Source organism: Mercenaria mercenaria, chromosome 15 (genome assembly GCF_021730395.1).
Source record: "Mercenaria mercenaria strain notata chromosome 15, MADL_Memer_1, whole genome shotgun sequence".
Classification (NCBI taxonomy): Eukaryota; Metazoa; Mollusca; class Bivalvia; order Venerida; family Veneridae; genus Mercenaria; species Mercenaria mercenaria.
Window position 1 is genome coordinate 62,921,626 of NC_069375.1, and position 64,311 is coordinate 62,985,936.

At 34.3% G+C, this 64,311-nt stretch overlaps 1 protein-coding gene across 1 annotated transcript; it reads left to right on the forward strand.

The window, feature by feature from the left end:
- The first annotated feature begins 25,825 nt into the window (after positions 1-25,825).
- On the forward strand, positions 25,826-47,579 carry LOC123556453 (protein unc-93 homolog A-like). Its single transcript, XM_053524289.1, has 8 exons — positions 25,826-25,861; positions 27,157-27,274; positions 27,936-28,076; positions 32,603-32,760; positions 41,585-41,815; positions 43,271-43,406; positions 46,927-47,058; positions 47,279-47,579. Exons 1-8 carry the CDS (start codon positions 25,826-25,828, stop codon positions 47,515-47,517), a joined length of 1,191 nt encoding a protein of 396 aa, XP_053380264.1. The 3' UTR covers positions 47,518-47,579.
- Positions 47,580-64,311: the final 16,732 nt, after the last annotated feature.

Here is a 64,311-nt window from a genome sequence, read left to right on the forward strand (position 1 = left end):
GTAAAGTAACAAATAAAATTTTATTTACAGACTTGTGCATTAAATGTATAGACATGTACAATATTCAAATCATCATTTGTAATGTCTGAAATATTTGAAAACCTTTCAGATTCTAAGATATATTACAATACTATTTTAATATCACAATTATATCCGTTTGTACTTTCGTTAAATTTCATCTAAATATCTTCAAATGTAATTTTAAGTTGTTTACAAACATTGTGTTGAAGGTGTGTCTCACTGACAACACAGATATTTATCATTTTACAAGACACAATATATTCTTATACCTTTTCTTTTGTCTACAATGATAAAATCCCATTACCCGGGAAAGAGATATTTTGACTATAAAAACATTCAACCATTTTGACATGTGACCAAGCGCAAGTGACTGTTAGGTCATGTGACCGCGCAGATATTTTGAATGTCATATAAGGGCAATTAACTGCTTCAATTTTTTAGCCAAATGATTACCTCCCTTGTACAGCTATAGTAGTGACGTCACTGTTAATTGAATGTGTACACAGGTGATTACCGCGCTAAAGACGAAACTGTTGAATTAAATGAATTAAAAACATTTTAAAACTTTTTTGTACTAAATTTATACTAAGTTACATTGCAACATGAAACTTCAATGTTTTCACCGTATTTACGTTCATATTTCATATCGGGGGTATAATGTCATTTGCGACGTCATTTTCATTTGTGTCGTTGCGTTTAAAATGTTAAGGAAAATATTATATATCATTTATATTATAAGAATGTGTGTAGATACGTATATTATAAAAAGATTATTAGATTCGAATCGGGAATATATGCACTCGTTCTTTTGAGGAATTATATTGCACTCCTTAAGTCAAGCAATATTTCCTCTGCAGAACTCGTGCATATTTCTCATCTAATAACTTAAAACTATAACGGTTTCAAAAATGTCAGAATAGAACTGTCATTAAATCATTTGACGCAGACGTTGTTTCAAATATATCAGACGTCTATTTGTTACAATGAAAATATTTCGATATTTCAGCAAACACAGCTAACATATGATAAAAAAACAACACGGGCACAAAAAAATTCCTAACTTAGACATAATCGCACAAGAATGTTCCATATTTCAGAGCAGAATTGATCAAAAGTCATTATATCGTTTGCATTCTTCTGAATAAAATATTCTGTCAAATCTATGGAAATGGTTCCCTGTGAAAAAAGTATAATCGGTTCTAAATATCACTTAATGCAACTCTGGTGAAAGACAAATTGCCAAATTTAGATAAGATGTTTTTTATATGTCATTATTTTTACCAAACCAACTGTTCATGGATGCAAAACTTTACAAATTCCCAAGAATAAATTTCATTGCGATGTGATGACTATGTCCTAAAATGGAAAAAAAAAACAAACAACAAAACAACTAACATATACTTTATGCATGAAAAAGATGTGATATTAGATTTTATCACATTGCTCTTTCTGTAAATCGAATGCCAAGGTTTTTGTTATTTGACGGATCTAAAGTGAAACACCATATTTTGTGGTGCTAATGTCAAACCTTGAAAAAAAATATTCGGTTGAAATTTACTTCTAATGTCTGAACGGACCTCGGGCAATAGTCTTTGCTATTTACCGGCAAGCAGTTCAATACTGGTAAAATATTTATCAAAGCTGTAGAAGACTTTCTATCAAAATTGTTTGAAATGTTTCACTTCTTCGTATTCTTTAATACAATAGTATTTATCAATAAATCATTAGATCTACTGCAGAATTCCAATATCCATGTCAAATTATTACATGACATATCAGTCGCCGGTCCATAGTTTGTGCTATAGACCGGTCGATGGGAAAGTCGTACTGAAAACTGTTACAACCTGAAGAAAAAGCATAGCAAAATGGCTAGAACCTAACCACGCCGACATTTTGCGTAAATTCAGCTTTAAAGAGCCTTCATGTGTACATTATAATGTCAAAATACGCGTTGTCTTCATGAAACACTGTCAACATTTATGCGAATCAAGTGATCATAATTGCGTTATGATAAATTCATATTCAGAGTCGCACTTTCTTGGTAGTAAAATGCAACAGATTGGTATGATTATGTGTCACACAGAATAAATTCGTTTTCTCTCTAAAATACTGGCGTGCAGCTGCTTTCTGTTTTTCATCATAAATTCTGTATTCAAATATTGTCCCATCTCTAATATTCATTCTAGTAATTTCTACCGTTACTACTTGTGGCAGTGCAGGAAGACTGTCTATAAACTTGCACCACGTTGTCAGACTCATTGTTACATAGAGAAGTGTTATTTTTTTCAGATTCTTCATATCACACGGACGTGCTATAATATTGTCAGTAAAAGTAAATCCCCATAACGTTAGAGAACTGAGACTGACTAGTGACGGCAGCAGTCTGATAAGACTTTCAAGAAAAGTTTCGTTAAAGCGCCCAAAATAATAGTCATACAGCTCTAAATGTTTTAATTTACCTACTTTATATAGGTTGTTACACACTTGTTTCATCATGTCAACGCTTTCAATACTAAGCTTACACGTTTCTAGATTGTCAGTGTTACAACTGACCATACAGACTGAACTAGACGTAACATCAACATGCTGAAGTTGTTTATGTTTTGATAGGTCTATCATGTGTTTGTCGTCTTTCTCACAACTAAAGGCAAACGCTATATGCTGAAGACTTGTATTCTGACTCAGGTATGTACACAACGACAAACAAACATCATGTGGAATACGGTTGGAAATAGTCCCTTTCATCTGAAGCGAAGTTAATTGTTGCATTTTCGGTAATATCGAAACAAGATGTGTTATGATTTTCTTGTTTGTTTCTAAGAAACTGACAGTTTCAAGCGTGAAAACATTTGTATCAAGTATTTTTGTGATTTCATTATAAATCCTGTCATCGCTACTGATGGATTTTATTGCTCTCAATTGATCACATTTTCCAAGATGTTTCATGACAAGATAAATTGCGTCTTTATCAGTTTCTCTCATGTGGAACCTAGGATAATATACATCTATCGATAGAACATTTTTCCAAACAACATTTTTACAATACCGTAGCAAATCTGTTGAATGGAAAACGTAAATATCGGCAATATACACAGGTGTGTCAGCATCTTTCGCACTTGACATAACTTCCTCAATACACATAAAAATGCACTTTCGAATATCTTTTATCAAATTACGATGATTTGAAGAAAAGCTAAGCTTCGATAATGTATTTCTTTCCTCAACTACCATTTTGTCAACAAGTGTTAAGTCATAAATGTACTCACTAAAATTTGTCAGCAGCTGTGGTTCTAATCCACAAAGCATAATTACCACATTTGACTGATCTAAGATATCAACAACTGTTTTGCAACTGCCAAAGTATTTCCCAACGCAGGTTTTGCAGACATCTATAAGATCATCGTTACGCTTCGGAAATAATTTCCGCGACTTCAACATTTCTTTAAGCTGACTAGCGACATACACTGCGGCTAAGTATTCTTGCAATGACTTGTGAAAAAATGAAAACAATGATTGTTGACATGAACTTGCAGGCAAACTTATGTCTTGCTCTTCAGTTAAGATGCCTATGTTCAAACAATATCTTATAACATCATTTGGTATGTTCAGGCGTTCTAATGCTGAGTTACTGAACGTTAGTGAGGTTTCTTTGTTTTCGTCAAACAGGGTTTCGTACGCTAACTGTGAAAGATACTGTATAACACGGATGTTTTCTCGGAGGACCTTGAACTTACATAAGTAGTCAGGCAGTGGTAAATCGTGCATAGGTGCTTGTGTAACTATCTCGCATTCTTGATGTTTTGAAGTCGTCTTCAGCGCATTCCATTCAAAAAAGAGGACTAACATGCTACTGTATATAGCATACTTCGAATTTTCTCGTAGTTTATCGTCAAACCATAGACAAATTAATTGTCCCAACATCAATGGTATGTGGCTTATATCGGAAACTCGTCTCTTTTGAAGATCGGTTTTACATTTTTCTGCAGTTTTGCTTTGTTGAAAATTGTCATTTAATAGTTTTACCGTTTTCTCAATCACGAATTCCATATGATATGTATCTATTCCGCGTAATTTTATTTTTTTATCTACTTCGCAATCACTTATTTGCAGTATATCAAATTGCCATTGTCTTGAAGTTGTAATAATGGTATAATCCGCATTGACGTCGCGTCCTGGAAGTCCTGGGGTGAGAAATTGCGAATCATGTATACTTACTGGTTTCCATTCATCGAGACCATCAAGCACAATAAGACATTTACAAGAGTCATTTTGTAAAATATCTTCAAGCGCAGGATCACCATATGATTTTTTTAACATTTTTTCTATACTGTCACAATCGGAATAGTGTCGAAGTGAAACATAAAATAAAAATTCATATCTCTTTATTTCTTTCACTATCATAATGTTGGACTTGTCCAAACTGTTTTCTTGATGCGAATGAGCCATACACCAGCAATGTACTAGCATTTTACTAAGCATGCTTTTTCCCGTGCCAGCATCTCCAATTACGTATATATTTTTGGCGGGCTTTTCCTTATTTCTGAATATTTCGTGCATTGAAACCTGAACATCTTTCCATTCTTTAGACTCTTCATTCTTTATGTCTGCAGTCATCCAGGGAGGAACATACACATCACTTATATTCTCCAGCGCCCTGTGCGGTTTAAGAGGCATTGGAGATACATTTCTGAAGTAATTTTCATATCGTTTGACCAGCTTTGCCTGAAAGTCTTCAAAATAAAATAAAAGGCGATTACATGTTTGAATTGTAATAACATATAAATAAACAGTTTCTTTTACCATTCACTAGTAGTCGCCCTGTGGAATATGTTTTATCCTTGAATTGTTTAATGTTTTGAAACGTTTGTTTAGACTGAACAATATCACGCTAAAGGAATATTTGTTTATTTTATAATGTAGTAATGTCTGTGTTTGACACTGTAAGAATGACTTTATAAGAGATTATACATCAAAATATGTCGAAGCTCACCAGTTATGGTGTGACATATCCTATCTGCTTTCATGAAAACAGAGATAAATTCTGTACACATGGTGTCACTTAACATAATAGAAAAAGGTAAATCTAAAGTAAGTGGAATAATACAAGAGACTTATAATGGTACAATTTCCGTAAGGCAATAGCAAGCACTTTAGAGAAAAGTGGGTGTACCGTTCTTATATGTGTTATGTTCATTGTGTCTAAGAGGGTTTATATACCAGTTCTGCATCAGACATAAATAATGTCAGGACGGCCTTGCGAAAACTCTGACATATTTTTAAACATATTAGTTTCAAGAGAAAGCCATAATTAAGAAATAATTTATACAATAAACACGTGTTCAAACGTTATTAATACACTGAGAGAGGTTATTCGTCCCCGGAATAATTTCACCATGGTGTAGCCAAAGTGAGTTATTCGAGCGACGTATTACCGATTTTATTCTCTATCTATTTTATCTATCCAATCGCGAACGTTCATTTGCAACACGATAAAACATACTATAAGCATTAACTAGTGATATCACAGTTGATTTCATGAAAATCTGATTGAAATTTTCAGAAGGAAGGCAAATTTTGTAATGTGCCTTTTTTCTTCAAAATTCCGGTTTCCGAGCCAATTTCTCCGCAAAGTAGGTCTAATGTTTGAAATGTTTCTGCGGTACAAAATTTTCTTTGCGATGACAATGTCTTGTGTAACTTTTCTCGCAAAACCCTAAGTTACAAGATTTTATGGGAAACATTTGGCTAAATTAAAAATTTGATAAGATTTAGGTGTTACCCCGGTATAGAAGTACTTCCGGGTCGTTGTATCCTAGAAAGTAGTTCTTTGAAATTTTGAAGTTCCCAATTTAACGCTATCTCTACTTTGACATGTTATATTCCAAATGTATTTATTGATACTGTGTACATTTTTTGTCATTTCTGATGTATTTTACAGTTGTTTTATGTGTGTTTTTCAGGATTACATTTCTGTGCGGAAGGATTAAAAAACTAAACCAGACTGGTGGTCATGACAGATGTCAGTGGGAAATTTAAACATGGACTAGATACTTTGATGTGTAGCAAAAAAGTTCATCGTTGATATTGGTGTTTTTCTGTGATATATTGACTGGGATAGTATTACTCTTCAGAAATACAGAGCTGTCAATGCTGCAATTTTGTTGTGAAATTCACAATCCATGTCCAAAAGAGCTTGTTTTACTATACAGCAAAGAAGGAGAAATTGTACCGGGCCGACACCGTACAAAAATCCTGTATGTTTTGTATTTGGACGGTTCAATAGTCCCATGTTAAACGTACGATAAAGCCCGAAATGCGTGAAAATGTTCCGAATGTAAATCGGGTGAAGTAGGCGCTCTATGTACAAAGTTCGATTATGCGTCTTGAAATCAGGATTTAATAGTCGTTTTTTTAGTTGTTGTTGATTAAACACACAAAAACGATTCAAGTGATGACAATGCTATCTGATTTAAATATTAACACGTTCGTTAATAATCAAAAACCTAAAAATACAGTAAAAACATCATCAAATGTATGAATATTTGAAAAGTGGCTAAAAGAAGCTGTACCGGGCGAAACCAAGAAATTGGATGACATCAGCCCTGACTGTCTGAATAGCTACCTCAGACATTTTTATTAAACGTTTAAGAAACAAAATGGAGAAGATTATGAATGGCAGCGGACGGGCGGTCGGCATCCAAAGCATGTCCACTCTCCAATTTCAGTTTTCATCGGCTCTTCAACTTGCTGACACTGTTTGTGGACATAACATCTCGGCATATTTCGATAACTAGCCAAGTTATACCAGGCAGTCTTGGATTATGGTCCTTGAATTACTCGAAAAACGAACGGGGAATTTAGCCTTGTCCGCTCTCTTAAGTCGAACAGTTTACATCCGATTTTCACCAAACTTGCAGACAATGTTTGTGGGCATAATATCTCAGCCAAGTATTATAGCCACCCAAATCGCCAAATGGCTGTTGTAGGGAGGTTGCACCATATAATTTATTTCGTACTGATACGCAGAAAAACAACATTCAATGATTTACGTATATTACGTATGAAGTGAAATAAATTATTATTAAGGCCTAACATTGTTCTGTATAATATAGACTTGCACTCATACCAAGCTGGCTGGGAAAATACAGAAAAGGCAGGAATAATTTCACGATGGCGTAGCCCAAGTGAATTATTCTAGCGGCATATTACCGAATTTTAGTGTATTTATTCAGTTACACCAAGACAACGCTCATTTTGGGTGATGTAAATTTACACGAAAAATCATGTGTTTTGAAAACAAAAAGTCGAGAGAGAGGAAAACATAATTAAACAGATTCCGATCCAAACGCTAGAAATTTCTGAGATGCTCTTGAGTGTCTTCCACCTAACTAAGAGGTCAGTACTTGTTCTTTCTAGGAAAAACGCTTTTATCAGAAACAAGGCACTCTATCAATCTAGTTTAATAAAGATAATGATAATAATAATGATAAATCATTATAATAATGATACACAAGTTTGCTTTTTACTTTACATCATATTTGAAAAATCCAAACACGTATTTTATAATAGGAATAAATGTACACTATTTCACGTCTTGAATACTCATTTTAGCAGAGTTTTTTTTTCGGATATACTTCTTTCGCTTTATGTCTTTTATGTACAACGTAGCTTACTGGTGTTAGCTGACATTCTGAATATTCATGTTTTGAATTCCCTCTTAACATTCTAACCGTATATTGTTTTAAAAATCTCTATAATTATTCGGTTTACTGTTCCAAATGCATTCATTTCTTGTACAAATCAATATAGAAGTGATCATATCAAAATGTTACGGGATTAAAACAATCAGTCATACTAATTTACTATTTTAGCCATGTTTTCAAAATTCTTAACGTGAAAAACACAAACAAAAATATTATTTCTGATAGTACTGTAATGTATAGTCGTTACAAAGTGTGTGTTCGCGAAAAACATAAAAATATTGTGTTACTAAATACGAGTAGACCCAAATTTCACTTTCTAACATAGAATTAGTAACTCAAAACTCTATATTTAACTGGGTGTGTTTAAAACTTGGCCGATGTGGTGCATGGATGCCAATGTACATATATTTTGACAAACGCAGGGAAGATAAGTCACGAAAATCTACGCTCCGTGATGATTATATGTATGGAGTTTTAATGGAATCCTTTTAAAATTGTGGAATAAATCCCCCACTGGCATTTGTATAATAATGCATTATTGAATGGGTAGAGGATCAAGAATACCCTTACCATTATACATCCCGAAAAAAGTATGCCATACTCTTTTACGTTCATGGTGAATAAGTGCATGAACTTCCATTAGAAGCTAAACCATGAAAGCAGTCAAATAATGAAACTTTAGGGAAGAAGTACATGGTTGCACCGACGTCCACAATTGTGTCTACAATTGCGTCAACAATTGCGTCAATTCCAGACATAGACAAGCCACACGCATCTAGATTTCTCAGGGATTATACGTATATTGTTCAGATGGAATACGTTTTAAGAATTGTGGAATTTGAAGGTGATGCAGCCCACTCAATATTGTCAATCACGTAAAAAAAAAGAAATGATGTCACAGGTATCTACTCAATATGGATTAAATGTATTGTGTTTCATTTGAATCCTATATAACTGCTGCAGTAGCTTGCTCCACAATATTCTATGTCTAGAACTTGACAGTTTCGAGGATTTCGCGCACGGATACCATATGATTTTCTTTCCCCTACAAACATACATCACACACATCTAGAATTTACTCTGAAAAAATGATTATATGTTTAAAGATTTTAAACGGTAGAAATGATTCACTACACAAATTCATTAAACAAATTTAAGAGGGGATGGCTATAAAGATGTTCCACCTCTGTCTATCCAAGACAAAATAAAACATATCACACACACCTACACCTCTGATGGTGATTATATTTTGAAGAAGCGTTGAAACTCATTAAAGATAGATAAGACTTTGTGTCAATAACTTGGATAGATATGAGGTACATGTATGCCTTCGCCATAGTGAATCACAGAAAGAAATGTTTAGCACATCTACGTTTCATGCCGAATGCTAATACGAAGTTTCATTGGAATATCTTCTAATCCCTCTACAAACAATTATGTCACAAACTTGAGGGGAGATTGGGTATATCTAGATGCATCCCGCCTTTGTCCATCCCAGACAATGTATGTAACGTACATTTGCGCTTCGAATTGGTTATATGTACGAATCACTTAAAAATGTGGATGTAGTTTCGTACTATATATTTTTTGCAACAAACCGCATGATCAACCGACCAACCATCCGTCAGTTGACATCTATATCACACCCTAAACTTTGTTTTCGTGGATATGACATCAAATTTTTGCATACGAGCTGCACGAATGAAATGACAATCACAAATGGGTGTGTTTATATTTCAGGAAATGAAACTTATTATGTCTCCCCCAGGAGACATATTGTTTTTGCCCTGTCCGTCCGTCCGTCCTTCCGTCCGTCCGTCCGTACGTCACACTTCATTTCCGAGCAATAACTGGAGAACCATTTGACCTAGAACCTTCAAACTTCATAGGGTTGTAGGGCTGCTGGAGTAGACGAACCCTATTGTTTTTGGGGTCACTCCGTCAAAGGTCAAGGTCACAGGGGCCTGAACATTGAAAACCATTTCCGATCAATAACTAGAGAACCACTTGACCCAGAATGTTGAAACTTCATAGGATGATTGGTCATGAAGAGTAGATGAACCCTATTGATTTTGGGGTCACTTCGTCAAAGGTCAAGGTCACAGGGGCCTGAACATTGAAAACCATTTCCGATCAATAACTAGAGAACCATCTGACCCAGAATGTTGAAACTTCATAGGGTGATTGGTCATAAAGAGTAGATGACCCCTATTGATTTCGGGGTCACTCCATCAAAGGTCAAGGTCACAGGGGCCTGAACATGGAAAACCATTTCCGATCAATAACTAGAGAACCACTTGACCCAGAATGTTGAAACTTCATAGGATGATTGGTCATGCAAAGTAGATGACCCCTATCGATTTTAGGGTCACTCCATTAAAGGTCAAGGTCACAGGGGCCTGAACATTGAAAACCATTTCCGGTCAGTAACTTGAGAACCACTTGACCCAGAATGTTGAAACTTAATAGGATGATTGGTCATGCAGAGTAGATGACCCCTAACGATTTTGGGGTCACTCTGTGAAAGGTCAAGGTCACAGGGGCCTGAACATTGAAAACCATTTCTGGTCAGTAACTTGAGAACCACTTGACCCAGAATGATGAAACTTCATAGGATGACTGGTCATGCAGGGTAGATGACCCCTAACGATTTTAGGGTGACTCTGTTACAGGTCAAGGCCACAGGGGCCTGAACATGGAAAACCATTTCCAATCAATAACTTGAGAACCTCTCGCCCCAGAATGTTGAAACTTCATAGGATGATTGTTCATGCAGAGTAAATGATCCCTATTGTTTTTGGGGTCACTCCGTTAAAGGTCAAGGTCACAGGGGCCTGAACATTGATAACAAGTTCCGATCAATAACTTGAGAACCATTTGACCCAGAATGTTGAAACTTCATAGGATGATTAAACATGCAGAGTAGATGACCCCTATTGATTTTGGGGTCAGTCTATTAAAAGTCAAGGTCACAGTGGCCTGTTCATGTAAAATCATTTTTTGGAAATAACTTGAGAACCACTTGACCTACAATGTTGAAACTTAATAGGATGATTGAACATGCAGAGTAGATGACCCCTATTTATTTTGAGGTCACTTGATCAAAGGTCAAGGTCACAGGAGCCTGAACAGTGACTTGAGAACCACTAGGCCAAGAGTGTCGAAATTTAGCGGGATGACTGGACATGCCAAGTAGATGATCCCTATTGCAGCCAACTATCAGTGTCTCTTCGACTTTCGCTCCTGACCCCTATTGACTTCTTGCCTATAGGACTTTGCATTGGGGGAGACATACGCTTTTTTACAAAAGCATTTTCTAGTTTTCTGTATTATCTCCGCACCACACATTTTCTACATTTTCGTTGTTTTTCCCGATCACTCCTACCTCCCCAGCTACTCTATGCAGTAAAAGAAGACCAGTAACTTTCAACCGGATTTCAAGTTCCAAAATTGTTGGGATATTTTCCTCTAGCCCACGCACTGGTGTACGGCTGGATCCTTGGAGAAGTATGCGGAGAAATTCAATATTCCGTATGTAAAGCAAAATACGAGTGGAACTTGACTTACTATTCAGACAAAAACTCTTTGTACCTTAAATATGATATTCATCAGGCACACAGGGGCCAGGCATTTTTAAAATGACTGATTGCATTTGACTGAAATATAGGTACCCTTATATGTGCAATGAAAGAAGTTTATACACAATTTACAATATAAAAGTTAAACTAATCATTTTGAGAAAAATATGTGACATGTTTCTCTCAAACACATAAAATGAATAAAACCTTTTTTATAGGGATATTTAAATTCAAATCAAAATTGATTATGGCATTTATTTTACACAATTTAGTGACAAGTAATAAGCTCTTTGCTCGATTTCTCTTTTTCTTGTTAGTGATTTCCTGTTTTGTTTAATATAACAGTAAATTTTGTACCGCATTTAAACATTCTGCTGTTGTGTATAGTCATTCAACGTTTTATATCTCACAATCCCACAGGAATTGCATTTTATTTTAATTAGTAAAAGTGTTCATAAGAACACTCAACAGAACGCTTACAAAGTCACAGTGGAAAATAAATAAGGCATAAAAATGTTGTCTAAAATACACCTCGGAAACACTTGTTTTGCCCTAATGAAACAAATGACAGTTGACTGTAATTGCGTGCTATCGGAAACATTTGTTTGGACCTAAGGAACACTATATCAAATACATATGTACAGAAACTTGATCAATGAGACTTACAAAATATTGTTCCGTTATTTATTTATTTTTTTTTCTCTTTTTTCGGGGAGGTCGGGGGATGACATTGTTCACTTCATACAAGTCACCAAATAGATAAAGATATAACAGTATAACTCAGACAGATTTAAATTGTTAATCATGTAGTTACTTACGCAATAATCAAAACGATGCAATTTTGGTCTTAATGGTGAAGGGTTGCATGTTCCGTCAGACACTTAACTACAAGCTCTCTACCTACAGTGATACCATCACACCCTATAGAATAATCAAACAGTAAATTACCTTTCATGCTCCTGGGCATGTATATTCCTCTAAAAAGGCTTTGCATGAAGTCGAGTGTTTTTTTAATCACACTTTCTGATCCTCCTGAAAATAGTATTTATAATAAGTATTGTAGTAGAATTGTTTTTCTTACACTGAGCTGAAAGGAATTTTTTTTCAGACAGGGTACTAGTACACGAGTACATGACATTTAAACCTCTACGAAAGGACACTACCTGGCAAACCGTTCCGGTTTACATACTATACCAATAAAAGAAATTGTTTTTTTTCTGCCATGATAGATTCGGTCACTTCAGATCCATTTTGTTTGTTTTTGTTTTTGTTTGGTTTAAAATAGCACCGACACTATTTCTGGCGACATTTACAGGCATTTATGGGCACCTGGGCGGAACCGCCAACTTTTCGCAAGCCTGTTGGATGACATCTTGACACGAAGTGTTTTACGCCTCGAACCCACATTGTTGAGGGGCAACTGATTCGAAATCAGCGGCACTAACCACTGTGCCACGAAGACCTCCATACCCATCCCCACGAGTCCGCCCAATGTTGTTTTATTTTCGCAAGAAGACTTACTTTCCACGAGACATTCGTAAACTTGCTTCGCAAAAATAAACGAAAAAGGGCTATTGAATATCAAGCATTAAAATGCATGTAACTTGTGATCTGTTACACCCGTATTGCCGCATTTCAGAATTCAGTCCGCAGAATAAATACCCTACTTTAGTTTAAGTAACTTTAACAATGCAGATAGATAGATAGATAGATAGATAGGTAGATAGATAGATAGATGGATGGATGGATGGATGGATGGATGGATAGATAGATAGGTTAAAACACACATATTATACAAATACAAGTTACAGACAACATTTATCACACATTAAAACAATTTACACAAATATCAAAGCTAAAATATCCAGCAGTTGGGCAACTAAAATGTTGTAGTTTTAAATAAGTAAAACGCATATTATCTATTTAACTAAGATCACAGTGTTATTTATATCACAGATAGGCTTATTAATAATATGTGTACCTTTATACTATAGAAACAAATTTACAAATTTTAATTAGAATAAGGGAGTTCAAACTGGAAGCAACATGTATATATTGTAGTAGTGTGAAGTAACCTAGGAAAGCACATGAATGCTAGAAAGCTTATTTCCAATGCGACTATCATTTTACTTGCTGGCTCCCGGTTTTCACGCAGTGAAATAATTCTATTTAGAGGCTTTTTATCCGCTGCACAATAAAAGGAAATATTTGACGAATTACATCTTCATTAAGGCTGAACACAAACAAATCAAATGTAAGGGTATGACAGTATTTCAGTGGTTCAGTATGTCTTTTTATCTGCATACTCCTATCACATGTTAGAATAAAACAGTCGGCATAAGGATTTTATTTCCAGTAAAGAAATACCGAAACAAGTGAAAAGCTGTAAACTCATAAGTTTGTATATCATAAAGCATAACAATCCTGCATAAAAATGAACACCTTTGTTTTGCTTCCTATGGAAGAGAAAAATTTCTTGATGGAATGATGTCTCTCATATTGTAATATTCTTGTAAATATTGAAAGAAAGTTAAAATATTAAGAAAATGGATCGTTTATGAAGTAGAGAACAGTCTGACTGGGTGGTGTTCAACAATGGATTTGAAATTCAAGGAAATAAAGCTTAAGAAACTAAATGTATGCCGAAATGGCAGGAACTGAGAGTTATACACAACACGCACAGCCACACTCTTTATTGACGTTGCAATGGTAATGATCTATTTCATTTTGAAAATAAGTTTGGAATTCGGCTTTACCGGAAAGTTATGATACTAATACATATTGATACACTACAGGTTACTGTCGATAGCTCTAATGTTCAAAGAATGATATTTCCAACTACTTTAGTTTAATAAACATATCATATTTTTTCATGAATATGTTTTCTTTTGTTGTTGTTTTTTTTTTTCAAAATGTATGTTTAAATTTGACTTTGCGGTAGGAGTGTGGGTGGCAAGCATGAACCGATCTGATAAGATTCGTGATTCATGGACATCGAACCAGAGTCGCTTTTGGTTAGACCCGCTCCTCTGTCCCTGTCAACTACGATGTATTAGCCAAATTCGCATGCACCATCAAACGAACTGAATGTAAGAGAGCATAATTATAATTTGTGTTGTTATCATTACTGTAAAGCACATTTTAAAATTGCACATTGTACCATCTTCAATGCTCTTTTATAATACAAGAAAGTGTAAAATTCGCGGCACTTCGGAATAATAGACGATTCAACTATATAGTTAAGTACATATCTATCAACGACTGCTACTGGTTCAGACAACTGACACTCACGTTTCGGCAAGAAATCAATAACTTTCATAAATCAATCTATGTTTCTGCTATGAAGCACTTATGAACGAATGCTTTATACGAGGGATGTTCGAAATGAATTGTTATTTCTATCTGGAGACTTCAAATTTCAAGTTAGCCCAAAAGGGCTCATTTCATGCCCTCGAAGTACTCCCCGTGGCTAGAAATGCAAAGTTTCAGCCGATGTATCCACTTCTTGACGGCGTCACGGTACGCTGATCTGGGCACAGTAATAAGGTACTGATGAATGGCAGATCCAAGTGCCTGTCGGGACTGGTATTTCCGCCCAGCAAGGAATGATTTCAATTTCGGAAACAAAAAGAAATCACATGGGGCAAGGTCTGGGGAATACGGGGGGTGAGGCAAAACAGTTACTTTTTCTTTCTTCAAAAACGCCGTAACTATTGCGGAGGTATGAGCGGGGGCATTGTCATGTAGAAGACGGACATGTTTAAAACCAGTGGCAGGGCGTCGTTTCTGATAATACTTTTTCAGTTTCTTCAGTACTACGTCTTTGTAGTACTTTACGACATTGGCAAACTGCTTTTTGTCATATTTTGGAAACATTTGAAGCAGCTTTTTGGCCACTTTAACCCGTTGCCTCATTTGCTCATCAGTCAACAGATGTGGCACCCATCTAGCAGAAATCTTTCTGACTTTCAAATGCTTCTTCAAAATAAGGTGAACCGTTGATAGTGATATGCCTACCTTTCGTGCAATATCACGAACTGTAAATCTGGCATCTCCTTCAATGATTACCTTTATTTTGGAAACGATTTCTTTACGAGATGCAGATTTTGGCGTACCTGATTTCGGTGCATTTTTGATGGACTCTACACCAGACTCAAATTTCTTTTTCCACCGCCGAACTGTGTCATAAGACACACAAGAAGGTCCATAAGCAGTAGAAAGTTCAGTCATCAGCTGCTTCAAAGAACAAACAAGTTTTGAGCGAGCTTTGATGTAAGCCCGTATTTCATCTTTCTTGTCGACGCTTCTACCAACCATTTTTACTACAGTGGTCAATGATTGCGTGTATTCAAATGGCAAATTTTATGTCTTACACTTAGTCTAACATGTACATTTATACACCGTTGTGTAGGTATTGAATAACCCTATACAGGTAGGTATTGGTTTTTATCGTGCCCCACGTGGATATCGAGCTAGAGGACAATAAGCAATTCATATCGAACACTCCTCGTATATAAATAGGCCGGTGGAGCCGTGTACCAAATTTGATATTCTTTTAACTTTATAGATCATGATATATACGATAAGGAGGGATGATTACTATGAGATTCTATATTACTTAATTCGTTCAGTTGATATCCCCGCCGAAGTTCTAGCATTGACTACTTCATGTTGTAGGTATCTGTGGATTATGAAACAATTACAGAGCAATACTTCTAAGAGATACTGAAAAGATCCTTACAAAAGTGTGTACACAGTAATTTCAGAATTTCAAAACATTTAGGAGCAATAACTCTGAGGTAACTGATGTGATCCTGATGAAACTTATATGTTAACCGTCATAATAAGCAGTTGTACATTTATCGTAAGTATTATGAAGTTCTATCAATTGGCTACTTTACAATGTATGAATATGTGGATATAAAGAATGAAATGACAATTCTTCGGCATTTATTTAAAAGATTCTGACAAAAACAGATCGTGCACCACTGGACTATTTTATTTATAGTTGAGTATAATGAAATTCTGTGGGCGAATTATACGTGTTACGTCTTCAAAGTGTTATTTTTCAATGAGTCTGAGAGGGATACGTTTAGAGAATTGTCAGTTTTGCATTGTAACGTTTCCAGTGGCGATAAAAATTCATAAAAAATCATGCTTAAACAATTATGAAATTATTAGGCATATTAGTTACACTTAGTCCAATTATGTGGGGAAACATTTCACTTATAGTTACAATAAGCGTGTGTCGCATAGTAAGCGGGTGCCGCAGACAAATGGTGTACGTCGCGATTTATCATCGTAAATCCAGTTTCCTTTATTTAAAGATGCTTTCAAAACAACAAACATTTCGATTTGTAGACAATAATTCAACTGTCTATCAGGGCGTTTGTGTTATTCGGTAAAGAAAATTGTCAATATTCATTTTATTATGTTTCTAACACTTCATCGCAAACTTACGGCAGATGTTTTTGACACAACACAGAATTTATTCATCTTACTGGCTCGAGCTAGTGCGCCCATTTCAGGTATACATTGCTAAAGAAGTGATCGTATGAAAATGATATTGGCCTGAAAGTTTGAATTTAGATATTAAGTAACTGTATGTGACTCTTGGTTTTTAAAGACTCACCCCACCACCAATCCCCACCAAGATAGAATAAAATGAAATAAATAGATAATTTAATTTAAAAATAAAATGAATGAAAAAATATGAAAACAAATGAATAAATAGAAAGACCACGGAAAACATAAGTTAGAATGATATAACTTTACATTTGTAACAAACTGAAATATATAATTACCAAGATCACTTCTTGTGGCATCCAGGGTCCAGCTGTTCAAAACTTTAACCGGCAGTTAAACTAACTGCCTGTTAAATTTTGATTCAAAATATTAGTCTTGGCGGGAAACATTAGTATGGAGTTTTTATTTTACTGTGAAGACTTTTAAGTGTTCATAATATTTAACTCTTATATTTTCTTTTTCTAAATATTCTATGATATTGAAATATAATCTAGAAGTTAATCAGCCGTTAGCTTAATCGCCTGTTAAAGTTTCGAACAACTGGGCCCTGAGAAGCATGATTTTTTACCGAAGTTCTACACTGAATCATAAAACTGCTATTTACTAACTCAAAATTTCTATTTGGTAGTTCGAAATCACTAATTTATTTAGTCGAAATTTCCATTTACTATCTTACAATTTATTTTTTGTATTTGGTTCATATATGAGCCGTGCCATGAGAAAACACACATAGACAGGATCCATACTGTTCGCTAACAGTTTCTTCAATTCCAATAGGCTTTAAAAGCGAACAGCATGGATCCTGATCAGACTGTGCGGATGCGCAGGCTGGTCTGGATCCATGCTGGTTGCAAACCCACTATGTTGGTTTTCTCATGGCACGGTTCATATATGAAGTTAAAATAAAATCCTTTAAAAGTGTGGAATTTGTTGTTGTCGTCACAAAATTGGTTGTGTTGGGGAGAGGGGAGTGGGTAGCATACTGATGCACTATCCCTTTTGAAATTGTTTAAGTCGTTATTTTCACATATTTTATGTCATTACTCTGAGGGCTGTAGCGAGGATTCCGTGCGTAGATGGTTTTATCATTGTCCATCCATACACGCACATCTAGAATCTTGCCTTAATGGTGATTATATGTATGAAGCTTCATTGGAATCCTTTCAAAACTGTGGTAATTCACTACACAATTGCAATACATAATTTTAAGATGGAATTGCTAAGCGAGTGTCCCGTCTTATGTCCATCAAAGACAGAAAAAAAAAAGAACTGTTAACACACATCTTCACTTCTGACATGGTTATCACATACATGAAGTGTCACTAGAATCTATTAGTGATGGGACATAATTTGTGTCCCGATATTAAAAGGAAATGCGGTGTTTGGATTCTCCCACCATTGCTCACACCAGAAAAAAATGTATTGCTTTTCCGTTCCTGGTGATTGCATGTTGGTAGTGTCATAGGAATCCAGTAAAACTGTAACAGTAATTCCTCTGCAAACTATTACGTCAAAATAGGAGGAAGGGGAGGGATACTTTCTTTCTAGAGTGGACAACAGTTGGAAAATTCCAATCATTGTCCACACAAGAAAGACATATCCAGCACTTATACCTTTTTTTTTGGTGATTACATGCAGGGCGTTTCAGTGGAACCCTTTAACAGTGTAATCATATATTTGATTCGCGGATGAATTATTATAATACGAGTCTTTTTAATTGTGGATAGGTTTGCCTCAAATATTTTACAAAAGACTGTTTGTTTGTTTGTTTTGAGTTTAACGCCGTTTTTCAACAGTATTTCAGTCATGTAACGGCGGGCAGTTAACCTAACCAGTGTTCCTGGATTCTGTACCAGTACAAACCTGTTCTCCGCAAGTAACTGCCAACTTCCCCACATGAATCAGAGGTGGAGGACTTATGATTTCAGACACAATGTCGTTTATCAAATAGTCACGGAGAACATACGCCCAGCCCGAGGATCGAACTCACGACCCCGCGATCCGTAGACCGACGCTCTACCTACTGAGCTAAGCGGGCGGGTTTACAAAAGACTGACAAGCATGACAAACCAACAAACCGACCGACCAATCCGCCGTATTATCATTTCTATATACCCCGATCCTATACCATAAACTCAGGTATTATTAGTTACACTGCTTGTTGGTGACAGGATACGGGATATACGCTGTCGAGGAAATCCATATCGGGCGAGAGCGAAGCTCGAGCCTGATATGGATTTTCGAGACAGCGTATTTTATCTTGCCGACTACCCTTTACTTACATGCTATGCAGTAATCAACACATTTTGTGAATTAACAAAGCTACTTACAGTGCAGACTGGAATCCTAAAAATCATTTGTTTGGTCATCACAAGTTGATTTACCCCAGCCAAAAATGCACAATGACCTGTGTTTTGGTTAAATCACAAAACACAAAAGCTCATTTACACAGGTTATGAACTGGTTTAGATTAGAAACACTAAAAAACTTCTTGTTCCATCCCTTCGAAAGTTACCGGATTATCGGATATCACTATGTCATAAATGTCTTGATACACGGCTTTCATCCCGTTTCCTGTTAAATCATTTATCTTGCACGTAGATTAAATGATCCTACAACAAACTGCTGAGCAACAAATATGTCAATTCCTTTATTTCACGATGATTTAACTATTTAACTTCCAAAACAAGATTTCAACGTCCGTGTATTCCATACAGAGTTATTCCGCTTTTACGGTTAACTTTTGTCAAACTTCATGAGCCTCAACTTAAGTAGAATGAAACCGGCAAGAAAACACTAAATTTACTCTCGGAAACGATACTATCACTGGAGCTAACAAATAATCTGGCTTGATTCAATTAAGCCAGCAGTGTGACAGCCATTTTGTTTTAATCAAAATTCATATCTGAAATATACTAGCAGGATATGGAATATATCCTGTCTGCACGTGACGTCTATTGACCAATAGAAATGCAAGAAACTTGTAGGAGGCAAGATAAATAAATATCGCAACATTTGTTTACAAGTTGCAAAGCCGTAAGCGGACTTTACACTTTCAATATTCTTGATTCGATTCGAATGTGTCTTGGCGTCTTTATTTTTTTGTTGGTTTAAAGTCGCATCGACACAATTAGTGATCATATGGCGACTTTCCAGCTTGGATGGTGGTGGAAGACTCAAGGTGGCCCTAAAAGCATTATTTTATCACAAGCGGGAACCACCGACCTTCTGCAAGTCATTTAGAGGGCTTGCTCACATAGTGAGGCTCGAACCGACATAGATGTGGGGCAATTGATTAGAAGTCAGGGACCTTAACCACTCGGCCATTGAGGCCTCTTTACTGTCGTAAGCTGCGAAACATATGTTTTATGTTTTCACTACCTTTCTGGAAGACAAGTTTCTTTTGACAGTAATGTCGTTTTCATTTGATCAGAAAATTACATATGAATGATATATGCAGACTATTGCATTGTATCACAAAAATCAATATACAGACTTTACAATACATGATATACTGTATCCGGTACATCTATACCTATGCAAAGGGACAGTATGTTTCTTACTATTTACCATGCAGAAATTGCAAAATGTCAAAAGGGCCATTACTCAAGGAAAATTCTGACAAATAATCCAACGAAACAGACATCTAGGCTTTGCAGTCACGGTGGTAACTTTTTTGAAGTTACGTGAAATTAAAAAAAATGTATAACCATTCGTATAAGGGATGTAACAGAGGCCAAAGATCTAGCGAAGAAAGCGTAATAACTCAACCGATAAATATTTAAATCAGAACATAACGATAATATGCTAAACTATGCTTCACTTAATTATTCGTCAGGTTTGATGAAATCCAGCCTAACTGTATACATCAAGTATTGTGGATACTGTAAATATCACAAATGAATGGCCGTGACTCTGCTAAAAATCACTAAACAGGAATATGCCAGTGAAATGTAGAACTAGACGTGGTTCTTACAACTCCTATAAGTTTTAGTGGAAGTCTGCCCTGTGGTGAAAGAGAAATTGACAAAATATTATACAATCTGACATATAAAACACCCTAAATCTCTTGAAAATCACTGAACAGGAACATGCCGATACATGTCTAAAAGTCATAGTAAGACTTTGCACAGGTCATTCGTTTAAGGGATGGTGGAAATTTACCCTATTATATAAGAGATGTGGCTGCAAAAACACCGAACACGAACATGTCCAGTAAATGCAAAATTACGCTTGGCAATGACCACTTCTAGTGTGATGTCATTTATCCTAGTGGTATCGGATTATTTGCTCGGAAAAGAAAAAAATACAGCAAATCAAAGGCTATAACTCCACTGAAAAATCATTGAACTGGACAATATTCACAATGAGGTTTAGTACAATCACTACAATAAGGTTCGATTAAAATCTGCGAAATAATAAATAATATAAGAGCCAAAAGATCATAAAATTGGATGAACTATGGGCCATAACTCTGCTGAAAATCATCCAACATGAAATATGCACAATTAATCTTGTCAGCAAGCACTCCAGTAAGGAGTAGTAGTCGCTTTTAAGATTAAAATCAGTTTCTGACAACTTTGTCAGGGAGTTGACCCTTTGGCTGAGTGGTTAAAGCAATCGATTTCAACTGGTGCTGCTTGGGCGCTTGGTGTTTTTCGTCTTAATATTCTATCCGCTTCACTTTCTGTTTTTTTTCATTTGTTAGAATATAAAAAGGATCTTAATGACCAACATATAAATAGATTGTAACATTCAATTTTATTATTATCAACTACAGAATAAATTACCTGCTATCTTCTTGCTTTTCTCAGCTTCTTGTCTAGTGTCGGTATTATCCGTCCTCCAAACATCAGTCAAGCTCTTTCTATCCTGTATCAAATAATTTCAATAGCCCATTTATATTCGGTTTCAACGTGATTTATTCCTCTATGGTTGCATAGAGGTTATATAAATATATTTAAAAGAATCTACATCAGAAAACTTTACGATTTCTTCGAAAATATCGCATTTTACTTTGCTTACATGTATAAGACAAAATGTTCACCGTTAACCAAAAAGAAAGAGGATATTATCTGGTTTAAAACAATCCTAAAACCTATTTTAAAACTGAATAGTGAGTAAATTTTTCTATATGTAGGCGATTTATGGAGATAAAAATGTAAATAAAGGATAAGAGTTCTGTCTTTTAGCAACAGTTCTGTTACAATGGCCGTTTTTTAAATAAGTTGTATTGAGTCATAACGTCTATCAGGAAGAAATTTCATGTCTACATCCGTGGTAAATTGTACATGGAGAAAACAATTTCAAATTTTGTCAAGATAAATTCTCTTAAGACAATAAATGAGGGACAATTCAAAGCATAAACCTGAAGTTACACAAAAAAGATAGATTGAAAACAAAACAACACCTTTTAGTCAAGAAATTATTTTGAACTATGGCATGATGTGTTTAATAGTCTTACCATATTGGGGTTTCTTGATTCCAATCCCGATTGAGATGGATATTTGTGTTCTAAATTATCTAGTATAACTTTATGTTTACGGTCCAACTCTAACTTTGATTCTTGAAGTTTCTGATCTAGATTCTCTTCTGTTTCTACTCCTTTCATCGTCAGCTGATTTTTTATTTGGGTTATTTGCTGTTCAAGTTTCTTTCCTGTCTGCATGAGTTCAGCTTTGATATCTAAACCTTTTCCCTCAATATCGCTTTTGCCTTCGGAAGCCGTATATCGTATTTCATCTTCTTTCTTCAACAATTCCTTTCTGATGTTCTGTCCTGTCTCCTCGAGTTCAGATTTAATATCTAAACCTTTCTCCGCGACAACATTTATGCCTTCAGTAGCTGCAGTTTTTATTGCATCTTCTTTCATCACCAATTCCTTCCGGATGTTATGTCCTGTCACCTCGAGTTCAGATTTAATATCTAAACCTTTCACCTCAAGCTCGCGTTTTCCTTCAGCAGCTGTATTTCTAAGTTCATTTCCTGCATCAACTACCGTTTTTTCAAGCTCTTTTTCCTTGTCGTTGATTGCAGCCATGGCAACACGACGGATTTCGGTCTCATCTTTTGTTGATATAATGAAACCATCCTGCTTTAGCTGTAAAATTGATCAATTAATTGTAAGCAAACTAATTTTTGATATGATCCAATGCAGATGTGATAACAACAGACACAGTCAAACGGGCAATCTGTTTATTGTTTTACTTGAATGCTGTACGTGCGAAATATTCATACATATAGTTTAATGATATAACATGACACTCTATATCTTAACTTTACTGAATTTCTCCATAGATTTTATAAGGTAATTAATATTCGATAGAAATAATTTGTCAAATGTTGTTTTCATGATCACTTTTCACAAGAGGGCAAAGGGGTCTTTAGTCGCTCTCTCTCTCTCTCTCTCTCCCTTTCTCTCTCTCTCTCTCTCTCTCTCTCTCTCTGTATATATACAATAAAACCTATTTTAAAAGACAGCTTAGGGGAGAGCAAACTAGTGCTCTTATAAGACAGGTAGCATTTTAATACGGGTTCAATCTACATGAAATCTTAATTTTTCCTTTATACAGGTGGTCTCTTAAGCAGGTATGACTGTATACAAGTTGAGCGACTAAAGGCTCAGTTGCTCTCTTGTGAAAAGTGATTATGAAAACAGCGTATGACAAATTATTTCTATCGAATTCCAAATACATCATAAAATCTATGGTATATATTATACACAGTTGTATCAGACTTTGAAAGTTGTATACAACATGATAAATCAATTGTGTGACCCTATTGTTAATTACATAAAACCAAAATAGCCAAAAAAAAAATATTTCAAATAATAATATGAATAATATTGTCATCTACAGAAAGATTTTCAAATAGAATGCATAAAATATAAACCTATAAATCACAATAAGAGTGTACAAACCATGATTTGTACCACTTTCTAGCTTAGTAATTGTAGCTGTGCTGATAATAAGGTAAGAGCTTACATGAACAGGCTAGAAACATCAATAAGAGTTGTAGGCATAATAAAATCTGTGAAAAGATCCCTTAGAAGCAAATAATGCAACCAAGAAGAATAATAGGAGACTCGGTTTGATTGAGTCTGTTCATGAGAGGTAAAGTAATGTTCAACACCTCTCACGCCCCCTAGCACCGGCTTAAACGGAACTCTATTACACATATGTTGAATGGACTCCATGATCCCAAAGGACCAGAAAATATAACAGCACTGAATCCAAGTACGGGGAGACTTTTTTACAGCCGCCACACGCCATAAGACTCGTTATCTACATCTACACTGAGCGTTGAGCTAACTTGACATTGTTTAAACGGTGCACAAGACAAAAATATACATAGTAGTGAAGAATAAAGCAAAAGTCAGAAAATAGAAACGGTCAAGATAAAAGTGTTTCCAGATAGCAAAAGTCAGAGAGACCAAGTCGGCTTGCGCGGCGCTACCAGGACACACGATCCCGCCGACATAGCTCCCACGTCATTTGAGAATGTAGCAGTTCAGGTATTGTCTACAGCCCACTCATAATAAAGGATGCCAAAGCGGGGGCCTTATCAGTTTCGGCTGGTAGCTTGTTCAAATATTTGCATCAACAGAAATAGTTTATGTTAGAATGGAATATAAACCTGTAAATCCCCAAAAGAGAGTAGAAACCATACATCCATGGAGTAGATATTAGCTGTGCTATGAATAGAGTAAACAGTTTACACAAACTGACTGGATAGAAATATCAATAAAATTGTTCTTGTTGTTTATTTCCTCTTTTATACTTTTTCAATTAAAAGAAAACATACACAAGCTGTGTTCATGAGAAAAAAGGACATTTAAACGATTTTCTATGTCAGACTTTCAAAATTTTCAATACAAATAGTAATTTCATGGGGAAAAGCCTTTGTGTGCTGCAAGTAAGGATACATTTTTATTACCTCTACTAGATTTTTGACAGCATCTTTAGATTCATGTCTGTGTTTAATTTCGGTTTCATCTTCCAACAGTTCTATCATATCATCTATATAACTGTTAACCTCAGCGTCTTCTAGTTCCATACTATTAGAATGAAATATAGCGTTTCTAGACTTGCGTACCTGTAAAAAACATAAGAAGAGTGCAACTGGAATTAATGATGACAAACTGCATAAACAAATAATAAATTAACAACCATTACCTACCGGTTTCTTTGTTTGTAAGTGGTCAATAAAAAACTTATAGACCTCGTAAGAGGTCTATAATAATTGCCAGGCCTGTCATACCTCTATTGTTGACAAAACAATAGAAGTCCGTGCATGTCACAAAACGCAAGGACGAAGACTAATCATCCGCTAATTCACTTAACAAACGTCCCAACACAACAACTGATATCACATAATACATGTATACGCAACGTATAACTTACTAAATAATTATAATTTTTAAGCATTGGCGTTATAACAAAAATCAAACAAAATGTTCAATGAAATTAAACCACGACCTAATGTTATCCATAAATGTCTGTTTATTTTATTGACAGAACAAATGTTTACAAGGAAGGACATATTTTTCTAAATGTTTAAATCATTTCCTACCGCTGAGCTAAACAACGGCTATATTTGTTTGTTTTGTTTCACCATCCCTTTTACCAACAAAGTTTAGAATATACTAACATGTGATCACATGGCTTCTTAACCCTTGCCCTGCTAAATTTCTATAATTAACTTGTCCATCTTTCAGCTTGGACAGAATCATTAACTGTTAAAATGGGTGCTTACCAATTAGAAAGTGACTGAATTGAGAACAATCCAGATCATGATCAGACTGCACAAAGATCTGTACCGGTCGCAAAGGCCAACTGGCTGGCAAGTGAACCAAGGTTTATTTGGGGACGGTTTAATGATTGGTCGTAAGTATAAAGAGTTTTGCTTTAGTGATTGCGGAATTTTCTCTATATACGTCCTATAGATCTTTACTGGACACCTTTCTGGCTGACCTATATTTTCATAGGCGCGGGCACTATGAGACTAGATATGTTTGTGCTTAAGCCCACCCTTGTATGTTTTTGAAATGGTTTCAGAATATAACAGATATGTTCTATTTTCTGAATCGGTGCTTATAGTGAAATTGTCGAAAGTCAGATTTCGGTGCTCTTCACCTCCTCGTAATCCAAAATTTACCCCTAGAACCCCCAAAAAGGGTATGTAATAGTTTCCGCGGTGTGTCCGTCCCTAAATGACCATTGGTCCATAAATACTCTTCTTGGTCGACTGAAATGCTATTTGCGGACTTTTTAACATTTGAGATACCTAATTTGCTCTTCTCAATCATTACATTATCAATGACATTACGAAGATGTTAAAAATTTTCATCTGTGAAAAAATTGACTTTGCGCCCGTTTAAATGAAGATGTCTCATTAGCCCACAAGCTATAGAATATATAATATCATTTTTGTATTCCTCACCATTTTCTTTTTTTATAGAAATCATGAAAATGGACAGGACTTTGCATATTTCATCATCTGACATAGTATCTAAATTTTTTCTTTGTAATATATTTTTGACGTCATTGCAGTCATTATCTGTATTTTGATTTAACACAAAATCTGTCCATTTCAAAAATAAATTTACTGCCCATGCATTTGACTTCGCTGTGTTACGAGGACTGAATTTCTTCTGCTTTGATGTAACATCTTCAGACGATATCTTCTTGAATCGGTCCGTTGCAGACGAACCTGAAATGATAAAAAAGGGTGAAAAGTGTATATTATTACACATTATGACAAATACCATACATACCTTACGACAATATGTTACACTGCTTCACTTATATACATACTGCATATAAGCATAAATCTACTAATTATTAGATGAAATCATCTTACGGTGCAAGTAGCTTCTGTGAGTCGTCTTGCTTGCAATACGTAACAATAAGACTTTGTGTTAAAAAAAAAACTGGCCTAATTTCAAAAAATAGAATGTGTCTGTAGGACACGGGGTGTGCTCCACCGTAACATTTGCCACAATTCAAATGTTTGCGGTCTAAAGGAGATATAACCTCAAGAAATATTTTATAAATAGGATTTATTATTCTAAGACATATTCTTTTTGTGGTATGAGCATAACAAACAAATATCCACTATTTTTGGCATTCAAGGGTCATAACTCTGTAATAAGCACTAAGATTCTCAAGTAGAATGTCATATGTGCAAGATCACATCCTGATAAAGACTCCAGCAAGGTTTCATGAAATTACATAAAGTACATTTGTGCTACGCACGTCATTACATAAAAATGTGCACTTTTGACTACTATTATTTCAGGGGCCATACCTTAAACAAGTAGGGGGTAGAGTAAAATTGCAGGATGTAAGTCAACATTGGCGGCCAGCATGTTCTGTTACGTTGTGTTTATTGCAGCTAATATGTATGCAGTATGGGGAACAATGATACCAGCTTCTATAATCATAGGTAAGTTTGAAAAATATACGAGTGAAATATAAAGAAAGCGTTTCCAAAAATGTGTTAGTTATAATTGAAATCAAAGACACCATTTTTGCAAGAAACTGTACGAGAATTTCTCACTGAGGTTTATTCAAATAATTCAGATTTGCGAAAATGTACATTACCTATTAAACATTTCTTAAAATGCGAACACAAATTGTTCGAAGATAATTAATGATGCATTGACGGGGGCATAAGCTTCAGCGAAATATTAAACATCATCTATTGCAGTATACAAAGGTATACTAAAATCAGTAGCAAAATAAAAAAAATACATTTGTAAACATTGATTTAACTGTGTCATAGAATTTTAACAGACGCATTTCGTGGAGAAAGATTGTATACATATACACTACAGTAACCTCATTTCTAAAAATATTATGATAAACAGACACAAGACCTGTGATCTAACTAAAAAAGTGATTAGTTGTGGCGAGTATTTCATTGACAGGTTTAAGTTTTAGATCATGTTGTCAATAATGAACAAGTAGTCCTCTAGTTCCATACAAAGCAGTCAGAGTAATGTAAATACTCTGGTATTTGATATATTTTCGAACAAATCAGGTACCCTCATAATTACATACTCTACTGCATGGACAGGGCTTAACTATAACTGTTCTGTTTTAAGGTACCGGAGCTGCAACACTGTGGGCTGCTAAGTGCACATACCTCACTAGTATTGGTGCCTGGTATGCTAAAATTACCAATTCATCTACAGCAGGAACCATTAGTGTTTTCTTTGGAGTTTTCTATATGATATTTCAAACAAGTAAGAAACGAAATGTTTTTTATTTTAACTGTACATGGTAATTGATAACATTTTATCGATGTGGGGCTCACTTGCTTTACATATATCTTCGAGTAGAAAGTGTAAAAATATTCTTGTTAAAACCTCAACGCATTGAGTTTTGATATTAGGCAGGTAGCACCGTTTGTTCAAATCATGCTCCTGAGGTCAAAGCTAGCCCCGCCATGATGTTCATTTATCTTACATATACTAACATTGGAACACTTAAAAGTTATAATACTGGCCAGCTAAGATTATGTAGCGAAAGTTATAGGAAGGTCATTGTTCTACAGCAACGCATAAAATATCCGTTCACGAAGACATTGGCTGGATAAATTTACTTGTAAAAAGTGATAGATTCCACCGATGGAGACGGGTATAAAAATGTTACTTTCGGTTTTAGTGACACAACCGCCATCATTCGGATACGTCCGTGACTACGCTAAAGGAAGTGGCTAATAGTACGGTCCCGTATGAATAGTGAAATAAACCGCAAGTGGTTATTCGTACGGCAGTTATGTATTATATTGTACTGAAGTAATTCAACTGAAATGTTTTCAACCGATTTCTTTAATTTTCAGTCGCACATAAACATGAAATGATTTCGATTATAGAAAAAGGCTAATTTTATGTCTGCATGTAATATTGTTGTAATCGTATGACACATATGCAATAAGTGTGAATAATAAAAATGTCATCTATAGAAGTTCACATCATCGTTTGAATATTATGTAATATGCTTACTTTTTCTTTCATATTTCGGTTGATAAGACTGGAACTAATTATTAACAATAATGAGTCTTCTCTCTTTCTCTTTCTCCCACTGAAAACTAGAGACGCTGCTAAATATCTGAGCGTCACACTAAGTAAATGCATGTATCTCATTTGGTCAGAATATGTTGATAACATCACATCCAAAGCAAACAATTCACTTAGATTCATTAGAAGGGGAATAAACAAAATGAAAAGTAAAGTAAAAGAAACAGCTTACAACACAATGTCCGACAACAGCTTAAACACTGCTCCTCTATGAAAATGAGACTAACATTTACATGTCTTCACTTGGTACCAGCAGCTCCACAAGATTTGAGGACGGCTATCGTTGTCTCTGTATACATAAAGGGTCCACGAAGCAAAGCCAGCAATCACAAACCTATTCTCTTACTTGCAATTGCTTCCAACTGAACGGGCACGTTTTAGTATCAAATATTATATATCATCTAGATAATAAAATTTGCTGAATTCCTTCCAACATGGCTTCCGCTCAAAGCACAGTTGTAAATCTCAATTATTAAATTTTAGTCAAGAATTTTTGATTACCTTGAAGCTAGTAAATAGACAGACCTTATAGTAATGGACTTTAACAAATCGTTTGACAAAGTCGATCACAATCGTTTGGTCTACAAGCTATTTCTCTTAGGTATATATAGAAAAATATCCATGTGGGTTAAATATTTCCTTTGAATACAATACGAACACAAAATGTCTTCAATCAGATATGCCACATTAGGTATCAAGGGTACCGCAAGGGTATGTCCTTAGGCCTTGCCTTTTCTTAACATGTCCGTCACCTGCCAGGCTCACTTAAAAGCACCGTAAGACTCGTTGTTGATGATACAGTAGTTTATATCACTATAAATATCATGCATGATTGTGAAACGCTCTAGCAGTACCTCCATAAATTAGAGCTTTGGAAAAAGACCCGGTCAAAGGAGTGGAATTCCGATAATGAGAAGTGATTAGGGTATATAAAAAGAAATTAAAAAAAAAACATTGCTTTTCGCTATAAGCTACATATCCATGAATTTAAAACTATAAAAATGCTTAATATTCAGGCGAACCAGCAGTGATAGATCACAAAAAAGACAAACAAGGCCCTAAAATACATGAAAAGAAATGATCAAACAAATGATAAATGTACACATTTAAGAAACTCCGTATAAAACATGTTCAACCATAATTGGAATATTGCTCAACTGTTCGGCATTCAACAGTCTCTAACATATGGAATCGAAAGAGTTCAAAATGAGTTCAGGAGTGGCATAGACTGATTTTAATATTGCACACTAATTTGTGTTTTCAATGAAGGCTTAATCATCAGTGTCGACCAGACAGTCGCCTCCCAGTCACAGTCAGTCATTGACAATGGGGACTATTTAGTTCTGGCTAACATAACTTACTTGACACGTTTCTATATTCTGATGGTCGCATCCATTTAGTTATGGCGAAACCCCATTTGTTTAACTAACCAGTATCAAACCGCAACATATCGCAAGATTTCTCGTGAGAAACTCATGATGTCATGCAACAGTTCAGAGCACGTGGTTATTTTTGAAAATCAGTATCAAAATTTTACCTATTTATGAATTTAATTTAATCACATAAAATCTATAAAACAACATACCATTTCTCAGAAAAGGTCAATAAATAACGACTCTCTACAGCCTATTGGTTTTTCAAAATGAAGAGTACCCTGATCAGGTGACAACTGCAATGACAGACAAAATATTGCAGACAGGGGTACCAATTTGAGACTTGTGTTCAAATTATGTTCTATGGATTATTTATGCAAGATCAAAAGGAAAATTGATTAAAAATATTGTATAGTAAAAGGTGAGTCCATTTCGTTTGATAAAATTATAGCATGACAGACGTCTGGAACGATTCCTGGTTAGGTGTCAGTACGGGATTCATTTTAGCTCAGAGATCCGTAACAGCATATTATATAAACATCTTCGAGCTGAACTTTTAGCTAGGGACTACTGTGCAGATGTAGACAAATTGATTGTGAAATTGTGACCGCAATACGAGCCACGCTAAATGATTGTTCGTACGGGACCGTACAAAGAGCCACGCTAATCTATTTTAAGAAACAAAACAACAGCATGTCTAGCACAATTGTATCGCATTTTCTGGTAAACTGCCTTTCCTTTTATTTAACTACAGGCTTAATTTTATAACATTAATGCATTGCTTGTAGAAATGGCATCGAAAAGCAAACTATTTGTAAATTTCTGCATTTATCCGCCGTCTTTACACAAAGTCCTATTACGGCCGATCAGCCATTGTTGTTTTCGACGTATTTAAATTTTTGTCACGTGACACTGTCTTCGTTGGTTTACGGAATTCGGCGAAGCCTGGCGAGTTAATTAGTGACCAGATGGTCATTAAATCTTTCATGGTTTTATATCCAGTCGTATCTCAACAATATTTGCCCATCCAAGTCTAACTAATGGGTGAATTTGCTCATTAGACTGTTTTCTACAAATCTACAAAGTTATTTGCATTATTTTAACGGTGATTTTTAACAGTATTATAACTGTAATGCCCTAAGCTTAGAAATGTGGTATACATTGCATCCTGTACGAAATTTTACAGCTGTAAAAGACCTGTATTTTTGTTCAAAATTGCAGTTATGATTATGTCAATTTTACACCTGTAGATTTGATAAAACGGCAGTGATTTTACAGCTGTAGATTTCAATTTACAGCTGTAAAGCGACTGTAAAACAGATAAAAAATATCAAATGAGATACAGCTGTAAAAATCTTACAGCTGTAAATATGCCTAAATGTTACAGCTGTAGAAATATAACAGGTGTTGAAAAAGAGAACAAGCAGAAGTACAAAAAGTTTTAGGATGAAAGGGTAGCAATTACTATATAAATGGCAAAATAGATGATCTAGTAATAAAGAACAAATGAAATATGTTTCTAGTATTGCCCCTGTCCTAAGTTAACTTATTTTACATTGATTAAAATAAAACTAAATAGGAGAATACTCTAGTCTAAAAAACAATGGCCTGAGCCTAGATATTTGATGAGTAGCATTGTCTAGTAATTTTCTTCAAAATTCGTTCAAATATACTGGCTTATAGAATTTAAACACACAAGAAATCCTACTGTATATTTATAAACATTTTGGTTTACTAAGCAGGTCGCTCACAAACAAAATCAATTCGTGGTGTTCATAAAGTTACTGATAACTAACTTAAATACACTATATACAGCTTTGCGTGTTACTTACTTCTCCTGTTATTCAATTAACCAGCTATAAAATCTTTGTTCTTCATTTTCAACCATACTGTTTTATATTTGCATCCTACATTGATAATGAAAATATGTTCCTATGTTGCATACTGTTTCATCTTTGAATGCGTAGAATTATCAACGTCACCTCATATGTTATATGTTAAAACCACTAGTTAGACTCTAAGTAACATTTGAGTCAAGTGAGCGGTATAGAGCCATCATGGCCGCCTTTTTTCAAGAAACAGTCATGTATTCAGGTAAGGCCATGTAAAATAGAAAACAAACACATGGACTAAGATTTGAGAATTTAATTCAAATGACTACAAAATTATATGGAAGTGAATAAATTTTCTGTTGGAGTGTCTTTTGTTCAGTGATTGTGCTTCTTTAAATATTATTTAAATATACAAGACGTTAGCTTATGATCAGCATTATGGATTTTGATAGTAAGTATCATGATTTATTTTCATTTTTACCAGGTCACGTCTGGGGAAACTTAATTTCATCAACAGTATTCAGTCAAAAGATTCCAGAGAACTTGAATATTTCCGACGATGTGCTTGAGAAATGTGGTGCCGCGCACTGTCCGTCTGACTATCAAAACAACACTAACCTAGATAGACCCGATATGGCAAAGGTTTGAACATTACATTATTCCTTTGTTTTAGTGATAATTGTTCTTTGATTTGTAAAACAATTTGATTGTTTACTTAAGGAGGTAGGATACCTTAATATTTGTATGTGCGCATGTCCACCCGGAAGCTAACGTGCCGATTTACGACGACGTTTACGACAAACTAAAGGTGTTTGTATATCCATTCTTCTTAAAAGTAATTATGAACCTGCCAATAATAACAGCACGCAGAACGATTTTTGCATAAAAAATGTCAGACAAGGGGTACTGCTGTAAGTATTTTAAGGTGTAATATTTGTTTAAAGGGAATTCCTATAGTTTTTATGCGCATCTTTCTGCGCAGCCGACACTTTCTATGTAAAACTGAAGCGAAGTCAACATTTGTTGAAACATGTGACAGACAATCTTAAATATGAGGAATCTTGAATGAAATAAAATTTTAGATAAGTTTTATCAGTAAAATGTTGATACTGGTTTATGTTGTATTGGCAAATATCATGCCTGATAGGTATCTTGCCATTTTTGTGGTTGTGTTTTCGCATCGCATTTTAGTACAAAGAAAGTGTTGTTCATATAATGTAAGACAATTGACTTAATACTGATAAGACAATATCACCTTTCAGATTATTTAGTATTCAATTATAGAAAGAAATAAGAATTTTTCTTTCTTTTTTTAACTTCTAGCAGATATACATATAATTCATTTGGTCAGGTTCGCGTCATTTTTCGTCCGAACAGGTGTTGTATTCAAACGGTCTTAACATAAAATTTAGTCTGGTGGCCCATACCTTTTTAGCTTTTTTATGCTCACAATACAATTATTTATACACGAGAAAAAACAGGAAAAAATTCTATGGAACACAGTGTGGGGAATCACGTGACCCAAAATGGTACGGAACACGGAAATCAACATGGCGGATTTTTATTTTTTTACCAATTTTCAAAGGTAAGTAAAAACTACAGCATCTATTTCACTCGTAATATTGCACAGTCTATTCGCATTTTAATGCTTTTTCCAGCGATGTATGTGTCTTGTCTACGGTCCCTCTAGTTTTTGAATTACCTTCGAGGTTTTGACCGAACCGGGGATAATTTTCTATAAAAACGCAACGGTACGATACACGTAATCACTCTTTGCAAAAAAAAAAAAAAATCTATGTAATTTGCTGTTTTTCGTACTTGTTTCAATCTGTTACTGTAAGGTCTTTATCATATAGTAACCACGCACAGTGTTTGTTTATGATTTTTCGCGAATTTTTGCAAAAAAAGGAAACACTTTTGAAATGGTACGTGACACGTGCTATGATACGCCACACGTACAAACTGTTGGGAGTCTGATACGCAATACGTGCATGTGTCACCAACGGCGATTTAACTTTCAAGTTTGCGTGATGATTAATTTATTAAACTATTTCAAACGTGGTTTTCATTTTTTAAGATTGTTCGGAAGAGCTACAATCATTATTTAGGTTTAAAGGGATTTGCACGCTAAAACTGCCATGTTTCAAAATTAAATGAAATATTTACTTTATTTCAGAAAGGTGCAATTTTAAAATTTTTAATCTTGTATACTTTTCTCTTCTACAGAAATGGTAAAACCTAAGAAGAAACCGAGTCTGACAAGAAGGAAAAAGAAGTGGACACAGAAGCAAACAATAATTTTAATATTACTGTAACTTTCCAGTTACCGCAACCCGCAAGAAATCACCAGCGAGAAAACATACAAAAAGGCTGTTTAGTATTCACTACATCTCAAAACACCTCTGTACAACATATCTCCAGCAAATAAAAGAATAAAGTCATTTAGGTCACCTGTCGTTTCCAAAAAAACAAATTTACAATAACGCCCGATTAATGTTCAAGTCTTCAAGATCCCCTTTTGGACCTGTAGAGGAAACCGTCATACTAAAGATAATGAAGAACACTTCTTAAACACTGAATTACAGTGTGAAGAACTTCATAATACGGACAATGTAGACCCCGTTATGTGAATGGTGAAAGCAGCACTAAAGCGATTAATGAAGTTCATAGTCAGAAGTTTTGCCGGTATTATCAAAGGAAGATGGGCTTGAGTTTCAAATTTTTAAAATTGGTTAAAGAAATAAAATTCCTACTGAACAAACTTTTATGGATGGAGGTTGTTCGTTGGTTCGGGTACAGAAATACAAAACAAATGAAGTACTCGGATAAAGCTAAGATGTTTTGAATACTTGGCTGGAGAATATTTGGAAGATGGTGAGCAGATACAAAAATAGGGAATAGATCGCATTGTGAATGTTAGATTCAGGGCTGGCATCACTCCAAACATCTTTGATAAACTTCGCCGTACTAGATTTGCTAGTGCTTTGAACACATTGTTTTTAAAATTTAAGTCACGTATCTTGCTAAAATCATCTTAAGTTTTAACTAAGAATTAAACTCTAAATAAATATCACCATATATTTTTCTGTCGCATATTAGTCGATAGTTTTTCCATTGAAACATTTAACAGAAAACGTTTCTTACTTTTTGAAGTATCATGTAAAGATACTATATGACATTTTGTGTATGGGTCAGGAAAAAATTATCCCCTTTGGATCCCCTTTGGCCGGGCCCATATATCTGCCACACCCTGTACAGTATCTTTTGACATTATGGTACATCCCGAGACTCAAAACAATCTTACAAAATATATAGATTTCATCGGGTCACGTTTTAGAAGTTCACCCACCCCACCATTGGCTTAAATATACCTTAAATATGATGTGTGCGAACTGGGTGAACTTTTATATTTTGTACGATTGTTTTGTGTCTCATGATGTACAGTAGTTACTATGAGGGCCTGGCCAATTGGGTTTGCTTACAAGACCCCATGTGTCTGTGGGATATTTCTGGAGTGAACAGATCGTCTTGGTATATCGGTAATTTAATACTTACAATTGTTTCATAAATACTCTACTCGCGATTTTACGGATTTAATGTTACTATTTTTGTTGTTTTTCAGACGTTTATTTTTTAAGTTTTTATGTGTACCACCACTTTTACATCGTTTCTACTCTCAATTTTGTTTATTCAGGTACTTGCAATTCGCTCAAGTATCATCGATCTGTGATTAAAGTGTGATTTAACCATGGGTTTACATAAATATTTAATATTTACGTACAAAAGATGAACAATTAATAAATAATTATGATAATTAAAATGATTTTGTTTTTGTTGGCTATATTGTCCATTGAAACAGTCTTCCAGATACTTAGAGGCGGATAGAGGCTTTGGAAGAACCAACTACATAACTTTCTCGTATAAAGAGGCTGGTATTAGCTAAACCCTCTATCATTTTAATTTCACAGTGATTAGAAACTTTAGTTATAGTTCGGTTACTTCTTTATTGCAATTAAATACATAACTGAACAAAACTATGTTGCAAAAACATGTGCAAAAAAATCCATATTGATTGAATACTAGCAAAGCCATCAGTTAAGCTCATTTGCAGTATCTGTGCAGAATTTATGCAATAAATTAAAACAAAATGAAAGAAGAACATTGTCAATAGAATGTCTATTTATACCGCATAATGTCCTTTTACATTTAGCCCCATGATCTTAATTACACTGGTTTGGCATTGTTTACTGAATGTATCAAATTTCTTTTCCATTTACTATTTAAAAACAGTTCTTTTCTCACTCAGTATTTATATCACTTCCCGTATTTGTATAAAATTTCTCGCCTCATTTAGTTCATATCCCATTCCTTTTCACATTAAGTACTCAAATAATATTTCTTTTCTCACATTATATTTATATCATCTTCCTTTTATTTTCGGTACCAATATCGTAGCTATTTCTTTTCTCGTGTATATGCACTTCTCAGTCCAGTATAATCCTCCTCGTCGGCAGATTCATTCGTCCTTATACCCAGGGCTCCTTTCTGAACTGCGTTCTTTGATGTACTTTGTCCACTTCTTTTTCCTGCGTGTCAGACTCGGTTTCTTCTTAGGTTTTGCCTTTTCTGTAGAAGAAAAGTATACAAGATTAAAAAAAAACTAACTGCGCCATTCTGTTTGGTAAATGTCAGATTTCACGCGTAAAATACCTCTTATGTTTTTCGGCGACGCCGTCTAAATTCGTTTTCGTTACCTATGCCACGTGACTTCAGTTTGCAAATCAAACTACTTGATAACGCTTGAAAGATAATTTATCAAAATGGAAGATTTATGCAACACTCTGCCTGATTGGACGAGAGTGTCAATTTCTTTCACTCTGTTGATTGTGCTACGCTGAGTGAAATGTAGACAAAGCGTTTATCCTAAACGACGCTGTTCACAGTTTTAAAGCTAACTTTGGCTCAGTATATTTAGCAAGAATATCGATATATCTCAAAATGATAAGTAAGTTTAATAAATATGATAAAAACCTGTTCAAATACCAACATATATCAAATTAAAGAAAGAGCTGAATACGGTCTGCGTATCACATGAATAAGGGTGTAATAAGAGTCTTTTATGTAGAGAAGTGCTTTTTAAAAGATTTTCTTTGTTATAATTGTCGTCTGTATATGAAAAGGTTTCTTGCTTTTGTGACTTATTCAGATTGCATATTAAAATGAGTACATGATTGCTTTGATATATTTGTTATAAATTATTTAACTGATTTATTATATATGAATATTTTTCTTTAGTATGGTATGCAAATATTGAACTCGGTTGAAATCTGTTTTATTATATATATGCTATATAATGACTGAATCTCATTACTCTGAAATAAAGGTACGCTGCATACAGTTTATCTATGTGATATGACTACGGTCAAACTTTGCTTATGAAACAGAAATATTGAAATAATTACAATTGTATGTTTTGCTTGACCTTCACTTTTTTATAGGTGTGACGTCATTGTCCAAAGATTCATGAATAGCGAATATGCATTTGTTAAAGCGGGATCAGTTGACCTATTTTAGAAATAAATAAAAATAAATAATAAAAAAATCCTTTAATTGATTTTTTCTCATGTATTCTAATCAAACTTGATTTGTAGCATCTTTATTAGGCCCGCAGCCAACTTTGTTCAGCTGGGACATTTAACCCCTTTTAGGGGCTGCTAGAGCTAAAACTAGAAATGCCTTTATACAGCGTCTCATGAACAGCTTGGCGGATCTTTGTCATACTTGGTCTGGAGCATCATTATAAGGTCCTCTTCCAAATTTATTTATATAGGAACTTGGGCCCTATTAGAGACCACTATAGCTAAAAGTAGATATGCTTTTCTTCGCATTAACCACTAAAATGTAATGGATTTTTATCAAACTCGATGTGTAACAATATCGTAAGGTCTCCTGCTATTTTGTTACAAATGGGGATAGGGACCAATTTAGCTAAAAATATAAACACGTTTAATGACCTTTTCTCATGAACCGCTTCATGAATCTTCATCAAACTACTGCTGTAATTATTCGTCTAAGGATAAACGAAACAAATTGCAACCCTACGAAACCTTTGCGAAAAATTAAAAGAGAACCATTTAAATTGTTAAAGTGCGGTGTTTAGTTCTGCAATTTGAAAAATGTTAGATGAAAGATGAATGTTAGATGAAAAATTCATAAACTTCTTTCCTTATTACAATTCGCCGACCATCATTTTTAAAGATATTTCTTGTTCTGTATTAAATTCGGTTCAGTAATAAGAAAGTTGATATTTTATTAACTTCAGTAATTTATGTTTTTATCTCCAAAACCACTATAACGGGCCTTAATTGTCAATTTCAGTCCGCGCCAAAGTAGTCAGATTTCCCGGATCGTGAATCCCGTGAAAGTAACAATAATCGGAGTACACGGCTTAACCGTGAGTCCCATGAAATTTAGTATTTTTCGGGACATTACCCTTCAAATAGACTGGACTAGATATGCCTTGCGCACACCATCATTCCGACATTATACTAGACGAATCTATGTCTGAGTAATTTTTCTTGCTAGAAATTTATGCTCGATGGAGGTAAGAAGTTTATTTGTTAGATTTTTGCATGATTTTTTGAATTACGATTTTTATTTGGTAATTTTTTTTGTGCATTCTACAGAATTTTATAACATTTACTTTTCGGCAGGTGATTTTTGCTAGTTTCGGTATGTCAGGATAATTTAGTAAATTGTTTAGACTTTTGTTAATTATTTCGAAAGAGGAATCTAAAATGTTTTGTTTATATAAGATGTAACATTTGTACTGAAATTTGTAACATGATATTTATAAAGTACTCTGTTTCAAAAACATATGTCAAACATTTCGTTGTTATGGAACGCCATTACTGCATTGTATTTTTATGTATAAATCTATATGGCAAGTCTAGTACCATGTATGTAATAAATTATAGTAATATGATATTGTGTGCCAGCCTATTGCATATACAGACAATGTCCGTTTTGTTGTATGACATTAGACATTATATTGATACAAATTATTGTATAACAATTGATTTACATTGAATTTGGTTAATTTGTAATTGTAAATAATAGCTGCAGTTTATCATGTCCGTATGTATAATGTTTCATCATATACTTATCATATCCTTTTCATTTCTCAACTTTAGTCTTTTAAGTAAGTAATTTTTGTAATAATGAAAGTAACTAGTGACGTATTTTAATCACGTGACGTCTCAACTTAGTAGCACATATATTTTTTGTATAAGTAGCACGTATTATTTATGGGAGCCTACGGAGGTATGGTGTACCCAAAGGAGCAGTTTTATGCCCTGACTTATTTGTTTAGCTATGGTGCTTACCATATGTTATATATTTTAGCTTCTTCCGCCAGACGATTTTTCCTGGTGATGTCGTTACCCAGAAGTACAATGCCCGAGGTTCACTTGTCTTCACTCGCCTGGATGTGATATTCCCAGCGCAGAGCTTACGTCCCATGGTTGTGCCGTAAACCGCAAAGAAGCTGATTTTTGTTATCCTCTGAAGTCAGCTCAGGGTTGCAATCACCTACCACCATAGGGAGCCAATATGGAATCAACGTATTCACTGTTTAAAGGGGCTTGATTTCAAGATACGTTTCTATATTGTTTGTGCTACTTAAAGTTCGCAATTAAATTAAAGAACTGTGCCACGTCACATAAGAATGGAACTATCAAAATGTTGTACCTGGTGATACTGAACTTTTATTTTTTTCTTTCTAATAATTATTTTTTTTTTCATATCATCTTTTCATTGTTAATAATCTTTTTTGTAAATAAATTTGTAAATATTGTAAAGGGTGTTGATTTGTTCTAATAGTTATTGTAGCCGGTCCGGCCAGTCTGTCACAAGTGGGTTTGTTCAAAACAATCTTTCAAAAACAAACAAGCCTGGTGACCCATTGTTTTTATTTGTTCATTGTTTTCAGCACAAAGGAAAAAAAACTATAGGAATTCTCTTTAAAAATGCAAATAACACGAAAATTTACTTACGTTAGAAACAAAATGTTTTAAAGTTACCTTAACAAGAAAGATGATTTAAATTAATACTTTTTATAAGGAATTACCATAAAAAGCAAGACATAAACTATATCTTAAACATCTCTGTTGCCATGGTTACTTTAAACGTTCAGAAAGATAGGATACCATGAAAAGTGTGTGGTATTTTGCTAATAATTTTACCCAAATAATCCATGTTGGTCATTAACAGAATAGCACTGAAGCCGTCGAAAAATCCGTTTTCATATATACAAATGTAGTTGTTTAAAAATGGGAGAAAAATGCGTTACCATGGAAACACGAGCCTCGCGACATATATATTTTAAGCTTATATTAGAAAGCTAACGTGCATAATATTAAAATTATCAGTTATGCAGACTTCTACGGATAATAATTAAACAAAAATACACTGAAAAGTGTTAAATATCCGTATTTTCCTTCTTTCTTCAATATAAAATACCTTTGGAGGGTCATGTACTTCAAACCTGGATAAAAATTGTACTTGAGGGGACAGAGATAAACGAAATTGGAATTGTAGCTGTTAAAACATTAAATTACACGAAATACAAAACATTGCTGCCCAAACTAAGATAGTGTTATTTTAACATATGTATGGATTTAATAAACATATTTCGCCCAATGAATTATACGAATTTACGCACTGTTATATAAAAGTCGTGTAAGATTTGCATAAAGAAGGATGAATTGACCAAAATCCATTAGTAATGCAAGTTTATAATATTATTATTACCTTTCTTTGCCTATCTCGGTTGCACACCGAAGACAGATTGAAAATTCATTAATTCCTAAGCTACATGCTATTTTAAGCTTGTCTTTTGTTTCAGGTAGTTGAACTATTCCGATACTAACACTTATCAAATACAAATGTCAAACTTGAAGTTATATTGAAATCGAATTTGTATTAAGTGAGGGTTTTTACCAGATTTCATAAAAAGTGATAAAACATATATTTCGAGCAGGGATCTCACTCTATGTCATGCGTCTTTTTCCCTTAAATAAATCTCTAAGACAGTATCTGGAAAACTGAAAACTGTCATAAATGTTGTTGAAATTAGATTGACCGCCTTTAAATACAACATATGTGTTCATACGTTGATGTACATTTAACCTTTAGTGACACACGACACTGCAATTTCATGAAAATCGGCATATGGTCCCCAGTTTGTACTACAATTAAACATAGATTGATTGTAGAACCCTGTGACATTGTGATGTATTCCGAAAAAGACAATTTTTGAAAATACTCTTTTGGAAGAGTCTAGTTTGTCAGAAAAAATGTTCTTGCTACAAAAGTAACAATTGAAATGTCAAAACATTTCTTTTTTGAATATTGACGAACCATCCTGAAGGTATGGTTTTCACTGCACATTTCTTTTCTTTTTCAGATCTATACTGTTTGTGGTATATATATCGGCTGTGCATGTTTAGGCATTGTAACAATTGTCATGTACCTAGATAATATAGATCACGAGACAGACGGTAGTCAAATGACCACCAAACAGCTTCTAGGGGCAATGGCTCGGCATTTTTACAATTCCAAGTATCAGAAGCTTTTAATACCATTGACCATCTACAGCGGAGTAGAAGCAGCTTTCTTTGCAGGTGACTATACCAGGGTATGTAAAAAAATTTTAACATCCAATTGTTTTTAGGAAATACTTATATAATCTGGCTGGTATTACACAATTTGCCAAAACAAGAAGTTCTTTGTTTAATAATTTACTCCCTAATGACCAGAAATGTTTACTGCGTAACACTGTTTGTTAGAAGATATATATGTCTTTTTTGTTTTATTGTCGTAATAGTTTCTATATTTATAGGTCATTAACTTCGTATATGGGTGCATATATACACATACAAAGTTGATAACCTTTTTATTACATATCCACTATCAAATGATAAATCTATATCTAAATTTATTATTCTGCAACGATAGACAGGAAAACTACGAAAGTAATTTCTCCGAAAATGCAATAAACAAATCAAAATGACGTCAACTTGTTGTCGCAACGTGAGCGTGAACGCCATGGACGTCACACGATTCTTTCCATTAAAACTTTAATGAAGTATTCCACGTCCGATATGAAAGCGTTCCAAGTCATGATATTGAAAAATATTGCACGATCGCAGTCCATTGAAACCCAATGTAAAATATTTTTAGGTATGTAATAAACAGCTTATATTAAAAGGATTTCAGTCCTGTTTCGCTAGACCCATAATGGAACGCATTGAGTATATGCGCACACGGCATTACTGTTTGCTTTTCATATATTTGTACACGAGCATTGTAACGGGTAGGTAATGGGTGTCATAATTTTGTTCTCTAAACTGTAAGCAGGTTATCACAAAATCTGCAAGTGGAGACATTCGTGGCCGAGTGGTTAAAATCGTTGAATTCGAACACCTGTCCTTTTGAAACCCCTCCTGAGGAGTAACATTCTTTATCTTTATCTTTTTTCCATATAGCTGGCTTTATCACGAATGATCGGCGGTTCTACCAAAGAGCCCACTTTATGAAATAATTCCCAGAGGGGCACCTGGGGTCTTTCTCCGCCATAAAAACATAGAAAGTGGCCATATGACATATTGTTGTGTTGGTGTGACGTAAACCCAACAAAAACAAAACAAAGGCAACAGTACTTCTTATCAGATGCAATTAGTAAAATCAGGGTCTTAAATTTACCAATCAGTGCAAGCTTGTTGACAATACGAACCGGAAATAATACAACGTTCGTACAGTTTACTTTTGACCGTTATACTTTTAAGGACACTGATGAAAGTATATATGTATAAACAAATATTTTCTTAGCACTGTAAAGAAATAATTAAATGTCCTAGACTTAATTAGGAATTTTAGATATTGACGGGATATGACACAAAACTAAATATTTACATCAGTTTGTTTATTCAGCATATTTTTTTCATGCGTATGCTTCTTTATGTATGTTAATGTTGTTTGTCTGTTTATGTAACTTTCAAATAAATATAATACACTATTACTGTGTTTACCATTTCGTGGAATTACTAGCAGCATGCCATCTTCTGATTGTGTTTATCTTATCAAATTTTAGTCATTCATCAGTTGTTCTATGGGAGTATGGAACGTTGGGTATGTCATGATTGCATATGGTGTTGCTGACGCAGCTTGCTCATTGATCATAGGGAGGCTGGTAAAATACACTGGATTCCTTCCATGGTTTATCTTAGGTATGCTATTTTTATTGCGTTCAGATATAGTTGACCCGGTCTCTTAGAAATACATACGAAATGTTGCATTTTCCACGGGTACTCAACAGTGCCTACGGTACCGCTTGTGCCGATGAGAAACGAAGGCAAATCCATTTCGGTACCGCAGGTATTTTGCCAATGTTTACAAAACAATCGAGATCGGTGAACGATTTTTTTTTATTTTGCCATTTTGTTAACGCAAATAGCATTTTTTCAAACGTAGGGGAATGTAGCGGGGTGTAGATGTATCTTATGTACATATCCATGCTAAATTTAGTGGCAAATGATCAATTACCTAGAAAAGCAAGGACAAATAAGTTGGGAATGAAATGTGATTTTTGTTTTCATAAACGACTGTTTAGACTCATTTCTTTTTGCTGACCCAAACCGTATTGTCACTGCCGTTGTAAATTATATTTATAAATGACATGTGATCTGCCAAAACATAAAATGTGTCCAGAAAATTCTGAATTTGAACGTTATGCCAATTTTGGAAACGTGCCGCAGGTACTCCAACGATGCCACAGCCCCTTCAAGGTTCCGCAGGTACTTCTAAAAGTATCGTGGCATACATTTGGCCCAAAACTAAACAAATCTGTAATATTTGGCCTTAAACGATCGCGCCAAAAATTATGTTATATATTGGTCAGATGCAGCGCTGCTATTGCAAGAAAAAGGAATAAAGATATTTTTAGATTTTGTCCTTTGCCCGACTTTTTGAGATTTTGCAACAGCGCGAAGAATAAAACAACCTTATTAACGTATTTTAACTGATTATTATCGAAAATCATTATTATAGAATACAGTTACCTCCCCTACATAAGCATATGATACAGTGAAAGATAGAGCTACACCGGCGCTGGAAATACAAAATACTTGCGAAGACAATTAGATAATACCGTATAGCGGGTTATTTCTGCGGTCAAAATATTCTGCGTTTTGGTCCAAAAAATTGAGAAATAAATTTCTTTTGTTAAATTTTTGCGTTTTCACATAAAAGGAAGAGGAATTTCTGCGTTTTTATCCCAAAAAGGAGGAAATTCCTCGCATATTTGGGCGTTGTGAGAATGATAGCCTATGAAAACAATAAACTAAATTACTGGTAACTGTTGTAAAATAACTTTGCATTTAAGTTATCCGATCCACAAATAGGTAAATTTCGATGCCTGGTGACCCCATGATTTTTGGGTATCATTTGAAAGAGTTGTGTCTGCTGAACAATAATTAATAAATAAGATGACCATCAATACTATGCAAGAATAATTACAGTCCTGTTTTATGACCGCAAAATGATAAATCTTACACTGTAACAACTGGATTTCTGTTGAGGTATCATTGAAGACTATAAAGTAAAAAAAAATAGATATTCTATAACATATTTTTATCATGTAATTTATATTTTCTTTTTCAGTAGATGATATACTTTCAGATGATACCAAAATTATATGAGGTTACCAGGCATCAATATTTGATATATTTATATAGCACTGTTATATAGAACTTGCTTATTTGTGGATCGGATACCTTAAGGAAAACACTGTAGGATATAATAACATATGAATTGAAAAAAAAATATATATAAGTCTAACAACAATTGCATAACCAACAACTTCAAACTACGGTATATCGGCATAACGGTTACACTTATATAAAGGTTACTTAAGTAAAGTTCGGAAGATCTTCACAGGGGATTTTAAACACAAGTGAAATTCACTCAGTTTATTTCATTCACAGAAGGCAAATGTTTTCTGAGGGATTAACAGTTAGGACTTTGTTTGACAATCACACCTAATTATACCATTATCGGTAATTGTCACATGGCGACGGTAATTTCCAATAATTAGACCATGCCATTGTGAACTTCAGATTACCTAGGTTAACATAGCGTGAAACAACGTTTAGTGTGGAATGAATGATATTCACAAACCTTCCCAATACATTTGATGAAGTCTTAGACAAGTAGTTTAGCAGTCAGTTTACCTTCATGGGTAATCTTAAACTCTTTTTAATACCAGATTCTTTTTGATCAGTTAAACCAACATGTATTTTTCTGAAGACATTAAACTTATTTAAAAAAAAAAGCCTTCCTTGCACGTTCTTTTCAGGCTCATTTTGGGTGGTTATAGATCTATATTGATATGATACCATTATTGGTCTTTTTTCTTGTTTGTTTGTTTGTGTTGTTCTTCTTTCTTTACAGCAACACAATCGAGCATTAGTATGAGCTAACACATTTTCACACACATCTACTTTCTGTATCTTCTTGTAGGTTAAATAAGTGTATAACTAGGTGGGCTTGATTGTGCTCCCTGTTTTCATCCAATACACCAATTTTGCCAATTTGTTCTCGTTTAAGTCGGGCTAGTTGCACGCTCATCAGTTCGATATATTTGCGGTACATGCCAAATAGCCCGATCGAAACATACAGTGCTTTTCGATGTACCACTCACGTGATCAGGATAGCCCGGGTTGGTATGAATCGAGCTGGACGAGACATAGGGAGCACTTCCCTGCTATTTGTCTGTCAATGTTATTTCATATAAGTTCCTCACCCCTTTGTCGTTTTACTTCAAATTCACAAACAGCATCAATTGTGATATAACCTTCACACTGGCCTGTACATAAATTACTTGACCTTCAATAAGTCAGTAAAGTTGTTCCAAAAATATTTTGAAATTTTGTGTTGTTGCGAAATTAAAAATAAAAGGCGGGTGAAGGACAAAAACTGAAAATATTTTCATTCCATTTTCTTAAAACAGAAGCGCTGCATCTGACCAATATAACATACGTGATCGTATGTGGGCGAGTTATTGAAGATTTGGTTACTTTTGATACATCTACATCCCGCTACATATCCCGATGTTTGAAAACGTTACTCCATGCAATAAGAAAATGACAAAAATAAAAAAAAATCACTCACCAATAACGCTTGTCTCGTAAACATTGGCGGAGTACCTTCATTCCTCATCAGCAGAGGCCGTAGCGCAGGCACTGTTTAGTACCCGTGTCTTCATAAGGACCATATTTTCCATTTATCTTCTTTTATTTTAGACTATTTTAAATTGTTCTGCGCTTACGGAAGGTCGGTGGTTCTACCCAGATGCCCGCTCGTGATGAAATAATGCACGGTGGGGCACCTGGGGTCTTCCTCCACCATTAAAGCTGGAAAGTCGCCATATGACCTATCATGTGTCGGTGCGACGTTAACTCCAAAAAAAAAATGTTCTGCAAAATAGTTAAGTTTAATAATTTTTGGTTACTGTAAATATTTACCTGTAATACAATCTCAAAAAAATGAGGATCATTTGGAAGCTTAGGAAGGATCCAAGCAAACAGTAGCAGACTCCGTCCGACTGTCTGTTCATATGACCGGTAATTAGAGTTGCAACGCCCATCACGCCTCCCCGGTGCCGTGTCAGATGGAGCTCTTTTATTCAGAATAATTGAATCAATCTACCACATGATAATAAAAACGTACGTTTCTTTATATTTTTTCCAGCGTTTATACTACATGGAGGTACACTGATAACTCTGTTGATGTGGAAGCCGAATCCTGATTATCCCATTCTGTTCTATTTGTTTGCAGTATTGTGGGGTATAGGAGATGCCGTCATACAGACGCTTTTAAATGGTAAAACAGAACTTGTAGCTTCATCACTTTTTGACAAAGCAATGTTTAAAAACGCAGCTTTTCTTCGTCAATTTTTAAAGCTTAAACAGTTGAGTATTATCCAGCATAAGAGGTACCAGCAAATATTGTCTTTTTGTGGTGTCTAAATTTCTGTTTAACACTTATTATAACTTGGAGGTTTATTTTCTGTCGTCTACGTTGTTCTTATTTTAACTTTCAGCCTTGTATGGTGACCTATTTACACAAAAGCCCGAGACGGCTTTTGCCAGCCATAGACTGTGTGAGTCAGCGGGATTTATCTTAGCTTTTGGCTACAGCAGTTATATATGTACAGACATCAAGATCTACGTGTGTCTGAGTTTTGTTACTGTAGGAACTTTGTTGTATTGTGTAGTAGAGGCGATGCAAAGGAAACAAGCAAAACACAAAATCAATACTACTGAGTATCTGGTTCAGTGATCAGTATATGAGCCGCGCCATGAGAAAAGCAACATAGTGGCTTTGCGACCAGCATGGATCCAGACCAGCCTGCGCATCCGCGCAGTCTGGTCAGGATCCATGATGTTCGCTTTCAAAGCGTATTGGAATTAGAGAAACTGTAAGCGAACAGCATGGATCCTGACCAGACTGCGCGGATGGATGCGCAGTCTGGTCTGGATCCATGTTGGTCGCAAGGCCACTATGTTGGTTTTCTCATGGCACGGCTCATATATTTTGAGGACTTTTATCCAACTTATGACAAACTTAAAACAAAATGTTAAAGGAAATTAGTATTTTTATTTAGTTTTTCTTTCTGTCGTAAAAGGTGCAACATTCAGTTTCACACAAAGCATCGTCATAGAATATTTTGACAATGACTATCTGTTATACATTAAGTACGCAGAAACGCCATTTTCACCTATTCAGTTTTAAATATGGTTAACCAGATTCTGATCAAGTAATGGATTTGGTCAAAAGTTTAACAAATGATCATTTATACTTATGTGTGTTTACTGACAGCTTAATATATGTTACAATATCACTGCAGGTATTTTAAAAAATAGTTTTACCAATACTTGTTGTCAAACCAAGGTAGATTAGCTTTATTTTTATTTTGTTGAGTTTAACGTTGCACCGACACATTTGTAGGTCATATGGCGACTTTCCAGCTTTAATGGTGGAGGAAGACCATCCCTCCATGCATTATTTCAACATGAGCGGGAAATTGGGTAGAACCACCGACCTTCCGTTAGTCAGCTGGATGGCTTCCTCGCATGAATAATTCAACGCCCCGAGTGAGGCTCTAACCCACACCGATAAGGGGCAAGTGATTTGAAGTCAGCGACCCTAACAACTCGGCTACGTAGTCCCTGTAGATTATTTTAGCAAGTGTATAACTTTAATAAGCCTACTTGTCTAAGAAATCATATGACTATAAGAACTACTGTATAAAATAAATAAATCAATATGTATTCAGCCGAAATTCAACAGAAATACAAGTTCGTAAAATTCTTGTTTCCTCGATTTATCTACCGTGATAACGCAATACAGATAGATTGGAGATAATTATATGAATTCCGAAACTACATACTGTTTTAATATTATTGATAGATCTATCTATCAAATGCAAGTGTAAATTTAGAAATAATAATGAAATAAAAAAATCCACATTTTGAATAATGTCATATTAAAAGAGAATAATTACAATATTTCTTTCAAAGATTTCTAACTCTATGAAATGTGTCTTTTTTCCGTAAATAAATTTCTCAAAGAATTTTCAAAAACTGAAAAACGTCATAAAATGGAACTAAAATGTGCCTGATACTTTATAGACAGAAGTTACAATGAAATTTGTTCATTTTTGCAGATACATATTGCTTTGCCTTTTTGAACGACCTTTTTGCTATTGTTGCAATTTTATATGTTATATCGTTTCGCAGAATATTTCTCCGGCCAATAAGATAACAAGATATATTTTTCATAGTCATCTTAATGTTTCATCCCACATAATTATCATTTCAATTTGATTATCTGTGTGTGTGTTCGGGTTTAACGTCTTTTTCAACAAATTTTCAGTCATATAAACGATGGTGTCTACTTTTAGCAGTGAGCACAATGCCCAACTTTATAGAGCTGCCTCACTGGAATATCACGCCGTAGACACGTGGCATGATACCCAACCCAGTCACATTATACTGACACCGGGCTGACCAGTCCTAGCACTATCCCCTTAATGCTGAGCGCGGAAGCTGCTAGTCCCATTTTTTACGTCTTTGGTATGACGCGGCCGGGGATCGAACCCACGACCTCCCGCACTCGAAACGGACGCTCTACCACTAGGCTACCGAGGCGGATAATTTGATTATCTAGAATATATATACAATGTATATATTTAATTAAATAGATCTAATGTCATAGCAGTAAATGTCATAGTAGTTAAGTACAATTAACAAGATATCCAGAGATTAATCAAATATGTTATGACATGTGACTGGGTGATACCACTAATCCCTGAAGGAGTGTAAAATCTTAACACTAATTATCAGGTTTTACTAAGTTTTGAGAACATAGCCCAGAAATAGAACTGTATCCTTGTCAAACAGACAAAAGATTGTGATGTGATTTCATGATTCAACCTGGATTACCGAAAAAATGAAAAGTTAAGCTCTCTCTCTCATATTCACTAACAAAATTACAGAAAAATGAATGATTTAAGTATAAGTTACTGTAAACAATAGTCAAAATCAAAGAACGCTGGTACTGGATTTTCATTATTTAGTAAAAATTAAGGACTACTGGAAAATGTTAACCTCTTTTTTAGTCAGAATAAATAATAACTGGTATTGAGAACACTGACAATTTTAAGTATTTGTTTAAACAACATTACCATGATTACTGCAAATGAGTGTCACGCGCAAACCCCAGGTCTCTTTCTCAATTAAATTAATTTACTTAAATATGCGAAATATTCAGGAGTGCCAGGCACTGTTCTCCAGATGTTTTGCCAACAAATAATAGAGATTTAGATATCTGAAAATCAATGCTATATTTCTTCAGAACTTTATAACTGACAGACTATATGTTACGGAAACACATAAGGATTATTTGTTTTCACTAAATTTTACAATGAAAAGTCGAAAATCGTTTGTAACACTTTACTTGAGGTAGAATCCCTCGATTAAAAATATCTATAGTCAACGCACATTACCCTTACCCTGCTAAATTTCTACAATGAACTTGCCCATCATTCAATTATGACAGTGCCATTACCTGTTAAAAGGGGTGCTTAACAAAAAGGTACTGAACTGAATGGCGACCAGTGCAGATTTGTCATTTTAAATATTTATGAAAGGCAACATATAGGTCCTGGTGTTTAGACTTTATAATATTTAATATACATATATATCGATGTCATACACAGTTCACATATCTTACTTTTAGCAACTGAAAAAAGTTCTTATCAGAAATTCTTGTCATTTTCATTTTTAAAAGAAATGTGTCACCATATATTAACTATGCATGCATTTCATACGTAAGAATAAGTATTTCTCTATATATGCATTAACCAATTGTTTTATAGAAAAGATGTCTTTATAAATCATTTCTATTGTAGTTAAAACTTTGTTTCAATTTATTACTCTTGTTACTAATATTTTATTATCATATTAAAATGGAAAATAAAACTGTTTTTAAAAAGAAAAATGTTTATCTATTTTTACTTATGTATAGAAAACAAATAGTTTTCTATTGCAAACTCATATAAGAGAAATGTGTTTCTCCTTATCATAAGCAATCTAAAGATCATTATCTAATCATGCTTACTATCATGCTGATTTTTCTCTGCCACAGAGCGAGATGCATGTAACTATAATTATCTATTAATGATGCATGTCCTTGAGGTTACCTAACTCAAAAAGAGCGATATTTCGGGCAAATTCGTAGCAGTGTATAATTTCGATTGATCCACGCCTCTATTTTTGATGCCATCAATTCGCCGTCTATGTTTTATAAATGTCATTACTCTGTTTATTTAAAGTAACTTTTTGTATGAAACCCTTGATATGAAACCATAGGTGCAAGCGATTTCTAATTCTAAATGAATATATCTTTTTAATGATATATATTTCATTTTTGTAAAATTAAATGTTTGAGAACCCACATATGGTTAATTTTCACTAATTTTAAAGAATAGTTAACTTCAGCGCAAAGTTGTTTTAACGTCATATGCAGAAGATACATAATGTCGCCTGTAACACGTACTTTAACACAACTTTTACAACATTAGAGGTTGCTCTAATAAATATTGATTTAACAGTGTCAGTCAGTTATGTCAATCAAACATTAAAAGAGATAAGACAAAATTAAGAACAAAAGGTAAACATTTGTAAGAAGATTTCTTTTATATATTTTTTCTAAAGTGTTTATTAATAAAATAAATTTCCGCCTTCGTGAATTTAAATGGAAGAATTATATAATATATATATATATATATATTATATTCAATAAATGCGATTTGTCTCTCTTCTTGTATCAAGAGATGTTGTGGTTTTCCGCAAAGATGGTAGATGCAAAATGTATAAGATTCTACAAAGTGCATATGAAGTGGCATATCTTTGTAAAGGTATGCTGCAGAATCAAATGTCAGTTCAGCTGATATAAAAACATTGAAATTCACCTATTTGTTATGTAAGGCAGGACAAGTATGGAATTACCCCGCCAACACTTAAGACATAATTCTCTCAAAACTAAATCTCCGATTGGCTAACTACTTATGGGATGTAAGGCCCATTCATAAGGCTAACTGTTAGCAAAAATATATCAAAATATGTTTGTACCAGCAAAACAGCCTTATGGAGACTGCCCCTTTTCATTCTTAATTTTCCATGAATTGTTTTTATTGCCAGTTAATGCATTTTAACTTGAACCAGGGACGTTTACTTAGTTCCATTAAAGAATATTTGACACTTTGAAAACGTACAATAGAAATACTAATTTTATAAGAGAACTATAACTGTTTTGTTTTGCACAATTGTTGCTATGAAGGTGGTGTTCTATGTTGTGCCGCTTTAAAACAGTTGCACGAGTATTCAGCAACGGTAGCCTAAATCTTCCTTCACACTTCGAACGCAAATTAAGAGCCCCCTTAAGCTCCAAAAATAGACAAAACGATAGACTTGTCTCATGTAAAGGTTTTCATTTCCTTTATAGGAAGTTTATACACATACCGACATGATTTACGTTGTGGAGATTCCATTTAAGAAGAGGCGTCAAGTAGATAACCTTGATGACACTGCCCATGTGCATCTTTCTTCTACCGACTTGCACGTCTTGACTCTTGGTACATGTCGTTACTGACAGCCCTGATAACTTTTGATTTGTAGTCTTATAACGAGAAAGAAAGGCAGACATTGAAACTAAGTAAGTGATATTTAGGATGACGTCATTAAGATCCTGAAGCCGTGCCTTTGCATTTAAGCTTTTCGCTCCATTGTGCGCGTTTATTGTAATTATTAGATGTAACTTATATCAATGAATGTATAAATAAATTATTATAACCAATGATATCATGCAAAGAAAAATTATGTAATGTTTATATGCGTGGTGGTCTGTTTTTCGTCTTATTTACCTGTGGAGTTTCCACTTTTTCTATTTTAAACCTTCCCGTTGTAGTTTATTTAATATGTTATTGTTGCGTTCGTCTAAAAATGGCAGGTATTTTGTTATTTGTATATGAAGTCGGTTTCCTTTTATACGTCAATCATACTGGCAGCAAAAGCACAAGAACTTGAAAAACACAGCTAGTTTACTGAAAGTATATGTAAGTATAAACGGAGATTTATAGATATTTCGCTCCCATTTGTATTAACTAACGAAATGCTTTTTCTTTAGACAGTTTATATGTGAGTATTCCTAATGATTAATATGCTTGAAATTGTTAATAGGATAAGAATACACTAAAGGGTTGGTTTGTTCGAGGGGAACGATAGCAAACAAATGCAAAATTTTTAAAAATTAAAAGACTATTTTTTGAGATTATCTACAAAGCTCCCCCATGTTAAAAAAACAAAAAGGCCCAAGAATTTTATGGTTAAAGTATCTTTTAAGAAAATTTTTTGTTTGACCTGTGAACGCTGTGGTTTATTGAGGTAAAAAAAGCTCATCTGTTGGCACGAAACACTTTTAAAAGGTTTGTGTAATTCTGTTTAAAATGCTCCCAAATTTTTAACCAAGATCAAGATGAAATGAAAGGGCAAGGACCTCATTGGTTGGACGCCATTTTAAATGGCTTGTCATTCTGCTTGATCACCATGTCTGAGCAATACAATACCCTTACCACAACAGGTCTGGCAAAGCTTAAAAGTATGCCAGGACCCCGACTGTAAATATGTACGGGGGTGATTCAATAATACTCAAAAAATGGTCCCCTTTTAAAAACCACGTACTATTGGCCCCGGATTTTTAATCAAATACCCTGAAAAAATATTTAATTCAGTGACAGTTGAGAGTAAACCACACGCAAATACTTTGGGCTTTATTTCAATGCTAAAATAACTGGGGAAAATAAAAATCAGGCTTAATTAAAGCCGGGGTTTTTTTCCCAGTATCCCAAAGGGACTTTTTTTCTTGTGATTTTGCGCGTAAGATCCCGGGTTTATTTGGGTTATTTATTGGTTATAAATACTTATCGCTTACTTGGGCGCGACCTAATTCTGAAGTTTTTCATTACCCAGTTTATATTCTTTTTTTGTTAAATTTAAAAATTGTGACCTTTGGGTTAAATTTTCTAATTGTGAACTCTTAATTTCCTTTGAGGCCTGACAAAAAAGTTGTCACAGTTTGAACAGCACATTTTCTGCGTCTTTCTTTTGAGCTATCAAATGTTGGTCGACCAGAGACACAAAAAACAACAAACGCAAATGTTCAAGCAAATAAAAAATTGCCATACGGGGGAAAGCCTTTTCCCAGTAGTGGCCAAACAAGCCGCCAGCCAGGATAGAAACCAATTGTAAAGCAAAAACAACAGCAGTCTTTGCCACCCTTTTTTTCGTAATTGTACAACTGACCGCTGACCACCCCACGACATACAGAAGCCCCCCAGCTCATCCTTTGCTTGTTTTTTTTCACCTGCAATTTCGGGTTTCCGCGTTTTTACTGTCGTTTTTGTGACCTGTGGATTTCAACTTTTTCTGTTTCATTGGCTGCTTGGTGAAACACATTTGACAAACAAAATCTGTATGCGTGTCATGCATCGTTTTTTTTGGGGCATCCTTAACTTAAAAGCGCACATAGTTACGTACATTTCGAAAAAAAATACTTTCTATTATTTATTGGCTCTGCCATGCGCCTTTAAATATTTCTGGTAGCTGGAGATGATCACAAAGACGCATGTGAAGATTGCAATAGGGCTAAAAAAAACTTATTAACGAGTCCCTTTATCTAATGCTTTATGGACCGAGGGGGCAAAACCTGCATTCAGAGGCTTTGTTTGTTTATTTCGGGAAAATCGAATTCATTGGGATTTTTTTTCAGATTTCCTCGAAATGTTACCAAAATTCTTCACATGCAACAGAATCCTAGGTGCGAAAACTTTGTAGTAAAGTACATAGAGACCTTTTGTCGTCTCAGCAAAACTATTTTATCTTTTTCTTTAATTTTTTTCGCATCAATGGTCTATTGTAGACCCTGTGGGTGCACAATCCCCGGGGGCGATCCTTGGCCGCGTCATTTTAAAGGCGTAAAAAAGGGTATTGAAAGTTCCGCTTTAGCCTCAGCACAAGAGGAATTTCTGGGACTGGTCACTGGGTGTCGTATTATGTTACGGGGTGAATATCATTTGTCCCGTATCTATGGCAGCATAGAATGGGGACACAACAAATTTTTGGGCATTGGCCATGCTACATGTAGAAAAAACACCATCATTTTAAAAAAAAAATTTTTGAAAAAACACGCAAAAACCTGTCACACACATCAAAATCAAGGCACAGTTGTAATCCCCCTTTTTATTGTTTTCCCCTCCATATATTAAAATTTTCACGAAAAAAAAAAACACACTGTAACTTCAAATATATTTCAAAGTGAAACTCTTTCATTAGTGGGGTTTTGAAAACTAATAAAATTTAAAGAAAATGATTTTTACAAAATTGTTTTATTACAAAAATATTAAAAATGAATACAAAATATGTCTTTTACTAATTTTTCCAGAATTTTGCAATTGATGTCAAAAGGGGTCGTAGGGAAAAATCTGTAAGCTTCCTTTTGTTTTCGGTTTGAACTATTAAGAACGGGGTCATAAAAGTAAGCTTTAAGCCAGACCAGCATGATTTTGGTTGGTTTTCAAATATTTACAATTTTCCTGTTCGTTTTTACTTGAAATAAAAACCGTATATTTTACAGCTTTTATACATCTATAGATAAAGAGACGTCTCTCTTTTAAAGAGAAAAAACCCCTTACGAAACTTCTCGTTTTCTGTGTTCTTCAACACTTTAGATCTAAAACAATAAATTAACTGGATGAATTTGCTTTGTTGATACACTATTTTAAATTTACCCCAAATTTGGTTTTAAATGGTTTACCCAAAAAGGAATAAAAATTGATCACACAGGCGTTCACTGTTTATCATTGGATTATGTGTTTTAGGATCTTTGTTATATTTTTCAAAGAAAAAAGATAAGGGGTAATTTTTCTCGGAAGCAAAGAACACCACAAAAAAGCCACAAGTCACGCACTTGCACATGGTCACAAAAAAAAGAAGCTGTACGGAAAAATATTATAGACTTTTTGCTTTAAACATCCAACAATACATTTGAATTTATGAAAAATGGAAAAAAAGGGAGGAAGGTTTTAGGGGTTAAAAGGGGGAAAGTGAACAAGGTAAATATAAAAAAGGGAATGCTACGTTCCTTAATCACTTTTCCCCCACAATGTAAACCACGCGTGCACGCCACGAGACGCCCACGGACGCACAACTAACTTACAGGGGATAAAAGACAATAAGAAACAGCAACTGTGGGCCCGCCAAAGAAAACAAACGAAACAAGCACACACACCACGGGGGCAACGAATACCACATAACGGGAAAAAATATGTTTCGTGCTTTATGAAAAACTAAAAATTGTTTGACAATTACCATGTGAAGGAAACCTATTCAGAAATTAATCTAAACTGAAATCCAGGGGAAACAAATGGCGGCTAAAATTATTTTGGGTTATTTTTTTCATGAAATTGCTATCTAACAGGTAGTCAAACAATCGAAGAAAAAGAAATTGAATTTTCCATGTTTTCTTTAACCCAAAAAGAAAAATTCTACGTTCATTTTTTTGCGTGTGCTTTTTAGCAATGAATATAAATAACATGCATTTGACCTCCCGGGGACGGCGAAGAAGATGTCGGACGTGACACAGAAACTGCGAATAACCCGGGTCTAATATACTTTGTTATGTATTTGCGTAAAAACAATTATTTTTTCAGTAAATTTGGTAGGCAGTTGGTATTTGGTAGTTGAACATTGAAAAACCCAAACGTACTAGTTGCCATTTTTGGTTATTCAAAATGTATAAGCAAGTCTGTTTTACCTTTTAAAACATAATATAAAAAAACATTTTACCATGTTTTGTTCTTTAATTTAATTTTCATTTCTTAAAAGCATTCAGCATCTCAAAAATACCTGAGAGCCAGTTCCCAAATTTTCGCGATATGTTTCAGAAAAGCTTTTTTTTTTTCAGCCCAAAAAGGAAAAAATCTTTCAATAGAATTTATTGGGTCTTTCATATCAATATCCACATTTTCAACGTAAAAATCAGTCTTGGAAACACCAGGGGCCAGTTGCCAATTCGCAAGCGAATAACCAACGCCTATGGAGGCGTTGGTTATTCGACATTTTACATACAGTCATGTTTTGGAAACATGAAAAAAATTTTTTCTAAACCTTTTTTTGTTCTTTAATGATAAATTTTTTCCCTTAAAATGCATTCCGCAGTCTCAAAAGCCCCGGGAGGCCATTGGGTTATTCGCGATATGTTTCAGAAAAGCCGATTTTTCAGACACTATAAAAAAAATAATTAAATTTTTACATATTTTCATTTTTTTGTATCAATCCCCGACATTTTCAAAGTATGGGTCGTCTTGGAAAAAAACGGGAAAAGACCCATTTGCAATTCGCGTGCAAAAACCAACTGCCTACTGAGGCATTGGTTTATTCAACTTTTACAGACAGTAAAAGTTTTTGTCGAAAATATAAAAAAAAATCAATTGTCCTTGTTTCCTTCTTTACTTTTAAAAATTTTTTTACCCTTTTTAAAATCATTCAACAGTCTCAAAATGCACCGGGGAAGCCAGTTGCCAATTCGGGGTTTTTTCAGAAAAGTCATTTTCGACACATGAAAAAAAATAATTCAATTTTACAGATATTTTGTTCTTTCATACAATACCCAACCCTTCCAATATAGGTCATCTTGGGAAACGTCAAGAGCCAGTTCCCAAATTTCGCGTGCGAAAACCAACTGCCTACTGTGGGCATTGGTTATTCGACTTTTTATGACAGTCATGGGTTTGTAAACATGAAAAAAAATTCATTCAAAACCCCTTGTTTTGTTGTTTTTTTTAGTTTTTATTTTTTCAAATGCATTAAACAGTCAAAACGCCCCGGCACCCAGTTCCCAATTTCGCGATATGTTTCGAAAACCGATTTTTTCAGACAAAAATGAAAAAAAAATTAAATTTTTACATATATTTTGTTATTCATGTAATATCCACACTTTAAAACGTATGGTCAGTCTTGGAAACACCAGGAACCCATTGCCATTTCGCATGCGAATAACCAACTGCCTATGGTAGGCATTTGGGGTTTATTGAATTATACAGACAGTCTTTTTTTTTTGGTAGAACAGATAAAAAAAATCATTCTAACCCGGTTTTGTTTTTTTATTTAGTATTTTTTTTTTTAAATGCATTCAACACCCAAAAATTCCCAGGAAGCCAGTTGCCAATTTCGCGATAGTTTTAGAAAAGCCATTTTTCAGACAAATAGAATAAAAAAATTAAATTTTATAAATTTTAAATATTTTGTTCTTTGTATCAATATCTAAATTTTCAATTATAGGCATCTTGAAAAGCTCAGAAACCATTTTGAAATTCGCATGCGAATAACCAACTCCCTCGGGTAGCAGTGGTTATTCGACTTTTTACGACGTAATAGTTTTGGCGAAAATGATAAAAAAAATCAATCTAGCCTTGTTTGTTCTTTAATGTTAATTTACCTTTCCCAATGCATTCAAGAGTCCAAAATGCACCGAAGAGCCATTTTGCCAATTCGCGATTTTTCGAAAAGCCATTTTCAGAAAATATAAATAAAAAATTAAAATTTTACATTATTTGTTTTTTCGACATATCTGACCTTTCCCAACGTAAGGTAGTTTTGAAAACACTGGGAGACCATTTGCAATTCGCGGGCGAATCCCCAATGCATACTGGGGGGCAGTTGGTTATTCGACATTTTACAGACAGTCAAAAATTTTTGGTCGAAAATGATGAAAAAAATCATCTAGTCCTTTTTTCGTTCTTTAATGTTAATATATTTTCCCTTTTCAGTGCACCCAACAGCCCAAAAATGCACCAGGAGAGCCAGTTCCCCAATTCGCGTATTTTTAGAAAACCCGATTTTTCAGACACTTTGCATAAAAAAATTCTTTTTACTATATTTTGTTCTTTCATATCAATATCCGACATGTGAAGTATAGGTCGTCTTTGGAAACACTCAGGAACCGTTCCCAAATTCGCGTGCAAATAACCAACTCCCTCTGGTGGGCAGTTGGATTTTCACTTTTTACAGAAGTCTGGGTTTTAGGTCAAAAATGATAAATAATTCATTCTTATCCTTGTTTTTGTTCTTTAATGTTAATTTTTTTCCCTTTAAAATGCATTAAAAAGTCTCAAAATCCCGGGAGAGCCATTTTGCCAATTCGCGATAGTTTCAAAAAAGCCCTTTTTTTAGACACATATGAAAAAAAATTAATTCAATTTTACAAATTTTGTTTTTTCTACCAATCCAAACCTTTCAACGAAGGTCGGGTTTAAAAAACTCAGGGGGCCCCATTGCCTTTCGCGTGCGAAAACCCAATGCATACTGGAGGCATTGTTATTCGACTTTTACTGACATCATTTTTTTGGGTAGAACATGAAAAAACATTCTAACCCTTTTTTTTTTCTTTTATGTTTATTTATTCTTTTAAATGATTAAAAAGTCAAAAATTCCCAGAACTTTTTCCCAAATTCCGATATTTTTTAGAAAACCCGTTTTTTCGACACAGTGCATAAAAAAATTCATATAATTCTATTTTTTGTTCTTTCATATCAAATTTTTCAACAAGTAGATAATCTGGGAACACCGGGTATGTCATTGCCAAATTCCTTGTAATTACCAATTTCCACTGGTAGAAATTTAGAAAGTCGACATTTTAAAGAAATTCCATTTTTAGTCTAAAAATGAAAAAAATGTGTTTTTGAAGTTTTTTTTTATTTTTTAAAATTTGCTTCGTAGTCTTTGAAGGAGGGAGGGAGCCGTTCCCCATTCGCAACATTTTTCAGAAAATTTTTTTTTACACAAAAAAACATACAAAAATTTTTAATTTTGTTTTATCTTTTTTTATAAATATAAAACATTTTCCCAAGTAGACCATTTTGGGAAAACATAAGGAGAGCCTTCCAATTCGCGTGCGCATTTTGGTTTTATTCGAAATCTCGTTAATGAAATTAACTTTTAGCTTAAAAATTCAACGATTAAAATTTGAATTTTAAACTGACAAACTACAGAAAAATTTGGGGGTCATCCCTTTTTTTAAAAAACAATTAATTTATCACCATGCGAAAATTCCCCGACCCCTGTAGATTTTTACGGGGTCACGGGACGTCACAATTATATATTTTGATGTTTTTTGTATCTGGAGTTTTTTGATTGAACACTATTGTTAAGCTAAAAGGTTTGGGGGATAATGTCGCAAATAAAGTAAGGTTTTATATAATATATATATATATATATTATATATTTTATATATTTTAACGTTTTTATTTTTAATTAAGCACTGTATTTGAAATATTTATTATCGAAATATATAAGTACTATTTAATTATTTTAGTTTCTTTTTTGTCAAAAAACTGCAAAACCCAAAGAAAAATACTGGTGAGAAATGCATTTTTTCCTGTTTGCACCCTTTTTGAAAAACTTGCTTTCTGTTAATTTTTTTCTTTTTGGGCTCAGAAAATATATACTAATGCAAGACAATAGAAAATATATTTTGAAATATTGAGGTAAGATTCAGAGCTTTAACTTGTTAAAATTTGGGGAAATACTTTATGTTGATAATAATATTTTGCATGTGGATTTTATTTTTTTTGGGAGGACAGGGAGGGTTCGAATCTTGTTTATTTTATGTTTATTACAAAAAATTTTTCTCTTGACGTTTTGCTGGGTCCCCTCCTTAAAATGTAAAACTATGCAATACAAATGAGACATGCCTACGAAGGGACTGAAAATTTCACACTTTAAGCAAAATCTCCCAACCCCCAAAAACGTTTTATGTTGTGTGCTAAAATCTTGTTTTTTCGCCAAAAGTAGGGCCAAGAGGTAATTTTAAAATGGATTTGCGCGGGGAACAAAACAAAAAATCCAAACTTGTTGGCTTTTTATCTGCTTTCATTTTCATATGGTTATTCCCTTGTAGACTTATAGTAAAAACAACGATGAAAGGAAAGAAAGTATGTATTACTTGAAAGTTCCCCTTAATAAGAAGTTCAACCCTGGCCAGGGGAAAAAAAAAACATAAATGCATGGGAAATTTTACATATTGATTAGGCGAGAAGGGAAACTGGAAAATATTTAATATCTTTCCTTTTTAATTTGAATGGGAAAAAAAATTTGAAAAACGTTAAGGGATTTTAAGAAAAAGCTACAAAAAATAGAGCATTCAAATTGAAACTAATAATGTTAAAAAAAGTTTTACCTGACTTAAAGATTTGCTTTTTTACCTTTAGAAGCAAAATGAGAGTTTAATATAGTAAAAAAACATTTTATGTGCTAGAAAACGTGATTAAATTTTTAAACCCCCCCCTATTTTTTAAATAATACAGGGCAGTGAGGTTTTTTGATATTACGGCTGGTTTTTTTAAAACAGTTTTGGGTTTGAAAATATAAATAACAACCCATTGCTGGGGCTCGGGGCGAAAATACAGTTTTCGGGTTGACAATATCAATAACACCCTACTGCATCGGCCAGGGTAAAAAACATTTTTTGGGGTTGACAATATAAATAACCCCTTACTGCTCGGCTGGGGGTGAAATACAATTTGGGGTTGACAATATCAAAATACCCCACTGCATCAGCTGAGGAAGAAAATACGTTTTCGGTTGACAAAAAAACACCCTCACTGCATCGCGGGGTTTGAAAAACATTTTTTTGGGGTTGAAAAATATCAATAACACCCTCACTGCATCGCTGAGGGTGAAAAACATTTTGGGGTTTGACAATATCAAAACCCCTCTTTGCCGGCCGGTTTAAAATTCATTTTTTTGGGTTGACAATAAATAATACGTTATTCACTTTATTATATAAAAGCAAAAAACAAGAAAAATAAATAGAACTGAAATTTTATTATCAACAAAAAAAAGCTTGATATTGGCATTATTTAAAGTGAAAATTTTTTTTATAAAGGGTTCCCCTTTTAAAAAAATACATATTTCTTTACAGGAGTTCGTTCAAATACCTTACAAAGTAAGTATTTTTATATAAAGCGATACTTTTTAAAAAAAAAAACGGTCCCTAAAAACCTCATACGAAGTTGCGATGCCCTATAATAAGGGCGTTATTAAAATTTTATGAAAAGGAAATTTATAAAAAATCTTATGCATTTTGCTAGTGGATTGTTCATTATATAGAGTAGTTATGTATTTGTGTAAATAGGGCAAATGCGGGAAATGCATTTACCACTCATTAAGGTCCCAGATTGCTAGACGTGCATGTCATTAATTACTCCCAAGTCAATAAAATGGACATTAAAACTCAGCCGGGAAGGTTTCGGCAGTGGCAACTTTGGTAATTACCTGGCAGTGGGTTTTAAATAATTTTAAGGGAAAGTGTAAAAAAAAAACCTGTTATAGGCTTACCATGAAAAACCAACATAGGTTTTTTGCGACCACAGATCCAGCCACCTCGCATCTGCACATTCTGTCAGGATCCCAAACTAGCTGTTCACTTTTAAAGTCTATTGCAATTTAAAAAACCGTTTTGCGAACAGCAGACCTGACCAACGCGCGGATGCGCAAGGCTGTCTGGGTCCCTCTGGTCGCATACCCAAAGTTTGGGTTTTTTCATGGCGCGGCCCTTATAATATAGTAACTTATATAAATCATGAATTGAAAAAACCTCAACTCGAATATTTGTTATTAAAATATCAAAGCAAAAATCAAAATTGTGAAATTTAAATTTCATTTAAATATGGTTAAAAATGAAAAAAGACGTACAAATGAGTGTTTCATATCAATTTTTTTACAATATACATACATACAACAAAAAAGTTTTTTAAAAATCAATGAAAAAAAAAACAAACCCTTTTTTTTCTTTGTGTCTACAATTGTGGATATTGCAATAAGAAAACAAATTCTTCTAACGTTTGTTTTTTCGGGATTTTCAAAACCATTTTTTGTTTATTTACCTTTTTTTTTTGTCTTTTTTTTTCCTTTTTAACATTTTTTTCCCAAATTTTGGGAAATTAATTTTCTCGTGGGTTGAGCAATGGTTTGGTCGGCCTTAACTGAAAATTTTTTAATTTTCAATGCCTTTTTAACACCTGTCCTGAAATGAACTTTGGGATTTTAAAACCCCGTCAATTTCACCTGATGAACTCTGCACATTGTTTAAATTCCGAGCGTAAATTTCCCCTTAGCACAACCGATTTAGACCTAAAATTCCTCGTCCAGCTTGATTTATACTTGAAAATTCTTGAAACTCGATCTCATGAACGGTGTTATTTAATTGACCTGCAGCTTTTTTTTTCCCCCCGGGTTTTCATTGGGGACTTGCTGCCATGTGAAAATATTTAATGGTATGCGTTGGTTTTTTATATTTTCAAAAATTTACTTTCGGTCGAAATCATAGAAGATTCAATATTATTAGATATATCCCTTTAAAAATTTTGTTTTATTTTTACATCAATATCGAACTTTCATTTTGGAAAAATTTAGGGGAGCCGGGCGAGCAAAAAAAACTTTCCCACTTTTATCGGGATTAAATCCCGCATTGAGTTTACGCAACATTGAAAAGTACTAGTAAAACCCATGTTAAACCCAACCCTAACCTTTAGTCAGTAATAGAACACACAAAATGCGATATTTTTAAAAAGGGGGGATTTTTTGTGCGCTACTGTAGCAAAAGTTGTTGATGCCATTTTAAGGCCTTTAAAATTAATTGGGGTTTTTTTTTTTTTTTTTTTTTTTTGAATGCATTTAAAGGGAAAAAAAAAAAAATTAAAAAACAAAACAAGAAAACAAGAATAGAAAAGAATTATTTATCATTTTGACCTAAACAATGACTGTCAGTAAATGCAATAACCAACTGCCTTGGTAGCAGTTGGTTTTCGCACGCGGATTGGGAACTGGGTCTCCTGATTTTTTACAAGACTGACCTATACTTGAAATTCGGGTAGTGAACGAAAAAGAAAAAAATTATGTAAAATTTTAATTATTTTTTTCAAGTGTCGAAAAATCGGCTTTTCAAAAAAAAATCGCGAATTGGCAACTGGTCTCCTGGGGAATTTTGAGACGTTGAAAGCATTTTAAAAATAATATTAACATTAAAAACAAAACAAGGACTAATTTTATTTTTTTTTCACTTTCGACCAAAACTATGACGTCTGTAAAAAAGTTTTAAAACCAACTGCCACCTAGGGAGTTGGGTTTTTCGCACGGAATTTGCAACTGGCTCTCCTGATTGTTTCCAAGACGGGTCTATACGTTGAAATGTCAGTTTATCGAAGAACAAAATTAAAGAAAAATTTTAATTATTTTTTTCATGGTGTCTGAAAAAACGGCTTTTTTGAAAAAATATCGCGAATTGGACTGGCTCTCCCGATGCTTTTGAGCGTTGAAAAACATTTAAAGGAAACTATTAACATTAAAAAACGAACAGGGCAATTGTTTTTTTTTTTCATTTTCGACCAAAAACAATGCTGTCAGTAAAATGCCCAATAACCAACTGCCTCCATAGGAATGGTTATTCGCACGCGAA

Bases quoted from the DNA above. Each gene is read 5' to 3' on its own strand.
- LOC123556453 (XM_053524289.1), top strand. From the start codon at position 25,826: ATGAGACTAGATATGTTTGTGCTTAAGCCCACCCTT. The intron at 27,275-27,935 runs GTAAGTTTGAAA...TTCTGTTTTAAG, and splicing joins ACCAGCTTCTATAATCATAG to GTACCGGAGCTGCAACACTG. The intron at 41,816-43,270 runs GTATGTAAAAAA...ATCAAATTTTAG, and splicing joins TTGCAGGTGACTATACCAGG to TCATTCATCAGTTGTTCTAT.